Here is a 72,089-nt window from a genome sequence, read left to right on the forward strand (position 1 = left end):
GCAATCCCATTGCCGAAAATGGAGGGAAAAGAAAAAAAAAAAAGAGAATTACAGCAATGGGATTGCCGAAATAGGGGGAAAGAAAAAGAAAAAGAAAAAAAAAAAGTGGCCATGTAGTGCCGAAATAGGAAAAAAAAAAAGGAAAATTGGCAATGGGGTTGCCGAAATAGGGGGGAAAGTAAAAAAAAAAAAAAAAAAAAAAGGAAAATTGGCAATGGGGTTGCCGAAATAGGGGGGACAAAAAAAAAAAAAAGGGTGGCCATGTAGTGCCACATTTGTTTTTTTTCTTTCCCCCCTATTTCGGCAATCCCATTGCCACATTTCCTCTTTTTTTTTTTTTTTTTCTTTCCCCCCTATTTCGGCAACCCCATTGCCAATTTTCCTTTTTTTTTTTTTCCTATTTCGGCATGGCCACCTTTTTTTTCTTTCCCCCCCTATTTCGGCAACCCCATTGCCAATTTTCCTTTTTTTTCCTATTTCGGCACTACATGGCCACCTTTTTTTTTTTTCTCTTTTTCTTTTTCTTTCCCCCCTATTTCGGCAATCCCATTGCTGTAATTCTCTTCTTTTTTTTTTTTCCCCCTCCATTTTCGGCAATGGGATTGCCACAAACCTTTTTTATTTTTTCCTTTTGGCACTCACGCGCATGGGCACTCAGTGAAGCGGGCAGGGTTTGGGCAGAAGGAATTTCGGCAACACTGTTGCCGAAATTCTCAAAATTTCTCTCTCCTCAGTTTGGATTTTCTCTCTCATACTTTTCTTCGAATTTCGGCAACACTGTTGCCAAAATTCACTCTCTCTCTCCTCATTTTCCCAAATAACTTCGAACAGTGACTATAACCCCAAAAAACTTTATTTTTACCAATATTTACCCAAAAGACTCTGTTTTATTAAGTGAATAGATAAAATAAATTTTTATAGTGTCAAATAATTTAAAAAATACCTCCAAGTTATTCCAAAAGTGGAATGCAACGATTGGGTAGAGGAGAATTGCAGGCTTTTTGGGAATGTTGCAAAACTTGTCTTATAGCAATTAAGACAATCCGGTTGATTTGGCTCTATTTGGTTTGATTTCCAAATGGGAATTATGCCTCTTGACCTAGAGAAATGTGAGATATCACGAAACTAAGCAATAATAGAGATCCGATTGGCATTTTTTTTTTTTTTTTGGGGTGAAATGAGCAATAGTTATAAACATAGTTTGTTTAGCAAAGACAAGGGAGTTTTCTATGTATTTTTAGGTCATTGTATAGTGTGTGTTATTCATGGATTCTTGCGTTTTATAGGTTCCCTAAAAATATTTGCAAGATTTTCAAATAATTTGATAGGTGAGAAAAATACTTTTATGTAGTATGCACTCAATGAGATTCCCCATGTAACTTAGCTTGTGCATTGCGTATCTCTCATGGCCCCCATGGGTTTGCAAGCATTCTAAGTGAGCAAACAATTTAGACCCTTTTGGTTGATTTTAGTATAACTAATCAATTTCGCACATTTACAAATTGATTTCTAATAAATTATCCACAGCAAATAAGTTACCAACAATAATGAAAGTGCAGTAAATTATTAAATAACACAATTAACTAGTGACAAAGTGGAAATCTTGTGGACGCATTCAAATGAAAAACAACCATGAGGTTTACCCAAATCCCAAGAAAAAATTTACTATTTAGAATCAATGTCTGATACGATTTAAGTGTTTCATTTGGTTTAAGTGTAAACTTAACCATGTATATATAAGCTCTTGGGCACCATTCTTACTAACTGATTTTCAATGGTAAGTTCTACATATGGGTTTGTATCATTTGGTACAAGAGCCAGCTACCATGTCAAGTAATTGGACATAGCTCATTGAGTATGAAACCAAATGAGTTGCAACTCTGTGGTCGAATCTTAGAAGGGACGAGGATGACCTAGAGGCTAAATTAAATTGTCTCGCTAAGTCATTGAATAACTGATAGGTAAGTAAAGTCACACAAAAGGGGGGGGGGGGGGAAGAGAAAGGGCTACCATTGATTTAGTGTGGACAGTGAAAGCCATTATGAAAGTCAATTGCGGAGCTTTGTGGTATGTTTTGATCCTAATATCTTACAGGATATAAGTGCAAGCTTAACAATGTGTATATAAGCTTTTCAACTCTCTCCCCTTGCAAGCCATTATCAAGAGTAAGTTCTACCTATAGGTTTGTGTCAAAGTTTTATAATTGACACAAATCCCTAATTTCTACCTAGTAGCTACTTACAAATTTGACAACACAATATATTCCAAGTTCTTGAACTGTAATTTAAAAATGTAAGGAGTGTGTAGTGTTGTGTGTGTGGGGTGCTGATAGGGAGTGCGTGTGGTGCTAATGTGGCATGCGTGTGTTGCTGCATGGTGAGGTGCTACAGGGTGTGCGTGGGTTGCTGATGAGGGGTGTGTTTGCTGCTGATGGGGCATGCGTGCGTAGCTAATGACGTGTGCATGTACCAGTGCAGCTAGAGTGTATAATGTGTTTGTGCTATAGATAATGTTGTATTTGCTTAGCTGGCACTATATACTTGTATTTTAGTATAGATGTACACTTGTAATACTTGTATTGGTGAGATATCTACATCAACCTTATGTGGCAGTAGAGTTAGTTAATATAGTTAGTTAGTTAGGAGGTATTGGAGGGAATTGGCTAGCAAGGTGGTTACACAGCTGGCTTGGAGTTAGTTACTAGGGGGTATTAGACTAGGGAAATGTGTATGGTTTGGGCTGAACTTGATTGATGCTTTTTCAGAATTCCTTCCTCTATTCTCTCTATTTTCACTTTTCCCTGTTCTTGGAGGCTAGTTGTCCTCGAAATCAACTATCAATTCTTCCCTAATTCCTAGCATTTGGTATCAAAGCAAGGCTTTCCTTAGCCATGGCTAAGACACGTTCAACCACTGCTGCAACTCAGGAAGCTCTTGCTTCGCTTAGGACTGTGTCTAATCATCATGCTAAAGAAATTCAAGAAATGCGAACTATTCAAGAAGTGCATACATGTACTTTGAACAAGATGAATCAACAATTAGCAATCTTGGTGCAGAGGCTTAGTGGTTCAGATCAAGAGGGATTGCCTCAATCTCCAACAAATGGTGAATCAAGATATGCTAATTCTTCAACATTGCCTCTGTCTCGCCCTATGAGGTTGGAATTTCCAAAGTTCTCTAGTGAAGATCTTGCAAGTTGGGTTTACAAAGCAAACCAATATTTCAAGTATTACAATACCCCAGTTGCAGAGAAGTTGATGCTAGCCTTGTTTCATATGGAGGGTGAGGCTCTGATATGGTTCCAAGATAGTGAAGAAGTAGGACTTTTTGTTGATTGGGAATCAATGATTCAAGCCTTGCACGTTAGATTTGGTGCTACGGCTTTTGATGATCCTATGGAGACACTAATTAGGCTAAGGCAGACTGCTTTAGTGTCTTTGTATAAAGCCCAATTTGAGGTTTTGTCCAATAAGATTAAAGGGTTATCTGCTGCTCACAAGCTAAGTTGCTTCCTTAGTGGATTGAGGGATGAAATAAGGCTGCCAGTGAGGATGCTTAACCCCAGGTCATTGAATGAGGCTTTTGGTTTGGCAAAGATCCAAGAAAATATAATTGGAGTTGTAAAAAGAGTGCTAAGGTCCAAGTGGATCAAGGGAAGCCTTCCATTTTAGGTGCTTCTCCTAAAGCCACTCTTCTTTTGGAGTCTAAAGCTAGGCTGCCCATTAAAAGAATCTATCCTGCTCAAATGGAAGAAAGAAAAGAGAGAGGGCTACCAACAGGTCAATGTCGCTAGAGTGAGCCATCGTGGACGTTGGCTGCAGAGCGTGGTGGTATGTTAGGATCCTAGTGTCCCATATTGGTTAAGTGTAAACTTAACTATGTGTTTATAAGCTCATGGGCACCCTCTCCTTGCAAACTTAACTATGCGAATTTTCACATTAAACATTTAGGCCTAAAGGCTTCTTAGACTGTTCATGGGGCCTTATCTAAACAGCTGTACTAGTGAACAGCTCTTGTGCAAATGAAAGGCAGGAGTGTGGAATAAGCCTTCTTCAATATATCCATTCCTTCAAAAGTACTTTTGTATATACTACTCAAATGCCCAAATAGCGGCATCCATGTTTTTCCACAAAAAAGAAAGCAGGAGGGACCAGGGAGGCAGGACAAAGCAACCCAAAAAAAAAAAAAAAAACAACTATTATAAGCAAAAAAATGTAAGCAAAGCATAACCAGAAGGTAAGTATCAGGCTTCAGAAATTATTAATTCCTCCGCACACGTGACATGAAAGCATAACCATGCAGGTAAGTAATGGATAATTGTTTTTTTTAAAACGTTTATCTGCTTGTACAGCCCATCAGAGTCATAAAGAACTTCTTCCAAAGCAAGCAAAGGTGTTTAACACTGTAGAAATGCATTTATACTATTCCTTTCTTGATTAAATTCACCTTTTCTTTTTTCTATATAAATCTCTAAGCATTGGAAGTGAAGGAGAAACTATCAGTTTTTTGTTACTTATATTAAAAATCCATGGAGCCCTTTCAAAAGTTTGTCCCCATTATAACATTTTTTTTCATTGTAGCTCTTCTAGTAGGCTCTTAGCGACAACTAATTCAGTGTAGCTGGGGCAGGGACTAAACTATATATTCAGGTTTGCTTACTGATTTGGACTTGAAATTATCATCATCATTATTGTAAACTTTCTGTGAAATTTAGTGCTTGTTTTTTTAACACCATCTTTGTGTGTTCACATATTTGACATTATGTCTCTGGAAGCTTTATCATGTTTTAAACTATTAGCTTACATTCACATAGCCGTATAAATCTAGGAAGTAACAATTAAAAAGCACTTCAAAGACCAGTGGCCATTCAAATTTTGTTATCTGGAAAAAAAAAAAATTATACCCTTGCATTTTGTCTCAATTTGTGGCCTTGAAATAGACTAACTATAGGAAAGGATTGAAAAATCTGCAGCGCCTTGATGAAGGCTAAAGTTGGCCTTGCAATGAAATGTGTAACCCAAACTCATTAGCTGTTACATTAGAGCAAAGATTTAGTACTGATTCATGATTAGTATTTCTAGTTCCATATATATGCGAGTTACTCTAACAATCAACACTTCCAGTTTTTGAAACCATGGAAATTAGATTATAATTGAATCTTTGCATTTAGTTTCCTTTTGATAATGCGCTTTCAAATTACACATTTTTAAAGTACAGCTTCCTTAAAATTTATTTTTTTTGGGTACAACTCCAAACAATTTCATCCCCATTAAAGAGGGTGACGTGTCATAAAATTTTGAACTATAAAGAGTATTAACTTATTGATCAATTTAAGCACAGTTATGTAATTGATAAATTGTGATAAGTTAGTGCCTCATCAAACTTCCTGGGCCACACTTTTTTATATATACTAATTATATTATTTATGAATTTAATTCATTCAAAAAAGAAATCTGAGGATATATAATTTTTGAATTCCACTTTACTTAATACCTTATTTGATTTGGGAAATAGAAAAGTGAAAGGATAAAAAATATTGTATAAATTTATTATCATGCCCCTATTTTATAACTTTTTTTGTATAAAGGAAAAAAAAAAGTGTTGCTGAAATAAAATATATATACAAAATAAAATAATAAAAAAACAACCCAAACATTCAATAATGAAGGAGAAAAAAAAAGGAAGAAATAAAAAAAAAGAATAATGTTATTTTAGTTTAGGGGATGGGAGAAGGAGTAGATGGGTAAATTTCATCCAACCTCTTCTCCTCCCATTTTGCTGCAATTTGGAGAGGCGAAAAAGTGGTGGGCTTGGGTAGAAAACAATGGGACCCCATCATTTTCTCCCCCCAAATCACTCCAACCAAATACCTCTCCCACCCAACATCTCTCATATTTTTCTCTCCTTCGTTTTTCCATCCCCCAATTTTCACCCCAACCAAATGAACCCTAAATAGTATTGCATGTACGAACAAAAAATAATATTTAATTTATAGTTTTCACTAGATTGCCTATCATGCAAAAAGATACTCCACCTATTAAATGGTTTAAACCATGGTTTTAAAAAATTGGAATGATCAAAGAACTAAAAAATGAATCGATTTTCAATTTTTGCTGGTTTTTCTAGTTTTTATCGGACTAGTTTAGGATCTAGTTCCCGGTTGAATTGGCCGGTCTAGTCCAATTTTAAAATAGTGGTTTAAAAAATAACAATAATCTGGATCTTTTTCACATAAAAAATCTAGTCTTACATACAATCATATAACCTAAGTAATTTTTTTTTTTTTTGTTTAGTTTTATTTTAATCATTTATTTTTTTATTTCAATGATATTTTTGGAATTTTTTTTCTAATATTTACATAAAAAATTAATTAAAATAAGCATCACATAGTACTATTAATTACTTAGAAAATCACACCTAACTCTAGCCCTTGATATTGTCAACGAAACCTTGTTTAAAGGTTTTTATACACTAGTCGATAATTCGTACAATGCATAAAAAAGTTTAACATAATATTACTTTTTATCTTTATATAAACTTTCGTCCAATGTGAAACTTGATAATTAAGATAGATATTAATCAATAAGTCTAAAGGCACAATATTATTCACACAAATTTCACAATTATATAAGGTCTAAAGTTATTAATGGTAGGTAATAAAGCAGTATCAATGGTGGACCTATATAAAAATTAATAATATTCTTCAACTTAATCGTTGAGAAATTTGTTATGAAAACTATTGTGCTTATAGCATTACTTAGTTATTAATAGATATTAGACAATACTTATTATGATTGTTGAAAGCTCAAAAATGTGTGAAAAAACGAGCTGTTTAGACTCCCAAATTAAAACTTACGGCTCAGTTGATTTTACTCTAACTTAAGCTAAGTGCAGAATAGAGTAAATGCAAGCGAACAAAACAATAAACTACTCTAAGCCATATTCATCACAACACAGTAGTAAAATGAAAGCGAAAAGAGTAGGGAAAAATAATGCAAATACAAGATAACACTCCGATGTGTTATCGAAGAGGAAACCAAAAATATCGGCGAAAAACCTCTCCGCCGCCCTTCAAGCAGTAAATCGATCCACTAGAAAATAAATTGGAGTACATGAATAACAAAAGACCCTCCAAGCCTAGTCTACCCCATGTACTCGAGCCCTCCAAGTTCTTGCTACCAACTGACTTCGCCAAGCCTTGTCTTCTTTAGCTCTCCGGATCATGCAATTTAGCCTGATTGCATCCACCAAACAAGTGGCTTCTTCCAATACTTCCTAGTAGCACCAAAACCTCACTTTACACTCAGGATGGGTGTGGTAAGTGTTTGACCTATCAACCTCTCAATGATAAGGATTTGGATTTAGATTTGGATATGAATATGGAGAGGTAGGAGTTGAGGAAAACCATACAAGATTGTGTAGAAGATTGTGGGTATGACAATCTCTAACTCTCAAGGGTTTGTGGTTAGGGTTTTCTCTCTAAAAAGCACTCATTTCAGTATGTGGGTAATATAGGTATATATAGTGTGGGTAAAGACATGGTGTATCAAATATGACAAAATAGCAAAACAGAATGTTTCGTGGGTATCTCTCGGGAAGGCCTTACCCGCGAGACACTCGCGAAAACCAGCTGTCACCATCTATCATAACTCTTCGCATTCTAGTCATGTGCTAAGCACATGCTTCACTTCGCGGGAAGGCTTCTCACAAGCTACTCGCGAAAACTCCTTTGATCTTCAATTTTCCTTGAGTCTTCACACTCTCTCTCACACACAACCCTTACAAAGAAATCCCACCTAGGTTGTGTGTGAGATTTCTTATGTACTTTATGAACATCCGTGATAGTATAGTAAAATGTGACAAAATAAGAAATAATAAAAATGAACTAGTGTTCATAGGATGCCCATTGGTGATACACAATTATAAATAATAATTAAAAAAAAAAAAGCATTTTTGGATTCACATATATGCAAAAAGATACATAGCATTATTATCATTTGTGGGTTTTAATTATAACTCAATTGATAAAGTCTTTAATCGTCATGGAGTATATACCATATAGATTGAAATTATATCGCATTTATATATATTATCATTTCTATAAAAGTCACAAATATCATTAAATTATATTATAAATTTTACTTCATAACTCTTTGACCATCAAACTGGAATAAAGTTGTTCATAATATAAGTTTTAATCGTTTGTTCATAATGATGCCATGTATTAGGTGGAGGAGTATCCCCTTGTATTTCTAATATTCTTATGACCGATGTATTCATTGTTTTTGGATGGGGAAGTACTCATTCTTTAAGCATAGTCAATATATTACAAATTTTACCGCATAACTCTTATAAATGGACTTGTTAATTTTTAAACACAAGATATAAAAGTAATTGTTTAAAAAAAAACATAAAAGTAATCAAAATATTTATTATGTTGTTAATACAGTACCAATTACATTCACTTTTTAAGTTTTTTTTTTTTTTAAAGTGTACTAGATTTAGCATTTTCCTTCAAAATATTAAAAGAGCATGTCATCAACTCATTAATTAATAGTCTCCCTAAAAAAAAATTATTAGTTAGAGCACGTTTGGAATGTGTGTTTAAACAACAGTTTTCAATTTTTTTGAAAATATGTGTGGGTTAGAAAGTATATGAAAATATATGTAATGTTGTTTAAAAACTAAAAACATGTGTTTAAACTTATGTACCAAACGGACCCTTAATCTCCCGATCACACAATTTAGAATATATTTTGAGAAAGTGCTTCCTCTTTTTCTATCTGTGGGGCCAAAGTAGCTAGGTTATTTTTTGTTTTTTAAATTATCGTTGCCTTCCCTTATCTCTTTAGCAATGGATCGTAATGACAGAGATGGTCTTGGAAATAATTTTCTAAATTATTTCCCTCTTTTAGCTGGTCAAAAAGAAGTTTTGTAACTAATCATTTTATATATTTCATAGTCTAGCTAAGAGGATGATGGTGGCCAGTTCACAATGGAATAGCCTAAAAAAAATTAATAATAAACACTCACAATGGAATGATACGTTAACATTAATTGCAATTCTTTGATATAATCGGTTTATAAGCTGGGTCGATCGTATATAATGATAAAGCTATTACAAATTTTATTATATAATTCTTATAAATTGATGGATTATTAACTATAAAAAAGTAATTTAAGAATTTGTTTATATATAATTGAATTGACATCAATCGATCGCTTCTATTGTTACCTCTCAGTTTGAAAGTCTTCAATAATATAATTTGTAATAATTTTTACATTTCCTACGTACACTTATATAGGTTTTGTTTTAAAATTAAGAAGCACTTTGCCAAAAGTTTTAAGTGATTAAATTTTATTTATCTTCTTGCAGAGTTTCTACTATTTGTCAAAAGGAGAGATCATGACACTGGGCGAAGATGATCTTTTTAGCTGGTTGGACTTATGGGGTGACTGGAACATCGAAGCGCTAATACTAGTGAGCCTTGCCTTGCAAATCTTCCTCACTCTCTTCGGCAGCCGCAGAAAATACATTACTGGCTTTTGGATAAGATTTACACTATGGTCATCTTACTTGATGTCCAATATTATTGCAAAGGTTGTCATAGGCAAGCTCACTGGCTTAGATACTAAGTACCTTCCTCACCGTGAACTGAAAGGGTTATTGGCACCACTTCTCTTTGTACAAATTGGAAACCCAGATAGCATAACTGCTTACTCAATAGAAGATAATCGTTTGGGATTGAGGCAATTACTTAGCCTAGTCTTCCAAGTTGGTGTGGTAATTTGGATCCTTTTTCGCTACTGGAATAGTTCCTCTCACTTCTCATTTCTTTTCGTGCCAATGTTTGTGGCCGGTGTAGTTAAGTATGGAGAGGCAGTATGGGCTCTGAGGACAGCACTCACTGGTGAATCTGGCATAACCATTTCAGAAATTGATCAAGAAGAAAATGTTCCTGCTTTATTTCGACAATTACCAGAGAGCGTTCCTGGTGTGGAATTGATCTTAAAGGCATATTATCGGTTTAGCTGCTTGAAGCCTCATCTTGAGAATTGGCTCTACAAGCCCTTATATGAGTCTCTTCAATGGATGTCCATTGATGCATATTCAGCTGAGGATATCTTCAGAATTACAGATTCTGAACTTGGCTTCATGTATGATGTGCTCTATACGAAGGCGCCTATTATATACACATGGCAAGGCTGTATTCTTCGTATCATCAGTTTCCTAAGTTTAGTTTCAGCATTATGTGTATTTGCAATATTTTCTAACACAGCCTCAGATAAAATTTCACGTAAAGATCTTGTATTTACCTATCTGGTGCTGATTGGAGCAATTATACTAGAGCTTTATCAGATCATACTGCTACCTTTCACAGAGTGGGCAATTCTCAAAATGACGAGGTACCATAACATGCCTCTGGTGATGAAATGCTTGCGAGCTCTTGGCCCAAAGTCAAGTAAGTGGAAAAGATGGTCCAATTCGATGGGACAATTCAATCTGTTGAGCTTTTGCCTTCACGACAAGCAGTTGAAATATAGTAGGATCATCAAGTTTCGTGGCATCGACATGGAGCTCAGAAAGACCGGGAATAGGACACGCGTGGAAATCCCTAAAAAATTGAAAGAACTGATTGTGCATGAAATGAAAGAGGTGGACAGTGCAAGAAATTCGAAGCCTATCACACACAGAGGTCAATGGGCTCTTGAAAGGTATGGATGCCTCAACAATGAATTCAAATGGAGTGTCAAGAGAGATTTCGATAAGAGCATTATCATATGGCACATTGCAACAAGCATTTGCTATCATTTAGATGTTCAATTTGGCATTGCATACTCTCAAATTGAAATGGGTCAATTGTTGTCAAACTACATGATGTATGTTCTAGCAATGCGCCCTCATATGTTTTGCACCACCACAGCAAATATCATATTCCAACATACCTACACTAAACTCATGATACTTTTAAGAACTAGACCATCCTTAGTAAAAGATGAAGGAGAAGCTTGTAGGATTTTCAGGATGGAAGAACTTCCCAAAGAATCAGACTTGGATAAAAGAAAGGAAACCATGGTCACATCTGATTGGCATGTACTAAAAGATTCACAAAGACTCGCCTTGAGTTTGATGAGCAGGGAGAACAAATGGAACATCATTTGCAGCGTGTGGGTGGAGATGTTGTGCTATGCGGCAAGTAACTGTCCAGTGGATTACCATGCTGAACAACTAAGGCGAGGTGGAGGTCTGATAACTCATGTTTGGCTTCTCCTAGCTCACAAAACAGATAAGTTTTATACGAGTGATTAACTATTTGTTTGTTGTAATGGTATTTTAGCATTCTAATCTGGCACACACAAATTGAAACCTTTGACTCAATTGGCTCCAATAAAATCCTATCAAAAATAGGATAAGAATAGCTTTCTTTTGGGGCCATACCAAGCCAATTGGGGAAGGATTAATGCTGAGGATTTTGTTGGATTTGATTTCTGGTTTTATTTTTTAATTTAATGTATTTGATTAAATTATTTCTTTCCTTATTTGTTGTAACTCTAAAACCCCTTCTTAAAGGCTCTAGAAAATTATTGTGATATGTTTTTTTTTTTTTTTTGCATAGATTATTGTGATATGTTGAATTTGATGAATAATATTAAATTGAGACTTTTTCTCTTGCTTGATGAGTTAATGATTCCAAGCAATCTTTGGTTGTGAAACATGTTCAAAGAAGTTTTAAGTGGTGAAAGTGAAACTATATTTGTAAATTATGTTTACTGTATCCCATTTAAGTTGTGGTTGTCACACGTAAATGGGGAAAATAAAAAAAGCATGACAAATAAGCTCTTTATAATTTATTTATTTTTAGGAGGAAGCATTTAAACTTAGGGTGTTTTTTTTTTAAAGTATATCAAGAGATGCTAACTAATTAAACTATAAGCCTATAAGAGTCTTAGCTCTTTTCTAGATTATTGAGCCTCTCCTCAACTAATTAAGCTATCTCTTTTATTAATAGGTAGTGCAAGATTTCTAATAAGTTCTTATTTAAGGAACACATAAATTGGAAGAATTACTTTCAAATTCACTTGGGAAACCTTGTAATATTAACAGACAAATCTATAATGAACAGTGTATAGTCTCTTTTTAAAAAGGGAACCTAATAACTTCAATTGACAAAAGAAATATATATTACCATTAGAATGGCTTGAATTGTCAAATTTAGTGGCTTGACATTAAAAGGTTTGCATGCCCATGTCAGAAAGTTTGGATGATATTCAACCAAACACCATGTGTGAAGAAATACAACAAGCTTGCATTAAATGTTGTCTAGCATGAATGGTCAAAAAGGCAAGGAACAGCACCTGGCATGCACACCAAATTCATGCTTTCTGCTTGTAGCCGAAATGCAATAAATGTTGGCCATCTTCTTTTGGCATGATATCTTTCATGTGTTGAAACCATTAATGTTTCGACTAAATCTTTGGCTATAAATAGAGGTGGAGTAAGCGAGAGTTTCTACGAGAGATAAGAAGGTAGAGTGTTCTGTAACTTTTGTCTAAATACAGTAGGGTGTTTTTTATTTATTTGTGAGAGAATCAAGATGTATTTGGAATTTAGATTTGTGTGAGAGTATCTTCAAGCTATTATTGTAATCTCTAAAATTATAGTGAAACTTTATTTTATCGCCTCCCATGGACGTAGGTATATTATCAAATCACGTAAATTCCTTATGTTATATTTTCTTCTCTCTTTTTTAACCTTGTGTAAACAGATTATTTCACCAATTTTTCACAACAATTACAAATAGAGAGAGGAAGACTCTTCTCTTTCCATGGACCCTAGGCAATGGGATAAAAGAAATAGGAATCTTTCCCCCATGATTTTTTAGTTTTTACATCAATTAATGCGAATGCTCTTAAATAGACTATTTTTTATCTTAACAATTTTTATTGTTATCCCAAAGACTTTGGGAACGTGAGAAAGGGGAAAAAGAGAGTGAGGGGGGGGGGGGAGAGTGCACATTGGGTGAAGTAAAAATTTACTAAAATATTCATTTGCACATATAGCTATTGTAGCATAGTTACCGTAGCACAAATGTACTTTTACGTAATGATATTGATATATAGACTAAAGTGTTTGTATTTTGGAGTTGATTGGGCAAATTTGGGTCTTATGCTATTTTACAACAACTTATGCAAACATTCTAACTATGTTATGGACAACAAAATTAGCCTCCTTAGTTCTTATACTTGTAATTTATAAAATATTCTCAAAAAGGAATTCAAAATAAGTTTAGTTTAATAAAGGGGCTTTTATACTCTTACACGGGTTTTTTTTTTTACGTCCTGTTTCATGTGTTAAAATGTAAACATTTAAAAATGTAGACATTTCTACATCAAATGCAAATACTGACGTAAATTAATGTACGTAAACAAGTGTAAAAGGATTTTTTTTTTTTTTTTTCCTTAACAATATTTCTAATCACCCATTTGGAAGACAGATAGCATTAGGAGGATTCAGCCATTCACCACCAGTCAAATCCTCGTAAGCAAATTTGTAACTTCATTCATGGCATATTTATAATTTATGTCATGGGTCATGTTGGTGTCTTTGGAAAATGATTTATCTTCCGCAACCCAAAAGGCAGAAGACAAGTGTGAGGACAAAAGGTCCGGGGCATATTTTTGGGCCTTGGGCCTGATCCAAGGGTATTTACTAGTCTGAGGAGGGTTTAGTAATAATAATGATATCAAACTTAAAAGCCCACGAGCAAACTGTTGCGAGAGAGGCTGGTGGAAATAGTCCGAGGAGGGATGTCTCCTCGGCTAAGTGAAGTGAAGGTCATAGGGTACGGCATTGTGATGAAAAGGATATTCTAGAAGATCTTATGGATGAAGATATGTTTCACAAGGCTATAGAGAGGAAGAACGGATGGAAAATATCTTAAAGAAAACTGCTACTACCGCATTAAAGGCTCTGCACCTACCTCTCTAGCCGCATTAATGCGGAAGTGACATCTGAACAGTGGTGATCAACCTTACAGCTATTGTTTAAAGACTTCAGGAGGGCTGTTGATGGGACAAGTATCTAGATCGGTGATCTGATCCATGCGTGGAAGATGGAAAGAATGAGGATAGTATAAAAGGAAGAGAAAGGCATTCAGGGAGGGAGATCAAGGAACAAAGAGAGAAAATACTGTACACACCACCTTTTATAATTGTAATTTATCTTTGAAAGAGTGAAAGATAATACAAATCGTCATCGGCTTATGTTCGAGGAGAAATTATGTTACATAAACAGTTCATTGCATGTGATTTGGTAATCTAGCCCATTATTTTCGTTATCTAACATTCAAGAACCTAGATTTCAAGCCCACTCTCTACAAATTTCATTGTATTGGGCTTTTTGGGCTTGTCCCCTTCATACTGTTGGGTTCGGGTGCGAATTGTGACCTTACAACAAGGATTGGACATGTTGGTGCTTTGCGACCTAGCCTCAAATCGTGTCACAATGGTTGGTCTTACTCTTCCCAAGCTCAGTAAAATCAATAGACGACTCTAGAAATTTTGTTTAGGAGGTCATTAAGAAACTTAAAGTAAAAAAATTTTAATAAAAAGAGAACTTAAATATTGTGGGGACTAAGAGGACCTAAGCAAGTATTTGGGCCTCGGGCTTAGTTGATGGGCTCTAGTTTGTTTTAGGCTAAAAAGCCTCTCAGAACTGTAGCTCGGCCCACGAGGTGAGAGCCCGAGGATTCGTCCGAGGACGAATATCTCCTCAGACAGACCCACGATGACCCTGGGATTCGTCAAAAAGATCAAGGCAGGGTTGCGCAAAAACCGTTGGTTAAAAGGGGGACTTAAGCGCCCTCCAGACGCAACGGTGTGAGGAAAATATCTTTTGAAAAGGCTGTCACCTCCACATTAAAGACCCTACACCTACCTCCCTGGCCGCATTAATGGAGGAGTGACCCCTAAACAGTAGAATAAAAACTTTCCAACTATTATAAAAAGACGGGAAGAAGGTGGTAAGGAGAGGGGGGAGATTTGGAGGGAGAAAGTAGAGAAGAAACTAAGAACTGTAACTTTGGCATAAAAAGAGAAGTAATATACAAACTGTCCTCGGCTTACGTCCGAGGAGGTTCCCTTGTCATATTTGTTTATTATTTGCAAAGATTGTGGCATTCTAGCCTGTCTGTCAAGTTTCCAACACCCCTAAACTAGATTTCAAATCCATACTCTACAAATCTTATTGTTTAAGGCTCATTGGGCCTGAGCCCACGTCTATCTTTGGGTCCAGGTGCAACTGTGCGCTTACAAATATATCAAGTTATCGAAAAAAAAATGAAGTTTTATAATTTTCTTCTACAAGTTTTCAAATTTTGAATTGTTAAATGATAGTTCATTATGAGTACTTATTATCAATGTAGGTAACTATGACCATTTTATTTTGTTAAGTTTGTCTAAAATTTTTATTTTTATGCAGTTGTTATTATTTATTAATTTGTCATTGTTTTTATAAAAATATTTTAAACTAAATGAATAAACTTAACTCATTGGCTCTGTATTAATTATTGACGCACACAACCACACTCATTCATACATAAAATACTACAGTACATGTCTACTTAACCAATTAAATGCTTGAACAATCACTAACTTTACAATTTTTCTTCTTGAATTTTTCTGACTTTATAACAAAAAGTTTTTATAACATAATAACAATACACACATATGTAATAAACCCTCTTTATTTCCTAATTATTAAATTATATAAAGTTATATTATATTTATACTGTACACACAAATATCCACACACATCATTATTCACACAAATAATATTATAACAAAAAGTAATGCACACAATTAATATTAGACATACTCACACACATATAATATAAATTTATAATAAAGAGAGTGATACTTGCAGTTCACAAACACTTACTTATACTTTTAGAGTTGAAAATACTTGTAGTAAGGGTATATAAGATTTAAGTTAGGGTTTGCAAAAATATTTTTAAGAATAAATTAAAATATTAAACTAATAAAAAAATATTATAAATATATATACTTTTTTTTTTTGGAAGTCAGGGTTTCATTTGAACCCTGAACAAAGGGTAGAGTTGCCCCTGGATCAATGTCATATTCCCAATATTACAATTTTTGGTTTCTGATGTACCTGGAAGCCCAAACTCTCCTTGAAGATATTCAGCAAATGCCGAGGGAGTTAGTTGATTTTGTAGGCCAAAGAGGTGCTATAGTATGTGTGTCTTTTGCAAAAATTATTTTTGCCAACTTATTTTACTATTCAGCTTATTTTTGCTACTATTCATGAGTTCCACTATACTTTTTGATACTATTCATGAGTCCCATGATACTATTTCAACTAACTTTTACCTTTATCTAAAATACTTTTAGCAAAAAGTTTTCAATTTCAGCAAAATAAACAGATTCCAAACAGATCCTATATATTTTACTATTATACTAGAAGGGAAGGGCTTGTGTCCAGTGGAAGTTTCCACTAGACACGTCAGGATTTGGACACATGTTTGCAATCCAACGTGTCCAATGCAAACTTTCACTGGATACAAGCCGCACCCATACTAGAATACTGCACTAATTCTGAGCTCGTGTCTAATAATTCCCCCAGGCCTCCTACGTTTTACGGAGGACTTTTATTAAGCTCTAAATCAAAGAGAGATTGACAGTGATTTTAATAACGATAAAAGAAGAAGGCTCTAATTTCTTCAGTGAAATTAAACTTGCTTTATACCCCGTTTTTACAATTTTTTTAGTTTTTCCTGTGGATTGATAGATTACTGTGAGACGAAAAAAAAGTGCATGTACAGAACGTTAATACATGAGGTTTTCAACCAATTTTCCCCTCACTCTTGGACATATTATGGTTAGTTATCTAAACTGATTATAAGCTCATGTAAATTAACCTTGGATTATTCTATGGTTAGCACGCCTAAGGTTAATCTAGTGTTCTTTTAGTATATAAACCCTACATTTGATTTATTATAACACGAGTTTACTATTGTGGATATAAGCAATTAGGCTAAATCACATAAACATTCAAGTTTGCTTTCTCTATCATACTTCTACTCATCACTCAATCATTTAACAACTCTGACATGGTATGAGAGCTAACCTCGTACAACACGATGTGTGTGTTTTTAGCATAGGTGGCACAAACTAATTGTAGGCTCATATACTTGTAAAACAAGTAAATTTAATTTAGATTAGCCTATGGAATTAGCCTAGGGTTAGTCTGAATATTCCCTAGTATATATGTAAGTCTTACATTGAATTCATTGTAACACAAGAGCTTAATAGTAAATATGTACCCATCAACTTTTATGTTTGTTCTCTCTTTTATGCTTTCACTCATCACTCAATCATTCAACAACATTGATACTCAATCAATTCAAAATAAAAATTAATGGCTATGAAATTTAGTTAGAATATAACAATTTCTCAACAAAAATTCTTTCAGATCATTCACTCAAAGAATCATTTACATTTGATTATAAAATATTTACAGATCAGAAGAAGAAGATTAGAAATTTGGTCTAGCAATATTTATATGCATTGTCATCCATGTTAGATTCTTTTTTGAAGAAAACAAAACCTAGGTTAGATTCATTAAAAAGCTTTCAAACATTCAGTGAAAATATTAGTGTATTCCCTTATCTCATCTCCCTTTCCCTATATGTGTGTGTGTGTTTCTCAAATAAAAAAAGATACTCAGTGTTGTCGAGTCATTCCATATCAGTAAGGTGTGATATTGAGAAATAATTTTTTACTTGCTCCGTATCACTAACTGCCGTATGCAGTTTTGGTGTTGGCATGTGAGTGTATTCTCTTATCTCATCCATCTTCCCCTATATATGTGTGTGTGTGTTTCTCAAATAAAAAAATTAAAAAAAAAAAAAACTAATTAGAAAGCTAATTCGTATCACTTTTGCATGTATAGTAGTACAATTATATAAAACTACAAGTGGTTGGGAATATTAAAACCTTCCTCACTACTAGACACTCCTTCAAAACTTTATTCCCAAAATACTCAAAATTTATGTGTATCAAAAGAGAGTTACGCACAAGTAAGGCAGAAGAAAGCGAAAAGAAATATGAAAAAGTATGGCATCATAGATGGAAACATACTAAAACACTGTTACAAGGTAAGCATCCTAAACTCAATAGAAATGTGACCATATAACCAGATAAGTAAGGAATCATTAAGGATCATCTAGTTAATTAATAGGTACCTGCTTAGCTTAACAAAGAAAAAACAAACCCCATCTTCCAAACTAATCAAAAGTTCGTAGTTTCTATATCAAGCATTGGAGCTGAAGAAGAAACTTCTAAACAATCATCTTCCAGTCCCAGATTAAGCAAAGGTCCACCAAATTTTAACAGAAAACTCATGCACTAAAAGGAGTCCATTTGAAAGTTCTCATCAAATTTTTGTACCTCAATTCTTCCATTTCTGTTTTGAGTTGGTTGCAACAGTGTGACCACTTCTGCCTTGCGGGAATTAACTCGGCCGATAAGGTTTGTGCAGTACTTCTTTTTTTTTCTTCTTTTTTGATGAATTTGTGCAGATATAGTTTTAACTGTTCTTCTTTCTGTTACTATTGTTAGCATCATTTTTCACTTGAACAGATTTGTAGGCCTTGTTCATAGACCCAATTTAGTCCATCATTTACCATTTACGTGTATATTTATATTGCATGCGCATTTACCATTTACGTGTTGAAATTGCATGCGCATTTGACTCATGCTGACGGTGCCTTTTATTTTTCTAATTTTAAGATAGTCCACATTAATTAGGTGACTGTAGTTTTGTACAAAGAGAGTGAAACGCAAATATTTATCTGGAAGGACTAATTCTACGTATGAATTCAAATTTTATGTCTTACTTTTTTGTATTAATTCACTTGCTCAACCAATTATAACTTGATGTGTGTGTGATTTTTTAAAAAAAATTGGTTATTTTATCAAAAAAGTAAGTGGAATAGATTACAATTTGTGATTAGTGAAATATAGAGTGAAACATAATTTTTTTTAAAAAGAAAGTAAAACATAAAAAGTGAGACAAAAAATTTGTATTCTTCTACATATTTTCTGCCCCAATAACTTGAAAGTTGAAACTATCATTTTTTGAAGCTCTACATCACCAATGAATACAAAAGGTCTAAGAAAGAAAATTAAGTTGGAAGTTTACAATATAATTTAGTTAACTTTTGGGGATAGGGGTTATAATTTTTGTAGTTTTTCACTCTTGCACCGAACCTTTTTTTTTTTTGAGAAACACTCTTGCACGAATGAATGTAGATGATTGTAGCCACCTGTAATCAATAAAACCTTTTGTAACATATACATGGTTATATATTTATGCGTAAGAAGGTAGCCACGAAGGAATGAAAGACTTACCCGTCCCCTTCTTCTTGTTATCTGCTCTCATTCTGATTGTGTGCTTGTTTTTGTGAACTTTTAAGTAATATAATAAAAGAAAAAAGAAATTTTATAGTTATTTTATATATATATAACAACTCTAAAGCAAACTTATTTTGAATAAATTCAATAATCAAATCAATTCAAAAATTTTAATTTTTGATGCTAAGTTCTTTTTTGCTGGGAAGATGAAAAACAAAGGATAATTTTAGAAATCTGTATTTAAGTTTAACATAATTCATGCATGCCATAATTGATACGTTAATATATACTGCTAGACTCAACTCAAAACACTTGGTGAAATAGTGTCTCCCTACATTCAAGTGGAGGATAAAATATACTTGTATTATCATGCTCTTATTATTAAAAGTAGAAGAATAAAAAAGTGGGGATAGTTTTTTACTTTTCTTCTCATTACCATATTCTCTCATGTTTTTTCCTCAATTTGGAAAGGAAAGAAAAAATGATAGACCCAAGTAAAAAAAGCCCCATATTTCCCCTTTTCTTTTCTATGCCTTTGTACTCCAACCAAACAATGAAAAATAACATTTTCTTTTCCCATTTCTTTCGCCCATTTTCTATCATCTTTCTCTTAAATTCCAGTCCATTGGCTAGGCAACAAGACATGTATAGCCTACAGTTTTAAAACAATGACAAGGTTTTTCAATTCCTTTTTCATTTTTGGTTTAGAAATGGAAGTTAAAGTGATAATAATAAGAAAACTTTGCTAATTTTTCAGCTACCACAAAAGGAGAAATCATGCACCTAGATTTGATTCCAGGAAAATTGAAGGTCCTTTGGGATGCATGGGGTATTGATACCCTAGTTGTGGTGAGCATAGCTTTGCAAGTCATTCTCACTCTCCTTGGTAGCCGCAGAAGATACATCCCAGGACTTAAGATAAGATTCACAATTTGGCTTGCCTACTTGCTGTCAGGTTCAGTTGCAAAGGTTATTATAGGTAAGCTCACCACAATAGAAATCAGTGACACTAAGAAACACAATGTCACCTTGGAACTTGAGGCATTGCTCGCACCCATGCTCTTGGTTCAAATTGGGAATCCGGATACCATTACTGCCTATTCAATAGAAGATAATAAACTTGGATTGAGGCAGTCACTTAACTTACTCTTCCAAGTGGGTGTTGTAGTTTATATCCTTGTTAGGTGTTGGACTTGTTCTTTGCTCTCCATCCTATATTTGCCAACGTTTTTGGCCGGAGTAATCAAGTATGGAGAGTTAGCATGGGCTCTTAAGTCAGCATTGAGGAATTATGGTTTAACCATTGAAGAAATAAACCATGAAGAAAATGTTCCTAACTTATTCCGAAGGCTCCCTAGGGACATTCCTGGTCTAGAATTAATCTTAAAGGCTTATTACCGCTTTAATTGCTTGAAGCCTCACCTTGAGAACTGGCTTTATAAGCCCTTATATGAATCTCTTCCATGGATGTCCATTGATGCATATTCAGCTGAGGATGTCTTCAGAATCACAGATTCTGAACTTGGCTTCATGTACGATGTGCTCTATACAAAGGCACCTGTAACATATACGTGGGCAGGTTATATTCTCCGTATCATCAGTTTTTTCAGTTTAGCATCAACTTTCTGTGCATTCATAATCATGTTCAAGACTGCCATTTTACATCATATGAATGCTGGCTTTACCTTCCTGGTGCTAATTGCAGCTATCATTCTAGAGTTTTATCAAATCTTACTACTACCCTTTTCAGATTGGGCAATAATTGAAATGACTAAGAACCATGATATGCCAATTATGATGCCATTCTTGCGATTTCTAGTCCCAAGAGCAAATAAGTGGAAAAGATGGTCTAATTTATTGGGGCAATTCAATTTGTTAGACTTCTGCTTTCATGATAAGCCACTGAAGTTTAATAGAATTCTCAAGTTTCGAGGCTTTGATATGGAGTACAAAAAGAGCAAGAGTAGGACGCGTGTGGAGTTGGCAAAAGGATTGAAAGAACTTATGGTGCAAGAGATGAAAGAGGTGGATGCAATGAGAGATTTAAAGCCCATCACCCAAAGAGGTCAATGGGCACTTGAAAGGTATGGATGCCTCAATCATGAATTCAAATGGAGTGTTAAGAGAGATTTCGATAAGAGCATTAGCGTATGGCACATTGCAACGGACATTTGCTACCATTCAGATGTTCAGAATGCCATTGCAAACTCTCAAATTGAAATGGTTAAATTGCTGTCAAACTATATGATGTATCTTCTTGCCATGCGTCCTCACATGTTATGCACTACCACATCAGATATAATATTCCAACATACCTACACTACACTCATGACATTTTTAAGAACAAGACCATCAATAACAAGAGATGAAGGTGAAGCTTGTAGGATTTTGAGGACAGAAGATCTTCCCAAGGAGTTAGACTTTGATAGAAATAAGGAAACTATGGTGACATCTAACTGGCATGTCTTAAATGATGCACAGAGACTTGCTAGGAGTTTGATGAGCAGGGAGAACAGATGGCACATCATTAGCAGCGTGTGGGTGGAGATGTTGTGCTATGCAGCAAGTAATTGCCCAATGGATTTCCATGCTGAACAGCTAAGGCGAGGTGGGGGATTGATCACTCATGTTTGGCTTCTCCTAGCCCACAAGACAGACAAGTTTTATACCAGTGACTAATGCATTTTTTTTTTTCAATGTATTTGTTTGTTATATATGTTCTGAGGTATTTTAGCTGTAATATCTTGTTAATGTAATTCAATTATTATGTGAAAAGTTTGACGGGATATATATCATCTCCAACAAATCTTGCTCTCATGTTAGGATGAAACTAGCTTCCTTCAAATGTGGGTTAGAGATACATATATGTTAATTATGATGGTAATACTACGTCCTTGTATTATTTAAAATTTTCATTGGATTCTATCCTTTACCGTTTGGTTGGCAACTGGTAAGACATTCCAATTCTTAACACTGACTATATAATTATATATGAGCAAAACTTAAGTATTGTGAGGGCGTTTGGATCCCACGTCTGCGTCCCACGTCCGCGTTTTGCTTCCTTTTTTTTTTTTTTTTTTTTAAACCCAGCCGCAAGATTTGACGAACAGTGCACAAATGCACTGTTCATGGGTCCCACAAATTTCACTTTTCAGCAACTTTTTCATTAAAAATGGGTCCCACAGTACTATTCACACATTTAAAAATTATTTTGCTACAGTGTTTTCAGTTTTCAGTTTCAGCAAAATAAGTTATATCCAAACGGACTCTGTATTTAAGTGTTATTCTTTAAGTTCTTCCTCTTAAGATTTAGTCAAATTGTTAAATTTAGCTAAAATGTACTTCTATTTATAAGAAAAAAGCTACATGGTTAAATTTTGTCCTCGCATATGTATTGTTAAATTGTGGCTATTTAGAAATAAGACATTAAATTTTGATAATATTAAACAAGGGTAAAAAAAACATATTTTGACCCCTATGTGTTCAAAAAGCTCTAATACATTTGAAAATTAGGATTTAGATGTCCAACAACTTAAGCAACAGATTAATTGTTCAAGTTATGATTTTATCCAAACAAATAGCTCAAGCAAGTATTTCAACCACTGGAGCAATTGGTCAAGTTACAATTCAGTCCAAACAAATTAAATACTTCAAATAAGTAATTGATCAAAGTTACAATCTAGTGCTTCAACCACAGTTTCCAATCACCTAATCTAAAAGCAATAAAATTAAATCAATGAACAACATACAAATTTGTTAACAAAATGAAAAACTAATAAAGAACATCTTCAAAGGAAAAAAAAAACACTTTGAAAAATCCATCCCCGTCGAAATTTATAAAAGAAAAGTTATAATAACCTACTTACAAAGCTCTTGCCGTTGGACTCTCTATGTAAAGGCAGTGTTATGGTTTATTCAATCCTCCTTTCATTGGCTACAATTACTTCTAAGGATCTTGGGTTTCCAATTTCCATTAGTTGATTGTATTTTAATATGCATTAAACTTTCATTTGATTCAATCTCTGGTTCAAGAAACCAGCATACCTTTATTCTTTTTTGCCAAATGCACGCCTTCATTCTTTCGAGCCAAGACTAATTAAATAGGTTTAAGCATGCCATGCAAGTTGCTACTTGCTACTTTGGGCAAAAGTAAAGTCCGACCAACCCAAAAATAATCACTTGCATGTGACACGTCACCTTAACTATCTTTTTCTCTTTTGAATGGTTTCTTTTATTTTATTTTGATTTTGAAATATTAAATCTGGAAACAAATTGTTTTATTTCTTTTTTTAATAATTGTTGTATTAATTAATTGCTTTGTTTGGTCCATAATAATAATGGTATCAATGTATGATATCACAAACTGAAATTAGTTTAGGTGTGTAACGCACTCTCACTAGAACCGTCATGATACTAAGTTTATTGCACACTAATTACAATCAACTATCTTAGTAGCTGTGTAAAATCTTATGAAATTTATTGTGTCTCCAGGTTTATATTGTTAATGCATTTCGTTTCAAATATTAAAAAAAAAAAAAGTTAATGCATTTAATGTACCCAAAAATTCCACACAATATTTATTTTTGGGTACATTAAATGGAAAAAAATAAATATATAAATAAAAGACAAGAAAGCAGGGTTTTTCATTTTCATGTGGGCTAAACTAAAAAGCTGTTGTAGATCTCTTGCATGGTAGATTCACAAAGGACTTCTAAGAAGGAAGCCAAGCTTAAGGCCCTTAAAAAGTATTACGAGAGCGGGGCACAAGGAATAGGGAATAAAGCAAAGGGTCCAATACTATGTATGATACCATAGATACAAGCATCCCAAAGCACTATTACAAGGTAAGAATAATTGGTTCCCCAAACTCCATTTTAAAAGTGAATAAGTAACCATATAAATAAAGGACATTAATACTTAATAGAGATCACTTTGTTAATGAGCATCCCTCATAGCCTATCAAAGATAAGAAAATCATCCTCCAACTCAAGCAAAACTTTGTAGAAAAGAAGAAAACAATCTCCTCCCCTTTTGGTTCTTTCATTCACATTTTCTATTAGCACTACTGGGGGTGAAGGAGACACTTCCTTCACACCAATCCTCATTGGCTATCGATCAAAAACCTCTCTTTTTTTTCCCATTTCTTTTTTCTGATTGCTGTATACTTCACTATTACGTTCTATCTTGCTGGAGTTAGGAACTCGATCAGTTGCTCAGGTATGTCATACATGCAATACTTTAACTTCTTTTTCAGGTTTGTCTTTAAAAAAAAAATCAATATTTAAATCAATAGGAGAGAAAAGATTTGAACCCTAGTTCTCCTTATAAAGAAAAGTAGAAACCACAAGCCCAGAGTTACAAAAGACTTTTAACATCTCTATGACTAAATATACTTGTAGGAAGTGTTGTTTATAGCTTATATGTTATATTTTTTACCTTTTACATGTTCAAATGTAACTCAATAGTATATGATACGACTTATCAACAACACTCAACCTCTGTCATGTATTCCATACATTACATAATATAATGGATTTTACATAACATATTGGATTTCTTATTAATAGAATACGGATTTAATAGATGTGCAAGTTCTATTACCTTATGATTTATTTATTCATTTATTTTTTCAATTTAAATTGTTGATCGGAAGGTTGTCTCAAGTTATATACTTGAAAGCTAATTAAAGTGCAGTTGGATGTGCCTTGTTAATTACTTATTTTCTAAAAGTGTGATAGATAAGATTGGGTTAAAATTAAAAGGAAAAAAAATTGGAATGGAACCTGTAAATTAACTCAAAAACCCAAAAAAGTAGTTTTTTTTTTTTTTTTACTAATAGCAAACTTAAGCACTTAATACACATACATTTGCCAATAGTTTTTTCTTTTAACTTATTTGCTTATGTCCAATTTTTAAAATTTTTTTAATGTATAATTATACTTTCATCAATTTTCAGTAAATAAGAAAATAAGTTTTTAACAAAAAAAATTGCATCCACAAATTTTTTGTATATAAAATATTGAGGATTGGGATTGTAATAAATTTTGTATCACCTATCACATCTTCTATATGCATATTAATTTCGTATCCTTTATCTTATGCATGCATGCATGCATGTTCGTAAATTGATATCTACCTACCTCAATATAGCAAGGTAGGCATGCATGAACGTAGAATTGCTTCAGATGCCTTTGTAGAAAAAAAAAAGAGAGAGAGAGAGAGAGAGAGAGTAATTCTTAGAGAGAGAGAGAGTGATTCTTAGATGTGCATGAATGTTTGCATAAGCTGTACATAATCATATACGGAATATAAAACGTCCTTCAACTTATGATGCGTCTATGTGTATTATTTAAACAAATCATATAGTTTTTTAAATAAGCCATGTAACGAAAAGTATATATAGATAGTCTTATCAATAGAAGTAAATTGTATAAATTTCTCTAAATCACAGTTGGGAGACAAACTTTTTTGAATCTACTGAGATTTCAGATTCACTCATCTAACAAGAGGGATATCAATTACAAATCTGATTTGAGAACCATTTTGTTCTTCCTTTTCAGCCTAAGCTAGCTACCATGTGAACTATATACTTTTGCATTATATTCCTCATGCTACTTGTTTTCGATTTCTAGGTTCTTTTTGAGCTGTTCTGTTTTGGTGTTTAGACTTTGGAGTTTGGACTACTCGTTTTGTTGGTTTTTTTGAAGCTTCCCATTTCATTTTAAACAGTGACTATTGTCATTGGGCTAAACGAATCACTTTGCCTTTTCATATTGGTAAGGTTTCGAAAAAGAATTGCATGTGTGGAATCATCGGACCTAGAGATGTCTGTCTCTGGCCATACATTCCTTTCCTTCTGTTTTTGACCAAATCTTTATTGCCAGCTCTTTTCGTATCCTAGAAACTTGTTTTTCCGTCCATTCAATTCGATTAAGATCTGGATTGATTAAAATAATCGTTACTCCTAAACCATTTTATATTTTGTGTTTAGATGAAATCTCCTATAAATAATTATTATTTTTAAGATAAAAAGGACATAAGTAAAAGCATGAATTCTATGAATATCTTGGAGTTGAACCGAATTCAAAGTGTGTTATATATTTTATAAGGAACAAAGTTTCTCTCCAAACTAGTTTGGAGAGAAACTTTTCAAATTTATCATATATCTTTTTTTTAGGTGTGAATTTTGAAAATCTAACCGTTGAATTTTATGTTCTTTATATTCTTAACATGTATATCAAATTTCGTTCAAATCGGATTTTATTTACTATTTGATCAATGAACTTATTTTTTATACACAATTTTAGATTACAAAAATTTGAAATTTTAACATTTGTTTGATAACATAGCAATTGATTTTTTATTTTCTTGAAATTTTGCAAGCATGAATAATATAATAAGAACATGCAATCCAACGGTTAGATTTTCAAATTTCACACTCAATATAAAAATATTTGATAAGTTTAAAGGGTTTCTCTCCAAACTAATTTGGAGAGAAACTTTTTCCTTTTATAAGTACTTAGGAATCATATTTGGTCTAAGCTAATTAATACCGATTTTCACCCTGCATTACCCCATCCAGGTAAATACTGTATATGACTGTTCCACATTGAAATTGATGGATTTACCAAAGTCATGTACCATAGGGTTAAGTTTATTGCTCAACATAGAGGATTATATACATTTGTAGAACACTAATAATTGTTGCACACGCTGAGTTACACATTGTTGTATACACACTAGCTGAATCGTGTTTTGACTTGTGAAATGGTGAAATTGTATTTTGAAAATGAAAGGATGAACTTCTAATTAACATGGTCTGAAAATATGTTTATGTTGCAGCTGCATTCTAAACTTTGGCAAAAGGAGAAATGTTGATCTTAGACTTGCTTCCAGGAGAATTGGAGGAACTATGGAATGTGTGGGGTATGATTACGCTAGCCTTAGTGAGCTTTACTTTGCAAATTGTGCTCACTCTCTTTGGCAGCCGCAGAAGGTACATCCCTGGAATCCGAGTAAGATTTACAGTTTGGTTTGCCTACTTGTTGTCTGGTTCTGTAGTGAAAATTATTATGGGTAAGCTCACTACAATTGAAGTCAAAGACACTGAGAAACAAAATATCACTATAGAACTAATGGCACTGTTGGCACCATTGCTCTTAGTCCAAATTGGAAACCCGGATACTATTACTGCCTACTCTATTGAAGATAATAGATTGGGGTTAAGGCAGTTACTTAGCCTCCTTTTCCAAGTGGGTATTGTAGTTTATATCCTCATTAGGTGCTGGACTAATTCTCCACTCTCATTTCTATACCTGCCAACGTTTTTGGCTGGAATAATCAAGTATGGAGAGTCAGTTTGGGCTCTCAAGTCAGCACTATGGAACTCTGGTCTAACCACGGCTGATCTTGCCCAAGAAGAGAATGCTCTTTCTTTATTCAAAAAGCTATCTGAGGACATTCCCGGTCTAGAATTGATCTTAAAGGCCTATTACCGGTTTAATTGCTTGAAGCCTCACCTTGAGAACTGGCTTTACCAGCCATTTTATGAATCTCTTTCATGGATGTCCATAGATGCATATTCAGCTGAGGATGTCTTCCGAATCACTGATTCTGAACTTGGCTTCATGTATGACGCGCTCTATACAAAGGCTCCTATTATATATACTTGGATAGGTTGCATTCTCCGTATCTTAAGTTTATTTAGTTTAGCTTTCACATTATTTGGATTCACAATCTTATTCAGAGAGGGCTTCATAAGTCATACAGATGCCGGGTTTACCTATTCAATGCTAATTGGAGCCATCATTTTAGAGGTTTATCAGATCATACTATTGCCTTTCTCAGATTGGGCGATAATTGAAATGATTAAGCACTATGACACGCCATTTGTGATGCCTTGCTTGCGAGTTCTAGCTCCACAGTCATACAAGTGGAAAAGATGGTCTAATTCACTTGCACAATTCAATTTTGTAGACTTCTGCCTCCGTGATGAGCAATTCAAGTTTGGTGGAATCCTCAAGTTTCATGGAATGGACATGAAGATTAGAAAGAGCAATACTAAAACTCGAGTGGACTTCCCCAAAGAATTGAAAGAACTGATGGTCCAAGAGATGAAAGAGATTGATATAGAGAGAGGGTTAAAGCCCATCACTCAAAGAGGTCAATGGGCACTTCAAAGGTATGGATGCCTCAATCATGATTTCAAATGGAGTATCAAGAGAGATTTCGACAAGAGCATTACCATTTGGCACATTGCAACAGATATCTGCTATCGCTCAGATAATGCTCAATATGATACTACAAACACCCAAATTGAAATGTGCAGATTGCTGTCTAACTACATGATGTATCTTCTGGCAATACGCCCTCACATGTTATGCAGCACCACTGCAAAAATCATCTTCGAACATACTTCCACCAAACTCTCGACATTTTTAAGAGTAAGGCCATCAACAATAAAAGATGAATATGAAGCCTGCAGGATTTTGAGGACAGAAGAACTTCACAAGGAGTCAGAAGCCAATAGAAAGAACGAAACTATGGTCACGTCAAAATGGCACGTTCTAAAGGATGCACAAAGATTAGCTACGAATTTGTTGGACAGGGAGAACAGATGGCTGATCATAAGTAGTGTGTGGATGGAGATGTTGTGTTATGCAGCGAGTAATTGCCCTGTTGATCACCATTCAGAACAACTTAGGCGAGGTGGGGGATTGATCACCCATGTCTGGCTTCTCTTAGCCCACAAGACAGATAAATTCAGTACAAGTGACTGATATATACCTTTCAATTCAGAGTATCAAAAAATTATTCCTTTCAATTAAAATTCAAGTTCTGTCAAGAGATATTTCTACAATAAATGCCTATCACTTGTTGGATTCTATAAGAGGTTTCCTTTGATGGTGGTGTTGGCTAGAGTCGTGTAATTTATGGATGGTAATACACTGTTTTTATTTTAAGTGATTCTCCTAGATTTTTTTTTTTTTTTTTTTTTTTTGAGGAGTCTTGAAACAAAGGCTTACGAATAACATTGATGAATTCATTGCCAACAAAATTTACTACAATGGCATTGAGTTATAAGGATTAATTGATGTTTTTTCTTTCGTACAGACTACAGACATCTTTAGGAAACCATCAAAATGCCTAGCACACTTCTACTTTCATTCTGAACTATTTGTTGGAAGTTTTCCATAAGATCCGTATATATTTATAATAATAAAAAAAATTAAAATTAATAAATTATATTGATCCTAGTGAAGCTAAGTAGTGGATTATTTGTCACTTATTCCCAAATTAACACCATCACAATAATAATTTCCACAATCCAACGCGATATATATATATATATATATATATATATATATATATATATATATATATATATATATATATATATATATAGATTTTGGTGAAAGTGGAAAACTTTTGAAGAATTCTTCACAAGAAAATTGTCTTTGAGGGTATCTAACCTTACAAGAAAATTTTCTACTATAGAAGATATAGTTGTTACAAATTTGTTTATACTTATATAAACCTTTGTAGACTAGACGCAAATTGTAACAGTAACCCCAGCACACCACTCATTTGTGTTAGGTCCATAAACGTAGGTTGGAGAATTGTAACAAAAAGTTTGCATGTGCTTGAGAGTCTATTTGAAGTCCAAGGCTTAAGCCCAACCAGCTCAAAGCAAAAGGAAGTCATTGGAATCTAGACACTTAGGGCCCGTATGGTAAGGCCATTTGAAGACTCATTTTTGTGACTTAAATGCTAAAAACCTGGAGGCCCACTTTGGAATGAGTTGTTTGGTATGGGAACTCTTACCAGGATACTTAGATTGCAATACTCAATATAGGTAGCTTAAAACATGTATTTAGAGAACCCATAAGTAAGTATATACAACACTTAAGTTATCGTTCTAAATAGCATAATTGTAAATATTGTGAAAATCATGAGACCCACACATAGGTAATGTTTGGATAAGGCTGAACGTGTCCACGTTTTGTTAAAATGCGTTTCAGCCTTTTTTTTTTTTTCCTGGACAGCACCTCTTGCACTATTCATTGTCCATGAATAGTGCAAGAGGCTTATGAACAGTGCATTCGCTGGCGTTTTACACCTTTCTGTTTTTTTTTTTTTAGCAGTGATTTTTTACTTTTCCGCACACCAATAGGTCCCGTGCACTGTTCACGGGACCCACAAACTTCACTTTTCAGCAATTTTTTCATTAAAAATTAGTCTCATGGTACTATTCACACATTTAAAAATTATTTTTTTACAATTTTTTCAGTTTTCAGTTGTATCCAAACGAATCCATAGTCAATTGATTTGACAAAACACAACTGTTTTTTTTTTTCTCTTTCTAGTTCACGCATTAGACAAGATTTCTTTATTAAATGCTCATTTCATATCCATACCAAATCAACATCTCACCGCTTTCTCTCAAATCCACTCTTGACTCTTCTTTCTCTCAAATCACCATTAATCTTTCAAATCTTCCTCTCAGCTTCCAACTACTACTCAATAGTCCTCATAATATCCCATCTAACTCTCCCAATCTTCTAAATCATGGTAACAATTATGTCACACCACGCCAATAAATGGATCATGACAGATTGTATCTGCAGACATCCAAAAGTTTATGATGTATTCACAACTGTCCGATTGTTCATGATAAAATATTTGTGATCAAATTAATCTCCATTTGATGATGTGGACGATCAGCAAATGAAATCAAACCACGTGGCAACGTCAAGTGAAGAAAGCCATATGGCAATGTTAGGAAAAAAGATCTATATGGAAAGTTCATATTAAATGAAATACTAAATTAAATTCATAATTAATTCTTAATAAATGCTGACAGAAAATTTCAAATTAAATATTATTAAATTGCCTATAAATAGGGGCTTCTCTAATGAGAAAAAAGAGGAGAAACTTAGAGAGAAAAACCTTATTGACATTCTGCCAAAATTGAGTCATCTCTAAGTCCAAAAGAGCACCCTTGCTCCCTCAAAAATCAAGCTCATTCCTACATTTTCAAATCAAAGTAGGGATTTTACTTCAATTTAAATCGAGATCAAGCCAATGGCCCTCGCATCAAATCAAGTACGTTCAACTACTCATTCAACTTGGAGGCATTAAGGCACAATTCAAGATCAAGCTTCACAGCCCCTTCAGAATGTAAAGTTTCTTGGAGATCAAATCAGAGGATTTTATTGTATTCTTTCATTTGTAAAGAGTCACACAAAGGATTGTACTCACACACATACAAATCAATACAAATTGATTATTTGATACTCTATTTCGTGACCATGTGATTTATCTTTTATGAAAATTGTATGTACAGTATCCCAAGTTAAATTATAGTTGATCATCTATAGGAATGATTCTATATATTTGGTATTCAAGAGGGACTTTTCTCTCTCTTCAATAAAATAAATTATTTTATACTATTCATGTCCGTGCATTACACGCTTTTTCTATATAAAAGATACTCATACCAAACACTCAATTTTGTGTTTTTAATTTTAAAAGAATATTACAAAAATATGTTACCAAACACATTTTTTTGCATTATGAGTACTCAAAATCCTCTTACCAAATGGGCCCTTAGGCCTAATCAGTGACAGAACTCTTCAAGGGCAATGGGGGGCCATGCCCCCCCCCCCCCCCTTTCCCCTCTCAACCTTTGAAAAAATCTATATTAGTATGTATATTAATGAAATTTATATACTTGGCTCCCCTTTCCCAAAAAATTTAAAGAAAAAACTTTGGGCAAATCATAAATCCAGTATAAGCAAAAATAATAACAATAACAAATCAATTACAAATCCTAGCAAAAAAAAAATCACAAAAATCTAATAACATTTACCCAATTTTTCCTTCTCACTTGAGAACTCTATGCCCCACTCAAATGACTCTACTCTCGTAGCTATAGAGACAACTCCTATGTCACATATTGATCGCTCCATCCACACATTAGTTTAATCTTGAAAATATTAAGACGTGTCAATTGACTTACAAAACTCTTAATTATAAAATCCTATTATTGATTTTAAAAAAATACAAATACAAATAATAATTAATAAATTAATGCTAATAATGCAACGTTGTCAACCTCTAGTAATGATATTTGAATTTTTAAAAATTTTTGAACAAAAAACTTCAGCCCCCCTAAGTTTAAATTCTGGTTCCGCCTCTGGGCCAATAAGCTATCCAAACTCTAAAATTTGTAGCTCTACGCCTAGGGGCTTTGTGACCAAATTCTTTTTTCACCGTCAATCAAAGAAGATCTGAAGAACTAGTGATCAAGTTGAAGCTCCTGCATAGATGTGCTGCTATTCAAATCTTCAATAGGGTTCTTGAAGTCATAAATGGGTTGTTCGTGTCAATAGAGTCTACGTAGAATAATCCAACGAGGTTGGAGCTATAATTAGTCACATTAATAAGTATCTATTGGAGGTAGCTTTAGACTTATAAAGTTAATTTTACTATACAAATTAACTTCAATTCTACCAATGGATTTGTTTCCATAAGAGTTAGGCCGTAAACCCAAAGTGTTTTTCTAATTAGAGTTTTCACTTTATAACTGTATTAATGGTATTTTTATTTTACTTTCTGCACTTGTCTATTTAGCAATATTTGTAGACGACTAAATTTCTTAGTTCGAAATAAATCAAACAAGTAAAATAGTTTCACAAATACGAATTTGTATTGATAAATGTGTGGTACAATTCTCTGTAATTACAAAAGAGTGATCCTCTTATTCGATCTCCTTGAAAGATTTATTGATTGGAATTGTGGTAATGTGATTTTGATTTGAACATAAGATATTCTTCAATTTGGTTGAGGAATGGATCGAAGATCTTTGAAACGGAATTACAATGAATCTCTGGCTATGAGCTTGTTAGAAATTCTTTGTTCTTCATGTTCTTCGTGTGTTCTTCGTGTTTGAAGGTTTGTGGTGGAAGTTCTTCGGTGCTTTAGAGGCTTAATTCCGTAGAGCTTCGTTGATTTATGGTTTGTTGAGGTTTCTGGAGGCTTTTGAGCTTGATTCCAGTGAACTTTGAGATCTGGACGAGTAGTTTGGATGATTTTGCTTTGAATGTTGTCTGTATTCGAGATTGAAGTTCTTGAAATTCTTGAAGGCTTTGGAGTTTGATTCCGGCAGAGCTTCTGAATTTCTGAACTTAAGATATCTTCTTCCTTTTTTCTCTGTCTGTCCTTCTAAATGTCTTAGGAAGGCTTCTATTTATAGGAGTTTAGGGGTGGGTGAGTGATACGTGGCGGAGTCTGATTGGTGACACTTGTCACAGCCTGATTGGTCCGCTTATGTCATCGCTTACACGTGCTGGATTGCTTATGTCATCGCTTACACGTGCAGGGCTGCTTGTGCCATCGCTTACGCATGCTGATGCAGTTTCATGCCATTATTTCAATGACACTTGGCAAATTTCTATTGGAATCTGAATAGTGATGGCAAAACCTAGCAGCAGTACGTGGCGCCTTGTAATTGGTTGTATTTTGTGGACTTGGTAGTATGATGTGTCAGCTTGTGATAGGTCAGAAATTTTCCCTCTCTACAAATGCCCCCTCGAGGCTCATTCATGCACACAGTTTTGGAGTGTGGTGAATGAATGAGTCTTGAAAGAAAATGGGTCTTTTTTTTTCTTTTTTACTTGACTCTTCTAGTGAAATAGTTGAAGGTGGTGGAGCTTTTAACAGGATGAAGTAATTGCAGAAGAGTAGACCCACCCATATGAAAGGTTTTGATGAGACCGAGAAGGGGTCTGCCAGTATTTGAATATGCTCGTGTGACCGAGCTTTCTGAGCAAATGTTAAGTCAAAGTAATTTCAGAAGAGTATTTTGGATCGGTGGCGATCACAGGGTGTTGAAGATGGAGGAGAGGTGAGGATGTTGGCTGGGTACAGCATGCAGAGCTCTAGAGCTAGCCTCTTATTTTTAAGGACTTCTGGTGAAGTTATATCTGAAGGGTATACTTCGGGTCACAGAGAGAACATGTGAGAGTGTGGTTGAATGCGAATCTGTTATTGCATCACTCAGGTTAAGTTGAGGTAATTTCAGAAGAGTATTTTGGGTTTGTTAATGTTGATGGTGAAGAAGATAGAAATGAAAATGAAGTGAATGAGTGAAACATATGACACCATGGTACTGACCCTGCATGTTGGGGACTCTCTGGCATAGATGTCTCTGGTAAGTACATCTTCAGATGTGGGACTGGCTGCATGCTGAATGAAGTCTGACGGCAAGTCATTGAATGTGCTTGTGTGACTGGACCATACTAACGGACATTAAGTTGAAGTAATTTCAGAAGTATATTTTCTGAAATTCTTCAAGCTGATCTTAAGTTGGAGTAATTCCAGAAAGTGTGTTTTGTGGTACCAGCAATGATGACCTTTGGACCCCATGATGGCGGAAACATGGGATGAGGCTTTGGTGACCCTTCACCGACACCAAAGGCTAATTTCTGATGAGCTGGTACCTTGGAGGTCATCACAAGTGTTGGATGGGAAACAATTTGTAGGATACCCCAACACGTTTTACAACCTTCAACTAATGCCACTTGTTGGAAAAGCACAAAAGATGAAAGATAGAGCTAACTTGTGATCCTGGTTTTAGAAACCAACCAGGTTGCTGTTTGTTCCGAATTGCTACTTCTAATGGGAGACCAAGCAGTTGGAGAGAGACTACGGAAGCCCTGATCTTAGGAATGGGTGTCTCTGCTGGACTTGGATTTTCTGGTCAACCAAACCCAAGAAAGCATGGAACAACGATGCAGACCGTGTTATGAGTAACTTTATGGACAAATGAGGTCGTTAAGTAGGGAAACAAAATTTGTTTGAATCCTAAAACAGCGATAATGTTGTGAGAAGGGTTTTTACTAAACCATGAGAGGGTTGATTTCAAGCTGATTATGAAGCGATTTTGGTTGCTAGGTGTTGAGAATGATGAGGCCACAGTGAGAAATGGCCGTGAGAAGGAGGATTTGAAAATTTGAAAGAAGCAAATCTTCATTTCATGATGTGTTTTTTTTTTTTTTCTTGATGGATTTAGCGGATCCGGCCCTTCTATTTATAGTGAAGAGATGAAGAATGGTAGCTGGGTGGTTTAAGAATGGCGGATGAGACTTTTTGGTGAGAACGGTGGATGGGAACGGTAGGCGCCGAATGGGAATGTTAAGTTGGAGACTGGTAGGCACCGACGGAAATAATTGGCTGAAGTAGTGACCCAATGTAATTTCAATTTTGAGACATACTTGTGAGAGTTCGTCTGTTTTTGAAAGGGGAGCCTTGATCAAGTCTGGAGGATAATTTTGAGGGAATCCAGACCAAATGGATGGATCTCAAATTATGATCTTGAGAGCTTAAATTTTGGACACCGCTAGTACTTTGGAGAAGCGGGTGTAGTTTTTAAGTCCAAAACAAATACCTGGATTTCAAAAATCAAAACCTTTGCGAAAACCTGATAGGACAAGTTTTGCTTGAATATCTTGATCTTCGGTCAAAGTTTACACCAAAGCCAATAGTTGTAGACTCACACTATTTGAGCAATTTTAGATTCTCAAATGAATAAATAGACCCCAAAATTGAAAAGTACGCGAAAAATTGAGCAAGACAGGTCAATCTTAAAAATTTTGACTTTTGGTCAAAATTTGTGCAAAAGTCAATTTTTTTAGAAATTGGACTGTTGTGCAATTTTCGAGCCTCGGTTGAAGAAACAGACCCCAAAATTGGAAAGTACGCGAAAAATTGAGTGGGACAGGTCCGTTTTGAAAATTTTGACTTTTTGGTCAAAGTCCAAGTTAAATACTTAATTTGCCAAAGTTTTTTTTTTTTTTTTTTTCTCAGGCGGTCCGGATCCGGGTCGGGTTTCTGGGTTGAACCGAGTCGAAGCGGGTCGAACCGGGCTGACGAGGATGACGTCATCAACCTGGGGCGCGAGTGATACATGGCGCGTGTGACGCGTGCCAGCGCATGTGGGGAGTTGATCCGGCGCGTGTAGACGAAGTCCGGCGCGTGTAGACAAAGTCCGGCGCGTGTAGGCGCGTGGAAGATGATGGCGGCGCGTGGGAGCACGTGTCACTTCGTCGGAGCTTCTGGCGGCGCGTGGAGGCGCGTGGCTCATCGGTCGAGCTTGAAATTTCTACATTTTGTAGTTATAAGGCCGTAGAAGACCCCTATATGGTCGGTTTTGTGAAATTGTGCACAGATTTGCACAGTTTTGATGGACTAAACCGATGGTCAACGCGAGCTTGTGGCGGCGTGTGGTGGCGCGTGGCTCATCGTTTGGACCTAAAAATTTCAGGTTTTGTAGATTGAAGGCCGATAGCTCTAATGGTGGTATCAGTTTTGTAAAATTGTTCTCAGATTTGCGCAGATTTGAATGAGAAACTCGCGGGTAGCTGAAAATTCTTGGCCGTGTGTGGCGGCGCGTGGCCGGGTATCTGGGCCTGAAATTTTCAGGTTTGGTGGATCGAAGGCTGTAGAAGATTCCTGTGAGGTCGGTTTTGTGAAATAATGTCTGGATTTTCACAAATTCGGATGAGAAAGTCGTGGGTCTTTGTTGGACTTATGGCCTTTTGGTCTAATTTTGTGGTGGCCGCCCTGGCAGGATGTAAAAATTCAGACTTGCATGTGACTTGCCATGAATTCAGACTTGCATTATCTTCTGTCTCTATGGCTGAAGATGCTCTTTCATTTCAAAATTCAGCGCATACTTCTCTGATTTTAAGTGCATTTGAGTTTGCAAAATCTGACTTTGAGTTCCAATTGTTTTCACATCTCTGAAATGTGAATGTAAAATTTTTTATTGGTCAGTTGGGTTTGCTGGCTTTCTTCATTTTTTTTTTGTCTGCTAGTTTAGCAGAAATTCTCTATATAAGATGTGAGGTTGGCTTCGTTCATTTGGCCATTCTTAGCCTTCAGTCTTCTTCTCCAGCTTTTAAGATTTTTTTTTTCTTTTTTTCTTTTGTCCTTTGTTTAGACATGTAATGAGATTTTCTTCTGACATTTTTTTTTTCATTGTTGCTTGTTTTTGTTTTGCAGCTCAGTTTCCTTGATCTTTGGGTTTTGACATCAAACTTCACGCTGACGTTCTCATAGAAGTGTTTGCCTTCATTTGGTCAAAATTTGTATTTCATTGATAGCAACATTGCAAGAACGTATGCCTTCATGTTGCTACATTTTTCTTGCATCAACAATCTTTTAGTGATATTTGTCTTTGCAACGACGTTTCTATGAGGATATTCAGCTAGGCAACGATGCTATCACCAGTACTCGTCTTTGAAGTCATACTAGCTCCGGTGTTAGTAATTAAGCTATACCAACACTTGTATTTGCAACACAGCTATATCAAGAATCTTTGCAACGTAGCTACATCAAGAGTCTTTACCATGAAGCCGTGCTAGCATTTGTCCTTGTACTGAAGCCATATCAACACTTGCTTTTACAATGAAGCTGCATCCATATTTTTCTTTGCATCGAAATCGTGTCACCACTATCTTTGTCATGAAGCGGTGCCAACACTTGCATTTTCTGTGAAGCATCACCATTAATTTGTCTACTGAAGCAATATTTGTACTTGCATCTTCTATGAAGTCGCAGCACCATTTGCCTTTGTAACGAAGATGCACTAGCACTCTTCTTTTGCCATAAAGTTGCCTTGACACTTTATTTGCATTGAAGCCATGCCGATATTTATCTTTGCCATGAAGCCACAACAACACTTCCTTTGTACTGAAGCTGTGCCGACATCCATCTTTGCCATGAAGCAATGTCAACACTTCATTTGCATCGAAGCCGTGCCGATATTTATCGTTGACATGAAGCTACTTCAACAGTTCATCTGCACCGAAGCCATACCGACATTTATCTTTACCATGAAGCAACGTCAACACTTCCTTTGCATCAAAGCCGTGCCAACATTCATCTTTGCCATTAAGCTACGTCAACATTTCATTTGCATCGAAGCTGGGCCAACAGTTCATCTATATTGAAGTCGTGCCGACATCCATCTTTGTCATGCAGTCGTGTCAACACTCCATTTGCACAGAAGCCATGCCAGCATTCATCTTCGCCATGAAGCTACGTCAACATTTCATTTGCACAAAAGCCATGCCAACATTCATCTTTGCCATGAAGCTACGTCAACACTTCATTTGCATCGAAGCTATGCCAATATTTATCTTTGCCATGAAACTACGTCAACACTTCATTTGCACAGAAGCCATGCCAACATTCATCTTTGCCATGAAGCTACGTCAACACTTCATTTGCATCGAAGCTACACTAATATTGGCTTTTGTAATGAAGCTTGAAGTTTCAAGAAGCTCCCATCAAGACTTTGAGGATGCAAAGAGATGCCAATAAAACCTTGAAGATGTGAGAAGAATGCCGCCATGATTTTGACATTGCACGAACATGCCCTTAGAGGAGAGATGATGCAACATCAACTTCAGATGTTGGAGTAAGGTGATGTTGTCCAGATTTTAGAGACATGATGTGAAACAACACCACTCAGAAGGGAGATGACGTGGTTCAAATTTCAGAGTTGTGAAGTGGCACAACCTAGAAGAGAGACAATATAGCCTAGACTTGAAAGGTACAAAAAAGATGCCCCCAGGAGATAAGTGTTGCAAAGTATATTTCAGAGACGTGGGAATATGTCCACCAAAGATGAACAATGCCATGCAGACTCCATTCCTTGCAACAGAGGTTGAAGATTTTATTTTACTCCACAACCGAGAATCAACTTATCATTATTTCAAGGAAAGCTAAGTAACATCAATTCTTTGCAGCTATCACTTTCTATCACAATGATCTTCGAACATCATATAGTGAGCAATTGATTGATCTTAAGCGACGCCTTGCCAATCAAAGGGTTCTTGAAAGCATGTTGACGACCTTTGGACAAACTCTTCAAGCTAGACTGGCAGTCCTTCTTCTTTTTATGTGACTGAACTTAGTGAAAAGTACTAAGCTGCCTACGTACCCCGGAGAGGGATCAAGTCATTACGTAGTTCAACCAAAATTTTTTTTTTGATGATTTTTTTTATTCATGGTTTTGATGATCTTTTTTTTTTTTTTTTTTGGTTTTGGCGATTTTTTTTTTGTTTTTCTTTTGTTTTGTTTTATTTTTTTTTTTTGCTTTTATTTTTTTGTTTTTCTTTTTACAAAAAGGGAGGGCTCACGTGTGTAATCCTCGCCCTACACCCCACGGCGTTTCATGGGTACCAATTGCGCAATAGTGGGTATCACCACTAATCGAACCCGAGACCTTGGCCTCAAGGGCGACATGGGCATCCAACCACTACGCCACACTCACAAATGGTGACATAGAGTGGGATTAATTTATTCTTATTTGTGCACTTTCAAAGGTAATGGGAAAACATCATGTACCTTTGCAGTGCTGCAGTGGGTAGTTTAAGCTCTTACCGAGGAGCAATTCTCGATTTTCAAGCATAGAAGCGTTTGAGGAACTTCCCATTGATGGGGCCGATCCTTACACTCTCATTGTCAATCAATTTGTAAGCCTTATTGGTGTTTGCCCCCTGCCAGAGAGTTGGAAGTACATCACAAGCAATGGTCACATGGTTTGACCCGACAACTTCGTCAAGGTCTAGATTAATCTTGTTTTCTTTGGCAAGCTTCATGATTTGTTCTTTGAAGACGAAGCATTTTTGAATTGGGTGGCCAATGATGCGATGATATTTGCAGTAGTTAGGGTCATCAACTTTCCCTATGTCTTCTGGTCGCTTGCATTCTGGCAATTCAACCAGCTGTAATTGCAATAGTTGTTCTAAGATGTTTGGCACATCTTCATCGGGGAACGGATATGATTTTTGCTCACGTTCCTTAAAGGTCAAACGACGCACTTCGTTCTTTTGCCATCCTTCAAATTGTTTTTCATTTGTCTTTGCTCCTCTCCTTGGAATTTTAACTATGGTAGTGTTAACAGTTATTGGGTCTTTGAGATTGCCTTTTGCATTCTTGTCATTCATCTTTACTTCCGATCTGCTTTCCTAAGGTATGGGAGGTTTTGTATTTTCATGGCAAGAGATACTCAATTCCATGTCGTGCGCACGAGTTGCCAATTCTTCGAATGTTCGGGGTTTTATCCCTTGCAGGATGTACAGAAGTCCCCAGTGCATGCCTTGGATGCACATTTCTACAACAGATATTTCAGAAAGTCTATCCTTACAGTCTAGACTCAAAGAACGCCATCGATTGATATAGTCAACAACGGGCTCGTCTTTCCACTGCTTAGTATTGGTAAGCTCCATCATGCTTACCGTACGACGTGTGCTATAGAACCGGTTGAGGAACTCCCTTTCAAGTTGTTCCCAACTATCGATTGACTCGGGTTCTGAGTCTGTATACCAATCAAAGGCATTCCCTTTTAGTGAACGAACGAACTGCTTTACAAAGAGGTCTCCTTGAGTCCCTGCGTTCTCGCAAGTTTCTACAAAGTGAGCAACGTGTTGCTTAGGGTTTCCCTTTCCATCAAATTGCAAGAACTTAGGGGTTGATACCCATTTGGCATTCTCATATTGTCAATGCGTTTCGTATAGGGTTTTGAATAAATGAGAGAATTTGTAGAAGAACCTCCATATTGTGTTCGTATGGTATTCGTTATCATGTCCTGCAGTTGTTGGACAGATATTGAGGCCATTGAGGTGGATTGTTCTTGTCGGGGAGTGTTTTCAATTTCTCTCCCTTCGTCATCCTTTGCAGATGTGATTTTATGACCATGGCTTGATTCATCAAGATCTTGTACTTCGAGTTTGTTCATTAAAGTTGCAATTTGGAGGTCCTTATCTTCAAGTGCTTTTATGAGAAGGACGACCCTTTGTTCCATTTCAGCCATCTTTTCTTCCATGGTAGAGGTGTTAGTCATCATGACTGACACAGCTTCCACAGATGATGGAGAAGGAAGTGAATTGAAGTGAGCATGTGAAATCTCATCTTTTGGGTTCCCTTTGATGAGAGAGAAATCGTGCGACCAACTTCTTGTGAAGGAAGAAGGGGATTTGCCCCCATACTTGTGGTGTTCCAAGGTGGAGTTGTCCTTGTTGATGACCTTGTTTCTTTTAAGAGGGTCTAAGGAGATGATTGTCTGGACCTTGGCTTCCTTGGTTGATTGAGATTGAAGTTGATTGTGAGCTTTAGGTTGGCTACAATTGAATGCTCCAATGCAACTGTTGGTGGTAGCCGTACCAAGTTTAATTGAAGTAGCTATTGTTGAAGCTTGAATGTTCTTGCTAGAGGCCATTGAAGTTGGTAGCAAGATGATGAAGATTTTTTTTTCTTTGAAGGAGAATGAGATGAGAGGCAGAGAGGTCCCACTAGGCGTGCCAGAATTTGTAGACGACTAAATTTCTTAGTTCGAAATAAATCAAACAAGTAAAATAGTTTCACAAATACGAATTTGTATTGATAAATGTGTGGTACAATTCTCTGTAATTACAAAAGAGTGATCCTCTGATTCGATCTCCTTGAAAGATTTATTGATTGGAATTGTGGTAATGTGATTTTGATTTGAACATAAGATATTCTTCAATTTGGTTGAGAAATGGATCGAAGATCTTTGAAACAGAATTACAATGAATCTCTGGCTATGAGCTTGTTAGAAATTCTTTGTTCTTCGTGTTCTTCGTGTGTTCTTCATGTTCTTCGTGTTCTTCGTGTGTTCTTCGTGTTTGAAGGTTTGTGGTGGAAGTTCTTCGGTGCTTTAGAGGCTTAATTCCATAGAGCTTCGTTGATTTATGATTTGTTGAGGTTTCTGGAGGCTTTTGAGCTTGGATCCAGTGAACTTTGAGATCTGGACGAGTAGTTTGGATGATTTTGCTTCGAATGTTGTCTGTATTCGAGATTGAAGTTCTTGAAATTCTTGAAGGCTTTGGAGTTTGATTCCGGCAGAGCTTCTGGATTTCTGAACTCAAGATATCTTCTTCCTTTTTTCTCTGTCCGTCCTTCTAAATGTCTTAGGAAGGCTTCTATTTATAGGAGTTTAGGGGTGGGTGAGCGACACGTGGCGGAGTCTGATTGGTGACACTTGTCACAGCCTGATTGGTCCGCTTATGTCATCGCTTACACGTGCTGGATTGCTTGTGTCATCGCTTACACGTGCAGGGCTGCTTGTGCCATCGCTTACGCATGCTGATGCAGTTTCATGCCATTATTTCAATGACACTTGGCAAATTTCTATTGGAATCTGAATAGTGATGGCAAAACCTAGCAGCAGTACGTGGCGCCTTGTAATTGGTTGTATTTTGTGGACTTGGTAGTATGATGTGTCAGCTTGTGATAGGTCGGAAATTTTCCCTCTCTACAATATTGGTAACATGGATTGAAGAAACTCCATCTTTTATTGACTCTCTAGCGTTTAAGGATGCTTTTTTTTTATCCTCTTATTAAATAAAATTGCCGTATTTCTCATCTAAAAAAAAAATGTCGATATCACAATTAATTAATTACTTGAATTGGCTTAAATTTGCTATACTGTTTGCAATCAGGGTCTAAATTCCATGAATACATCTATGGCGAGATTTTCATTAAAAATATTGAATACGTGTCTGGACATCTTTTCAAACACCTAATGTACACAAGCATACAACTGGGAAAGCCAAAGTGAACAAACAAGACATGAATGACATAGATACAAATGCATAGCCTTATATAATCTCAACCAAATTTGTGGGAAAATGTAAAGAATGTGAAGGGAAATTCATTAATATATATATATATATATATATATATATATATATATATATATATTGCATCAGAAAAATTGGCATTACTCACCTTAGAGCATCAGCATTCATTTTTCTCAATTCTATCATATTTTACCATCTAAAAAGCTATTTTATTATTTATATCATACCATTTTTCAACATACCCAACATCCAAACTTTTATTCTCCTATTCTACTCTTTAAAATAATATTTCTACCCAATAAATTAATATATCCCATTCTCTCCCATCTCTCTCTTGTCTCTAATTTTTAACTCTCTTCCTCTGTCTCTCTTCCACTGAAACCACCATCACCACCACCTCCACCTCCTCCACCTGCTTCACTGCCCACCACCCACCACCGCCAAAACAAAACCCACAAATGACCAACAAAAACCCAGCAAAATCTCCACGCCCATGATCCCACGATCAACAAAAACGCCGATCTCCATGACCAACAAAAACCCAGCAAAAACACCGATCTCCACATCCCACGATCTCTATACCCAACGCCGATCTCCACATCCCACGCCCAATGCCGATCACCACACCCAACGTCGATCACCACACCACACCACACCAAACCCACTTCCACTGTCGACCCAATTGCCACAACAACTCCACCAATCTCCAAAGAAATCTAGGAAATCGTGGCCCACCTAGCGAAAAAACCTAGCCACCACCACGCAAAACCACCACAGCATCGGCTAGCAACCACTACCCAATCACAGTACCACCACCATGCCACCACCATTCCAACCACCAAAACCCACGCCGACAACCACCAAGAGAAACCCACGCCAATCCGAACCCATGCAACCCATGGCAAACCCAAACAAAACCCACGGCAAACCCACAACCCAACACCGATCTCCACACTACACCTAAACACTGATCTCTGCACCAAACCCCAAACTCCAATCTCCACGCCACCACACTGATCTACAACGAGAGAGAGAGAAGAAAAATAATGAGTGGGTGGTGGCTTGCCATGGCTGGTGACAGTGGGTCAAGCCATAGTGTGGTGGCTATGGGGTTGAGTAGAAAAGAGGAGAGTAGAATGAGAGAGAGAAGGAAGATAGAGAAAAGAAAAGAAATAATGAGGGAGAGAAGAGAGAGACAATTAAAAACTAATTTTAGAAATACAATTGAGCTATGTAGCTCAATTGTAATTTTTTTTTTATAATTCTGATGGTTTACAAGTTTTAATGCGGGGTGTTTTTGGCTCTAAATTGAAAAAGAGCCTTACATTTGGCATATCCCACTTTCGGTGCTGATGCTCTTAGAGGATGTAAATAAAAGAAAAGCAAAATTCACCTGTTGTGATTGATTCATAATCAAATGGTGGTTGATTGGTTGCAAAAAATTTAAAAAAAAAAAAGAAAAAAAAAAGAGAGAAGATTTTTTTAGTATTAAAATCCCAACATACAAGAAGAGTGCAGGAGTTGGGAATTGGGAATTGGGACCCATCAACAAGACCCCTCTCTGGAATTATTCATCACCCACCAACCCAACCCTACCCAGCCCATCTGACCTGCCAGGGGGCAATCTCGTAAATAAAACCAACACACTAAAAAAAAAACCTTTATTACCGCAATTTTCACTTTCCCCTCCTCTCTGCAACTACAAGATTTTCACTTTTCCCGCCCAAACTCCTCGCACTCTCTCTCTCTTTCTCTCACTATACATAGTGAGAGAGAGAGAGAGAGAGAGAGAGCAATAATGTTCTCTTGAGTCTTCACAAAAATGCCAGACCTCGGAAACCTCTCCCTCTCGTCTTCTCTCGCTCTGACTAACCTCAAGCTAGTTCCTGACTCAGATCCAGACCCACCCAAAACCCTAGACCAAGAAGCCCGCCATTGGGACCAAAGGTTGCGATTCCCGATTCTTCACAAAGGGGAGGTCAGCGATGTCAATGCTAATGCTAATGCTAATGGAAATGGAATTAGGGTTTTGAAGCGGGGCCGGGGCTCGTTGTACCGGCCTAAGAAGGCCTCCAATGGGAAGAGCTTGGAGGACCATGTGAAAGCTTGGGCTCTGAGTAAGATGGAGTTAGGGGTTCCCGAATCGCATTGCTCGCTTCCTTTCCTCGTCGGAGCTCCCAAAATGGTACCTACATTTTTACTCACTTTTGAGAATTGAAAAAAAAATTGATCTTTTTTTTTTTTGGTACAGTAATTTGGGAATTGTTTTTAGAATAATTTGTATTTGGTTTAAAGCATTTTTATGAAATGGGATGTGCATAAATTTCTTAGCGTATTAAGGGAACCGGTTCTTTCAAATGCAGTGAAGAAGAAGCAATTTTATTGAAATGAATGTTAGCTCGTAAGACTGTTTTAGAGGCAATTCTCGTTCTTCAGGATCGGGAGCTTATCTGCTTGAAGCTTTAAATATTGCCTCTTCAAGTATGGAACTATAAAGCAACATTTAACTAATTCATTAATTACGAGTTACAACAAGTTTACTAGTATCAAACTTTGTCCCCACTTTGTTGAGTGATGATTCATACTTTAGGTTTCTTCTAATGTGAGGAGCATGAAGAACAACTTTCGAAGAAAGATATTTGCCAGAAGTTAATTTCAATAGTATTTTTCGCTTTCCTGCAAGTAGTGTAGTATGAGCGTCTTCTAGATTGGCGCTTGGTCCGTCTATGACTTCCTTATAATTGAAAAATAGATTTTTTGCTATAACAAATATGTCTGGTGGCTATAACAAATACTTCAGAGGCAACTACAGCTATCACCTCAGACTCTGTTAGATTAGCTTGAGACTTGAGTGATTAAATTTGAAGCTTGTCCAATCTTTCCACCAGTTTTCAAGCGTAGGTGGAGCTGATTTTTTTTATATTTGTATTAAATTTGAAACATTTTCAACATAATGAACTTGTTTGAAAGGCGTATTTTCCTATTTTTTGTTCATGGACTTGTTAATGATTTTCGGTGAGAATTGTGACTCCAAAATGATGCTTCGTAATGCATTCTTGTCATTTGATACTTACCCATTTTGTTCCTCTCCTGTTGGCATCCATTTCAGATTGAATGTCTTGTTTGTCATAATTATATCTACCCTGAGGAGGGGGTGTTATGCTCTGTTCGTGGTTGTCAAAGACTCTACCACATACAATGTGCAAAGGAAAAGCTTCAGGTCTCAAATCTGAAAAAGTTCAAGTGCCCACAACATGTAAGGTCTCATCAAACCCAATAGTAGTTTCTTTTTTCTTGATTCTTGGATGTATAAATCACTGCACTGTGTTAATTCGCTTCAATGTAACAATAATAGAGACACACACACACACACACAAAATGTCATAATTTATGCTTGTATACAGCAAACAAGCTGGCTATTAATTTGTACTTTGAAGCTGCCCTGCGTATTTTTGTGCTTTATTGATTTTGATATGCCTTCAGTAGTTGGTCCACTTATTATTGAAATTCTGTCTAGGTTGTCAATACACACTTAATAGCTGGTTTTTTAAAAAATGTGTATCACATCAAATTCTTACTATATTGAATTGGAAAGGCATACCAAGACTTCTTTTGGTTCTTACTATTCCTTAAATTTTGTTAATTTGATTAAATGTAACAAGGTTGCATGCACACTTTATCTTATATTATGCCTCTACATTATAAAAAATCTTGCTTTTATTCTATACATTGAAGGTGCTTTGTGTATTTTTGTGCTTTATAGATTTAATACAACCCTTCTTATATTTGCACTACTTATTATTGAATTTTATATAGGCTATTGAAATGTGGGTCCCTTGGTTCTTTTTTTGCTGTTGTAAGAAAATCTTTGTTTAATGTTTCTTTAAATTGACACTTTTTTTGCCCCTGTTGATTGATATATGTTAATTATTTTTTTTTTGTCAGAATAATGAATATCTAGATATTCTTATTCATTATTATACTTCTACTTGTAAAGGTGCTAATGTATTTTGCATCTTTCGATGAGCAGGCCTGCTTCATTTGCAAACAGAAGTTACATTGGCGGTGTGTGCGGTGTCCAATAGCATCGCATGATAAGTGTGCACCATGGCCAGACCAAGTAAGGCATCTTGAAAACCAACCAGGGAAAGCTGTTTGCTGGAGGCATCCTAGTGATTGGCGACTAGATAGGAAGGTCAAATTTTCCTTTCCTTTGTCAATTTGGTTTCATTACTATTATTGCCTTTTTGAAATGTCTATTATAAGGGTATTGTTGTTGCCTATTTAGTATTATTGATAAATGCTATTCTGGGTCCCCTCATCTTCATAACTTTTTCAGCAATATTTCTAGTTATATCAATGCAATCCACATGAGGACCATTCTTTTATTTTTATTATTTTTATTCCTTTTGTATTGACTCATTGTACCATGATTATGTCTTGATTAACAAAAATTCATTAGTCAATTTTTATTAGTATTACATGTCTAGTTTTGAGTTTGTATAATTCATGTGAGGAAGCAACATTAGACAAGAAATTATTTTTAAATGTTCTCTTGTGAAGGCCTTTTTGTGTGTTGTGTGGGCATGTGTTGAGTCCATGTTTGGTGTTTAATAGGTAGATCTTAACTATATAACGATTGCGAGAAACAGTAATTGTAACTTGATGTGGCTAGTGCTTTTCTTGAGCTGTGAGAAATGGTATCTCAGGACCTTGATAAGGACATTAGGGATATAGGTGGAAGATATTTTGATACCCAAATTGGATATGAGTGTGAGTTGCGTGGGCATGTGTCAATTCCCACATTGAGCGTGTACTAGGTTAATCTGGGTTATATAAGCAATTATGAGGAAATCTAATTGTAACTTGACTAGTCCTTTTGGGATATGGAGCAGACGTGGATAGCGTTTCCATCAGGTCACAACACACATGATTGCCAATCTTGTCATGTATGCATGAACAAAAACACGCCGAAGCTTGTTGTCTTTGCTAATGGATCAATGGGCGTTAAATTTGTTATCTTGTGCTCTATTGGCCTTTACTTTCACTAAGGGTTCCCGTTCACCAATCTTTAAATTGCATCATACCAATCTGCTTGTAGCACCCACCAACAATTTGAGGGGGGAATGATAAAGAGTCAAATATTAACCATGATTCATGACCATGATTGATGCCTTCTATGTAATGGAGAAGATCATATCTTAATTATGATTCTTACCCATGATTGATGTGTTCAACTTGCATATTATTGTCAATGAATGTAAATCCACACTTCCTATTATTAAAAAAAGAAAAGAAAAAAAGAATGTAAATCCACACCCTATATACAATTGTAAAGTTAAAGCCTAACGGCTCAATCTAATATAAATATAACATTACAGCCCTAACAAGGAAACTCTTCCCAAATTACATTTACTAATTGCTCATGAATCAACACATACATCTTAAGTTCTATTTTTGGTGGGGTTATTTAAATCCCAATTGGACTACAAATCAGAGTTAGCCCTTGTAGCACCCACCAACAGTTTGTGGGGGAATTGTAAAGAGTCAAATCTCATTTGCAACGCTGTATTCTAGAATAATGGAATAAAAAATAAGCTGCCAAAGGGAGTTTAGGAACATTGGGGTCAATAAAAAGAAATTTCTGGGGGAGTTGAAGAGGTTGGATGTGAAGGAGGGGGTACATGGGCTCACTGAGGAGAAATGCTGATGGAATGAAGTGCTTTGGTAGTTACAAACTTGTACATTTATGAGAACCCTTTGAATCCCACTCATAGGTTTCTAGAGGTTGCAGCTTTTCCAATATTCTCCGTGGCATGACACCCTGACTTTATGACCATCTATTGATTATGAGGAAGAATTCTAGTGTATATGACCCCACTGGTAGGTTTTTGAAGGTTGTTGTCCCATCCCTGATATTTTCCATCTTGTGACAATATTGTTTTGTAAGCATGTGGTTGGCATCAGTAAGTTCTATATGTTTTTAGGAAAATATAAAGTGATGAAGTAAAATCTAGAAAATATCTTTTATGAGGAACATTCTAGTGTGTCATTTGTAGTTGTTTTGTTAAAATCCATATAAACATTTTGGCGAGAAAAATTGTTGAAAGTAAGGCATTTTGTGTTACCTCTTCAAGTTTTTGGTTAGTTTGTTGCATTACTAGAATCTCAGTTCAATGTGTGTGTGTGTGTGTGTATCTTAGATACCTTTTACCTCATTGTTCAATGGTCTTTCACATACTGTACCCATTTTTCTGTGCCTGTATAGTGCTTGTATTTTTGTTGCTTTCAACCTCTAGTTAAGCACTTAGAGTGCTGAACTGTGATCTATGAACTTCTCAATACGTTGTCTTGTCATTTCTCTTTAAACCTATTTAACTAGGTAACTGATACATTAAGTCGCTGTTCTTGTGGGGCTCTTTGATTTACCATCTAGAGTGCTTTAAATACTTTTGTGGCTTATCAAAGAGAAAAAGATGCTTTTGGGGTTGAGTTATACAGATTGGATTTAATTCAACTATCTCTCTGTATTTTAAATTTTCATTGAAGTTTTATTTCTTCATTCAAATTTTTCATTGATTAGGCTGGCTGACAAGACTGATATATTTGTTGAATGAGCAGCATGCAGCTCGGACAAGTGACATAAAGGTAAAATTCATGAGGAATCTGTTAATATTATTGTTTGAACTTATAAAATGTAATCAAATGTTTCATGAATGCCCTGAAATTAAGTACCCATGTCAGACATGACAATTCTTGGTTAGGGGTATGGACATGGGATATGCTGGGCCTGCCTGCTGTCACATGGTGACGTTATAGATGTGCCAAAGAAACGAAGAGAATAACATTCAGGATCCTATGAATCTAGAAGATTTTTTTCCCAATATGTTGCAAGGATGAATATTTTATAATAAGAATAATTTTGTTGCATGCAACTTTGTTTGCATGAATAATTTATTCTGTTGTGACAGGTAGAATGGAAAAAATTGAATCTTTTGGTACTGATTTGTCTCCTTGTGGTTAGAAATTGAAAGTGGAGGCACTCAATATCAGATGCAAGTTAACGCCCAACACAATCACCCCATGTATATGTAATTTTGTGAAATGCTTTAGGAAATTTGCATATTTTCATTTAATATTTTCCTACCTTCAAAGTCTAAACCTAGAAATTACTATGCTTTGTCTGTGAGTTCAGTAGAGGAGTTATGTACTTGTACTTTGGGTGTTAGTGTTTGTTGTTTATGGTTTACCTTGTCAGGATGGCCTTTAGTCTAGGCCCTTACCAAATCAAAGAATGAACAAAATGGAAGTAGAGGGAACATAAATCTTAATCTGACTTATTGAATCAGCAAATTTTTTCGACTTATACCTGTAACTTTTAGAGAAGCAAAGAAAGTCCTAAATGTTCCATTGCATATAAAGCTATAGATCTTATATTTGTTAGTCATCATCATATACCAGTGTCTAATTCTCTTTCTCCCCAAAAAGATAACGAAACTCTTCAAATTTCAGGAAGTTTTTGGTCGCTTGCCTCTGCCTTATATGGATGAGGAGTTCAATGTTGACTCAATATGGAAAGACATGGAAAATAAAGTGGAGCCACCTCCCTATATGCACATCAGGCGCAGTATCCTATTCTGTTATGTTCTATATTGGATTAGTTATACTTTCTCTGCACTATCATTTTATCAATCATTTAAGCAGATCATTGCATATTTGTTAAAAAATTTATTGAGCAACTTCTTGGTGAAACAGTGAATGTTGCTTCAATTTGGCAGGTTTTTTTTTGTTCCCTTATTCTAGAATTCAGTGTTTATAACTACTATGGCACTGGCCTCAACTGAAAAATAGATATCTACCTAGTTAAGAAGAAGCGTGATGATGCTGATGATGATATTGGATGCACAAATTGCAGTTCTATGTGCTCTGAGGATTGTGTCTGCAGGTCATTTTCGTTTCCCCTTTTCTTGGGAGGGTGCGTCCTGCCTGCTTCCCCCCCCCATCCCTTCTTTTCTCTATTAAAGTGGGGTAGAGAGATATTATCGATGGGCATCTACTAGAGTATAGGGGTTTGATTCTCTTATTTATGGAATTGATTGGACATAAGGTTGGGATAAACAGAGAAATCATTTCCTCAGTTTGATAATTTTCTCTATGAAATGGAATTGGTCAGTTTTTTGTAAATAAACCACACAATTTTTCCTGCACAAATTGCCAAGAGCCATGTAGCTCAGGTGGTTGACACCTCCTAGTGTTTCTAAAGGAGACATCTAGGGTTCAACTTCCCCCTCTCCCAATTATCGAATTAAAAAAAAAAAAAAATTCCATGCACAGCAGTGGCATTACTTTCTCTCCTATCTCCTTCAATTAAATTCTTTATTAACTACATTGCTATTCATTTGAGTAGCAATGTTATAGATACTCTAGCTGCTTCAGCATTTTGTTTGTATTGCTTAATAGGGTTCAATGCATAAGCTGCTCTAAGGCATGTCGCTGCTCAGAAAATTGCACAAACCGGCCATTTCGCAATGAGAAAAAGATCAACATTGTCAAGGTGAAAATTTTGAATTCAGGAGTGCATGAAGTTTTTTTTTTACCTCAAACTTGTATTGTTCTAGGAGGCCTTGGCTGCATGCTGTGGCGTTGGCAGTGTGCCTCTTGCCCATGGGGGGCTGCCTTGGCCTTGGCAGCATGCCCATGGGGGCTGCCTTGGCCTTGGCTGCGTGCCCATGGGGGCTGCCCTGGCCCTGGCTGCGTGCCCATGGGGGCTGACTTGGCCTTGACAATGCAATTATTTAGGCTTTTTTTTTAAAAAATTATTTGATTTCTCTGTTGATGTAGTTCTTGGTTTCTTAATAACCATTTAATGATTATCTTCCTCTCAGACAACACTCTGTGGTTGGGGAGTAGAGGCAGCGGAAAAAATTAATAAAGGCAATTTTATTATCGAGTACATTGGAGAAGGTAGTATTGTCACAAGCCTGCAATTTTTTTTAAAATTGTTTTTTCACCTTTTGTTCTGTTGCTTTGGCTTTAGTTTCATGAATAAGAATCTCACATTTCAAGCATTGCCTCTGTTACTCATGCCTTGTGATGCCAATCTTCTTTTTTATTTCACTTTTCTTGGGTGTATATATGATTAATCAGGTCACTATATCCTGCCTATTTGCCTGGAAAGTTTGTCACTTTTTAATCATAATTAGGTAGGAGGATTTGGAAGTTTATTCAAATTGTGTGTATGTGTTAAAACATGAGCCTTCAAAGCAACCTCTTGTTGCTGCAGCTGTGTGCTCATATAAATCATAATTGCTTTTCTTCTATAGGAGATTTTCATTTGGCTTTTCTTGGGGTTGCTAGTGAAAATGACAAAATACTTTTCTTTGTAAAATAAAGACTGGTGTCATTCTTGTGAAATTAAACATATTTTTCAAGCTTATTGTACTGGTTAAGTTGTTGAATTTCTGTTTCAGTCATTGATGATGCTCAGTGTGAGAAAAGACTTTGGGACATGAAATACAGAGGTGCACATAATTTTTACATGTGTGAAATTCGAAAAGACTTCACAATTGATGCAACTTTCAAGGGGAATGCTTCTCGCTTTCTAAACCATAGTTGTGATCCCAACTGTGTTCTGGAAAAGTGGTTAGTATGATTAGTTTAGTGACTGTTATGTCCTTTCTGGTTTCTTATTGATATTTTCCCTTCCAGGCAAGTCGAGGGGGAAGTACGCGTTGGTGTTTTTGCTGCTCGGTCAATCAAGATTGGAGAGCCGTTAACGTATGATTACAGGTATATCTGGTTGTACCTTGTACTTATGCTTTACTTTGTCTATATAAACCCATTTTTTATGTTGCTGGTCCTTTATTAGTAGTTTAACAAAATAAACAATCAAAACCAGTCATACATATGGATGAAGATACAAAGTATTTGATATGTGCTTATATTTCGATTACTGTGTTTTCAACTTAATCCTAACCTGAACTTTTTTGTGTTAGGTTTTTTGAAATATTCGACTGTATTTCAAATTTATCAGGGGACCCTGTCAAATTTCATCAAGGCTTGCCTGAGTTTTATTAATTCAAATCAACATAACTATATTGTGGTCACTTTTGCTCCTTGATATTTCTTTCTTCTTTTTGTGTGTTTGGGGTTTGGAAGTAGGAGGGGTGGGGTGATGGAACTTGTTTAGATGAGTCATAGTGCATCATATTTAATCTGCTGAGCATTTACAATTACACCATAGAGGCTCCCATGTTCAAATCTGCATAACCATTTGTAGTGGTCATGCATTCCATGTCTTCTGATAATGGCACTAGATTTCTGTGCTTCATCAAATTATACAAATGATGATGTACATTATACAAACTATGAACAAAAACTAAATCAGTAAATACAGAAATGTGGATGTGATGTGGTGGAAGTTTGCAGCACCTAATAAGAGGTTCTGTGGACTTTTACGTGTTAGACTGTCAATTTGTATCATTATTTAAACCATTTGTGTCAGGGTTTTCAGTGGCCTAGATGAAGAGATATCAGATTTCATTTAGACAATTTTAGTTGGAATAGGCTCTTTTTTTTTTATCTTTTCTTTTTTGCTAACATGAGTGTCTAGATCTCTTCGAGAACCTAACTATTTTGCCTGGTGTGTGTAGTCCCTTCATTCCACAAACACTAAGTAATTATAGGAAAGTATTCCTCAGAGATGGTCCCAAGATGTTGGTTAGGAGTTTGAAACCCATGACCTCATAGATCTCATAAAATCTTGGGAACCACTAGTTGGGATAGTGGTTACGCTTTTGGTATGTGATTAGAGGTGGAAATTGGGAGGTGAGTGACCGTACATTCACAAAACCATGACATCTATGTGAGCGTGGCAGTACCCCTATCAATCCATTCTTGCACATTCTCTAGCCTGGCTCTATTATTACTCCAAGTAAATAATATCCTCTGAAACCCAAATGGACTAGTTGGCACTGTTATAGGATCTCTCTGAACTCCATCATCCTCCCAATTTTTCTATCAATAAATCCCCTCTTCCTTTGTTCAGTAATTTTATTAAAATCACTTGTGCACAACCAAGGCTTCTAGTCAATTCTGCTCAGGTACTTAAGGAGGGTTTCATGATTCTTTCTGGCGAGAGCTATCTGGGTATCCATAGAAACCCGACCTCCAGCACTTGTTGGGGCCACCAACTATGTGAGCATCAATATATTGGCATAGGCTTTGGACTATCTTTTATGTAGGGCTCTCTTAAGTTCTCCTTGTGGCTGTTGCATGAGGCAGATGATGGTGCTGTCTTGACCTTTGAAGTTGATGTTGTAAATATTCAACTATTTCTCCTTGGAATAACATGATATAATGATGCATTTGTGTGTTTGCAAATTAGCAAAATACTTTTTGCTTTTTTCTTTGTCTTAGCTTTATTTCAAATAATGTAACTTTTAGCTTTTATCTTATTTTTACTCTAAAGGTCTATTTGAGATCCGCTTATTTTGCTGAAAGTACTGTAGATAAAGATAAAAGTTAGTTGAAATAGTACAGTAAAATCTATGAATAGTAGCAAAAATAAGCTGATTAGTAAAATAAGTTGGCAAAAATAAGTGTTGCCAAACGCACAATAAAAAAAAACCTAACTTTTAGTTTTTTGACTCACATTATGCAAATAAGCTACCAAAAATAAGGCAATTTCCAAACAGACACATAATTTTTTCTTCATGTCTTCCAATCACCATTATTGGTTTCTGAACATCTAGCTGACATCAAATTTGCTTTTTCCATACCAAACCAATGCTGTTGGCTGACTCTTCTCATTGTCCATAAGGTTGTTTGTATGCTTTCTTAGCGGTGATTATTTGTTTATAAATGTATTCAGCATGGTGTCTATCAAACCTACTTATATCTCCTTGTCTTATTGTTCCAATATGTGTTTAATTCTGTCATGTCCTCAACAAAAGTCCACCTATTTGTCTTTTACACAATGAATTTAAAAGCATTGCTTTATGATCTCTCTGGTTTTGCCATTGCTGCCTTTCTCTCCAGAATCAGTGCCACTTTATTTGTAGACTAATTGTAATGACGTTTTGCATGTGAACAATCTCTAAATTCTTAAAAGGGGTGATTGATTATTAAGAAATTGGGTTCATTTTCGTGACTGGCTCCATTAACTAATTATTGGCGTGAAATTTGCTTGTGAACAATCTCCTATTTTGTTTTCTGAGGTTTCTATCTAAGATATAAGAATATTATCTATAGAAAAATGAGAGAACCCCTCCAGGCATCCCATAGCTGGTGGTTCTAATTAGTACACCTTGACTGAGAATTATATAAAGCAACAGGTCCTTGCTTTACTGATTTTTATGGCTACTACAAGTTTTTATCATATAATTTGTTAAGAGTCAGGACCTGTGAGTTGCAAAAGAGTGAGAAGTTATTTGGTTTTTGGCATTGTAGATTTGTGCAATTTGGGCCTGAGGTGAAGTGCCACTGTGGAGCTCCAAGTTGCCAAGGCTATCTTGGGACCAAAAGAAAGATTGGTAAAGTGGATATTTGCTGGGGAACAAAACGGAAGAGAACATCAACTTCTTGCTTAACTATCATAGCAGTATGATTTGTATTGACAAATGTTATAGGTGGGATAGTCTTGTCATATATCACTTCCCATAAAATGTGGTCAAATAAAAAAACTAAAGAAAAAGAAAAGGAAAAAGAAGGGAAGTAGAAAGTACAGTCTCTTGTCATTGTTTTTACCCATTCAAGCTATTACATCCTCTCCGGATTTTTTTTTTTTTTAACATCTAATTCCCCTATTCCCAGAAATTTTCTTCTGTAGACTTGTAAGTGTAACATTGTGAGTTAGTCAGGTAAAAAAAATCTGAAAGAATATCAGATTGGTTGGAATTATAGTTTTGGTAAATATGTGGCACTGAAACTTGTGTTCACAGCATCCTTTTCATGACTAATTGATTCCATTGTCTTGGGTTTTTTGTACCTGACATTATTATCATAAGAAATATTCTCAAATTCCCGAATAGTGTGCTGTTGGGTTTTTCCCTTTTGGGTGTGAAACACAAAGTGCTGTGCTGGTTTTAAGGAATGAATTTCCTTATAGCATAGCAGATGCTTGTTCATGTTCCTAGTGCCTTGTCCATCTTCACTTGACCAAAGGCGACCTATATATGTTCATTGAGGGTTTATTTGTTTTTATTTTTTCAATCAATTATCCAAGTCCGATTCTTACTAGTCATAGGAAGGATTATTTTTATTCTTTTCACATGCATTCTACCTTTTCCTCTCCAATTTCAGTTATACGTCCGCTTATATGCGGATTTCTAATTTTTTATATGATCCATGAATGATATAAAATGGCATTTCTATTTGGGGAGCTTGTTTGGATTAAGCTAAGATGTGAAAAGAAACGGATTGTTAAACATGGTATAGTTATATAATTGAAATATTGAGAAATATGAGATGCTCGGGTTAGTCTATTGTGCAAGAGTATATTTTTTTTAATTAAGACTAAAAATCATTGTAAATAATTAAAATAAATAATGCAATATCTTTTGAATAAAATTTGGCTACAAATTTAGTTATAACTAACATTAAGGAGTAATTTATGTTCTTGCTATGTACAATACACTATACTTGTTACTCTAACCTGGCCCGTTTAATAAACGGGTATTTTTTTTCACTCAAACTTGACTCGTTGGGCCCTGTGGGTCCTTGCCCAAAATCACAAACCCAAAAATCAGTACAAACCCAGAATTACAAATCACAGAATATACATGTAATTTTCTTGCCATTCAAACGGATGCCAAGATCTAACAAACCAATTTGTACAGAAAATCCAACAAATCCCAAAAATAAAATTAGCAAATTTGAAAATTCTAGCAACAAAAGACCAAGAAAACCCAACAAATTTGGTTCCAAAAAAAAAACCCCAAACCCAAATTTTGCTCACAAAAACATGAAAAGAAAAAAAATCCCAAACCACACCGATTGTGGATCCGTAACGGGTGAGGGGTGGTTCACGGTGGATCTATAACGGGTGAGGTGCTTGATCGTTTGATTGTGGTCGGTGACAGACCTTAGACTGGTCGGCAAAGAATGATTAAGAGTGAGTGAGAGCTTGGACCGGCGTTGAGAGCTTGGGTAGTTGGGCAGCAGTGAGATTGAGAGTGAGTGAGAGTGGGAGAGGAGAGTTTGGTGTGTGAAAATTGAGTCTGAGATGGGAATGAGAGGCGGCTGTGAGTGTGAGTGAGGTATGAGCTAAATTTTAGGGTTTTATAACTATAAATATATATATATGGGGTATATTAGTAATTTATGATATAACCAAGTTAGGTCTAAGTTCGGGTTCGAGCCGGGTTTTTAAAAAACCCGGACCTGTTTCGAGTTTTTTTAAAACCCAAACTCAACCATATTCTTTATCGGGCCGGGTAAAACTCAACCCATTAGGGTTGGGCCGGGTACCTGCGGGTCGGGCTGAAATTGTCATCTCTATGAGCATTACAATAACACATCTTCCTATTATTGGTTGTAACCTAAGACTTTAACAAAGTTTGTAATTTTGTTCATATATATTTTAAACTTGGTTTTATTCAAAAAAAATTTGTAATAGAATTTTAATCATAATTTTTTTTTGAGAAGAAAATCATAATATTTTATACTTATTAGACTTTTTAATTAATTTGCTAAGTGATTAAGGAGAAGGAGAGGAGTGATACTGAAGATTTGCCTAGAGTATAATTATCTTAATCATTTTAATGTATTTAAAGTGAGATACAAGTGAGATACGTAGGAAAAGTATGTCGTAAAGCATGTAAGGTTTGGCTTTTATATGTCACGCCTTAAATGTTGAATCCATATAAGAATATGGAACATAAGATCAAATTATCCATCCTCTCTCTCTCTCTCTCAAAACAAACATAATTACAAGGAAAAAAATAAAGATTCTAATACAAAGGCAGATTACAAACTTTACTCCAAAGTTATAATAGCTTTTATTATATCATTTTTTCAAAATAGAAGAATCTCAAAATCATTATTAATAAATAAATAAATAAAAAGATAGATTCTCCACTTCATGATTAGTTGCACATGCTATTCCTAAAGGATGTCTAATCAATGAATAACTTAATACATAATGTCAATAGGAAGGAGATACAAATTGGCACTGACAATAAGATGAGTAACAAAGTTAATTGTGAGAAATTAAATTACAATTATTTGAATTCAAATATGCAAACAATAACCCTATTCTTCATCACTATATACATCATTTGATCATAACTATCATGGTTATCTACTTTAATAAAGCACTTGAGAATTTTATAAAATATTGTGTTTAAAATTTCCATGACTAGAAATATTGACCATTAATAAAAGTTTTCAATTATTAATATTTTTCACTTTGTTATGAATATTTTATGAGAAGTTCTCTATACTTCATAACTCGTGATCAATGTTTTCACTTTGTTAGCTAGTTTAAGCAATGAAATATAGGGTTGTTGAAGTATAGTCTGGGTTAATTATGGTAGCTTTCTTGTCTTTGCTAGACACTGCATTGGGATTTGCTCTAATACCAAAATTGATGTAGGACAATGAACTCTCAATAAGATTTAGTTTCTAAAGTTAGATTTATTAGAAGACAATGAATTGGATAAAGCAAAAAGAGGAGTTTAATCTATATTTTACTTGCCGGTCTGAGGTTTTAAATAAAACTTTTTTTTATGTGCTTGTTGAGGCGTGTTAGAAACCTAAATTATAGATCTAGATTTAACAAACTAAATTTTACATACAACTACAGTGACTTGTGTGGGTCAGTGGAGGAGAAGGACGTGAGTTTAGAGAGAGAGAGAATAATAGAAGAAGACGACGGAAGGTTGGAGAGAGAATTAATGTTTTCTTCTTCTTTTTTAACTAGAGAATTAATGAATTTTAATGCATTAGATTACTTATTTTTAGAAGTTGATGACATGACAGCTTATGCGTTATAAACCATTAAATCTTATTAAAATCAATAGTTAGAAAAATGTATAATTGGTATAACTTGAACATTTCTCATAAAATCAACCCATGTTATTAAAAAACAAAGTATGAAAAGAAACTAAAATGCCTCTACGGCTTAATTTCCCTCTTCCTCCTCATACGTGGAAATGATACTAATGACCATAGGAACAAGGTCTCCTCAACAACATTTGAAACCTCATGCAACACTGCAACCACATTTTCAAACTCCTCTTCAAATTCTTTAGATTCCTCCCCTTCTTGTTCAAGTACACTTACCTAATAGTTAAAATATGCAAATTTTGAGTAATTATTATTTTTTATTATATGTTACGAATATTTTATTAGACATTCTCTATACTTCATCACTTGTGATCAATGTTTTTACTATGTTGACTAGTTTGAGCGATGAAATATAGGGTTATTGGAGTATAGTCCAAGTTAATTATGGTGACTTTCTTGTTGGAGACTGGATTGAGATTGAGAGTCATATAAAAATATTATGTTTAAATTTTTTATGACTAGATTATTATGATATTGATTATTGATAATTTTTTTCAATTTACTACATAAAAATTTTAGTCATTAAAATAATTTAGGTAAAATTTGAACTTACAAACATTATACAATTACACTTATCTAATAGACAAAATATACAAATTTTGAATTATTATAATTTCTTATTATATGTTAGAATTATTTTAATAGAAGTTATGAGGTTAAATTTGAAAACAATCCTAGACTTTAAGGCCAAAAGTGTACTCTAGCCTTTACTTAATCATTATAATAGATTTATCATGATGTAAGCTTTAGTAAAAAATTAAAAACCAACACATGCATAGCATAGCAAAATTATTAATGGCATAGCAATTTATTTTGTTGTTCTTTGTATAATTTCAATAGTTGATGCAAAATCTGAGGTTAAACCAAATCATTAGGATCTTGGTTAAAAGGTAAGTTTATATCATTGTCTAATACATTTTCAGGTATCCAGATTATGTAATAATTATGAATGGATAATAATAATAATAATAATAATCTATATATGTATATAAAATCAAAACCTCTGAAACTCTCACAATTTTCTACGTCAGCACAATATTTAAAAGAAATTATCATTTTATTTAAATAAAATTATTATTTTTAGTTCAAACTTAAACAAGAGTGAAACTCTATTTATTTAATAAGTCCAACTTAAACTTAAACTCAAACTCATCATTATCATTTTTTAAAATAAAATTATTTTTGTTTAATCAAAACTTAATAAGGAGTGAAACTCTATCTCTCTAACATGTCCAACTTAAACTCAAAGTCCAACGATGATATAAAAACAAAAATTATGATAAAACTCAAAAAAAAAAAAAAAAGACTCACGTTGATAATCGTGGGTTTGGTTTTTGAGTTAAAATTTCTACTAATTATTTTTTTATATTGTACATGGCAGATAAAGATGCAACCTATGTCTTCCAGCTTAGGGAATGATAAATTTTTATTTGGTATGTTATATATATATTTGTTGAATTTGGTTTGGTTTTGAAGTAGAATTTGAGGATTCTATAAATTTTGAAGTTTTAAGTCTTAAGGTTTTTGGTATTTGCGTTTTAGTAGGTTGATCTTAATTCTTCACCTTAAATGCTTTTTATTTAGGTTCATGTGTTTTTTTGTTTTCTTATTAAAAGCTATATTTTGGTTGATTAATTATTTGTTTGGGTTAATTTCAATTATTTTTTTTTTAGAATGTCAATTTACTCATTGTTAGAATTTTTTTTTAGTTAATAATTTTTCCATGCATTGCATGGGTTAGCGAATAGTAATAATAATAATAATAGAATGGAATTAGTAAGCCTATTGTCCACATGCATGGCTGCTTTGAATGGTATCTATTTAGTAGCGTGCAGTATGTGATTCGAACATAACATGTGACGCAAGAAAACATGTACACTCAATTTGACAAATCTCCTGGATAAAGTTATGAGAATTATTCTTTGGTGGCCTTGCTTAATTGGATCCCTATCCTCCCACTAAAACAATTTCATTTCTAAAAGAATAGCACAGATAGGATCTGTAAAAGGTAAACTAACCACTCTATTGTAATGCTACACTTTCCAGATTCCAAGGTTCCTCGGTTATGTTCGTTTCTATATATATCTCGAAGAAGAATTGGATACTAATATTCCGGCTGCTATATGTATTAAAAGCCTTTCGTTAATGTACAACTAAACTTATCCCTAATTTTAGTGGAACAGACTTTTAAGTTAAGAAGCCTACTATATGTGTCGGAAAGGTTATGTTCCAATCAGATGAATCCGTTTCTTTTGATTCAGAATTTTTAGATTAAAAAAAATATATATAGATTTAAACGAGTATGAACTGTTAAGTTAGATTAAATATTTTAAATAATATAATATTCTCTCTACTCTGTTACACCTAAAAATAAAGTATAATCTATATGAGTTAGAGTTAGCATAATCACCTCTACATTATACCCCTAAAAGAATTAGTCACAATTAAAACTTCTTATAATCGTGAATATATAAGCTCAAATTGACTTAATACATATTTGATGTAAGATACATGTAAAAATATGTATAATATTTTTGAAGTTCAAATTTACACAACCTAAATATAATCTATAATCTCCCGTACTTAAATCCACAACGCTCCCATTAAGGTTCAAGTTGAACTTTAGTGCCCCAAGTCAAGCAAAATATTATTAGGTTAACTTTAATACTATTATACCTCAAAATGACTTGTCGTAATAATTATAACTCCAAGTGCTTATGTTGCCCAAATTGAAACACATGCTTGCAGACACGTTTATCCTTGAGAGGCTTTTTTTTTCTTTTTTGTTGCAGAGGTTATAATGCAGTTAGGTTAAGAGCCAACAACCATAGGGGCCGTAAACACGATGAGAGGGACAAGGGTGTCGATTTCATTATTATTGTAGAGTCCTGTCAATATTTCACCTAACTAATTAGTTCATTGGTTTAGATGCAAAACCTTTGGTACCTTCTTCCTGCCTATTGAGATGTGAACATCATCAGAAACTAAAACATTACAGCACTGGATGAAGATCCTTTTACACCTCGACCCAAACCTGGTTTTAGTGAAATTGACACAACATTAATTGCACCTCCAAATGAGGTTAGATGAATTTTCTTTAATTCACTATGTAACAATTTATTAAACTATTTATGTGTATTATCATGATTTATTAAATAATTTAAACAAGTTACCATGTCATGAATTGGAGGAGCTTCTGTCCATGTACCTTAATCTACGTTAGCATTTGCATTAACACGTGCAAAAAATTTTGTCTGTTTAATTAGTATAATAACTTATTTTTTCCATTTTATCTAGCCATGTTTTAAAACATACACGTTAAATTATCTATACAGATACTTTATTTAATTATAAAAAAAAATCAATTTTTTTTAATTATTCCTCTCTTTTCACATGTAACAAATTATCATCCATTTTTTCTTTCATGTTTGAAAGCATAAAGAAATAATAAAAAGTTATTTTACATAAGTTACAGGGACTTGTAAGACGTGGACGTATTTTGGGCCTTATTTAATTTTTACATATCTGATTTGATGTGAATGCTTTTTGGACCTAGGTAACAAAAGTATTAAAAAGTAAAAACAATCCACAAAGCTTTGTGATACAGAAATTCACTTTATCTCAGCTGCAAAATTAGTTTCCCAAATGGATATTATTCAAGAACTGTAAGTCACAGAAATAACTCCCACATTTACTTGAATCTTTGTTGTCACTAATGCATTACAGTTCATTAATTTTCTTAATGAAAGGATCTTACACAGTATAAGACCTGCTCATGCTAATCATGTTGGGCTAGTCTAAGAAAGAAAACAGCACAATTTTTTTTTTTCTTGGAAAAAAAAGAAAAGAAAAAAAGAAAGAGGATTCCAGGGTCAGTAAGAAATTAAGCAAGCGACGTGAGTCTCATCCCTTAAGAAAGTTCCTGCATATCCTTTCCCAGCACATCCTATCCGGTTCAGCTGTCTGCATTCCCAACCTTACTTCGTCCGCAAAACCTTTCTGTAATTATTCAAATTCATATATTTAAAAACAAGCTAAATATATATATTATATAACCAAAATAGAGACTATGAATCAATGGACAAAGTGATTGTGTGTTTAAAATTTTTTAAAAAAAAATAACTACCTCCATAGCATCCATACTGAGAAGGCGATCAACGAGATTAAGAAGAATGTCACTGGTGTACTCGGGATGGCCTTGAATGCCAAAAATATGGTCTCCAATGGCGAACATCTCCACACCTGTTTTGTCTGAGAATCCAATCACTTCAGCACCCAGAGGGACCTCAAAAACCTCATCTTGATGACACTCAATAATGGAAAGGGATGTTGGGATTTCACCCAAGTCATCAAAGAAGTAATATGGGGCCAAGTCTTTCACTATACTCACCTTCCTTAGCCCCACATCCCACCCTGTATAGGCTTTACCAACCTTTCCACCCAATGCTCTACATAATACCTGTTTCATAAAGATTGATTATTAACAATATTATATTTGCATGATAAATATTGTATTTGAATCAACAGTAAGTGTAGGCCCCAAACTTAATAAAAAATGGATGCGACATTCAGCAATTTCTATGGACATGCACTGCATGCATATCCTGCATGACATTTATTTGACTTTTTGTTTTATATATATGTTATTAATTGGATAGTGGGGAGAGTTGAGAGCTAAAAAAGATATGAATATAAACGTTTTATTGAAGATATTAAGAATGTTAATGGAACCACAAAACTCTTAATAAATTTATGTGACTTCTATTCAAAGAAAAAAAAAATGCAGTGATGCTAACTAGAATCGGTTCACAAAGTTAATTAATTACCTGGTGACCGAAGCAAATACCAAGGACTTTTTTCTCCATGGCATCCAAAGTTTGCAAGAGCAAGCAGAGCTTAAGAATCCAAATATCATTGCCATAAGCATCACTAGGACTGCCACTAAGTACAAAACCATCATAGTTTTGGAGCTCATTCACGTCAGGGAACTCATCGTCAATAACCCTGAACAAGTCCCAGCTCTCTCCTTCTTCGCCAAAAGCTGCAAGGTACACATTGAAGTACCCACCATATACTTTCTTGGCATAGTCAGAATCCTTTGTTGCTAGAAGAACAGCATATCTTTTTCCTCCTTCAATCTTCATCTTCTATAGCTAGAGAACAAAAATAAATTGAATAAAATCTTGAAATTGAAGTGGCTACAAAATATAGTGATATGTGTATAAAAAAGGGAAAGAATTTGAAAGGAAAATTAGGATTTGGATAGTGGGTGTTTGTAGAGGCAATGACCCCTTTTATAGAATCTCAGTAATGCAGGAACCCTTTTGTGTAAGCGATAGAGATAGGTGACCAAGCAAAAAAAAAAAAAAAATAGAGTCAGATGAAATTTAATTTGCATGTGATGGAAATTTGGGTGTATAAAAAATGATATGCCACTGTAAAAAAAGTTGGGACCTTTGTGGCTTGTGCAAATCAAAAGTGAGAACGTGTACCCATTTGACTTTAACAGAATTTTGTATAGGAGACACGATTTTGCTAGATTTCCTTTTGTTTTTTTCTTTTTCCTGGCTACAGTTTAGGTTCCATTGGTTCTTCTTAGAGAATCACTTGATGTGGGATTCAATAGAATCAATACTAACAAGGAAAAAAATAATTAACTTTTTACCTTCTCTATTATCAAATAAATAAAATTTACTTTTTTTATTCAACGGCTGAGATCTCAACCATCTTAGTCTATATACCAAGATGGCATTACATCGCATGCAATATTCTAGATATTCAATGGCGGCTCTAGGATTTCTTTTCAGGGTCATCAAAAAACTTAAATTTAACAAACTTTAATTATAAAAAAAGATCTTGAATATATCGAGTTATCAACAAAAAAAATCACACGAATATATGATATTTTACTATTTCCTTCTACAAATTTTCATATTTTGACATTATTATGAGTTTTCATTATCTATTATCAATGGGTAGGTGTAACCATTTTATTTTGTAAAGTTTGTATAACATTTTGTATTTTTATGCAATTTTCTTTATCAATTTTTCATTATTTTTATAAAAATATTTTAAACTAAATGATAAAACTCAACATTCAGTGTATTAATTATTGACCCGAAGAGTCACTTCCATCTATACATATATAAATAATACACTATGTGTCTACTTAACCAATTAAATGTTTGAAGAGTCACTGACTTTACTATTTTTTTTAATCACTAAATTTATAACAAAATGTTATTATAACATGATATCAATAACAAACCCTCTATATTTCCTATTATTAAATTATAAAAAGTTATAGTATATTTATATTATACACGCACACATTCACACAAATAATAGTATAACAAAAATAAATAAATAAATAACGCACACACTTAGTATAAACACATATTTACACAAATAATAAATAGATTTATAATAAAAATAGATACACTTACAACTCACAAACACTTACTATTTATTTTTAAAGTCGGAGATACCAATAGTTAGATAGAGAAAAGAGGTTCATGAGAGAGGGATCCATGATTTATGTTATTGATTGGTTTGGGATGGTCTAATTTGTGTTGTGTAGTTTTGGGCTGAACTGATCTATGTTAGAGTGTGTAAGATTTGAGTCAGGGTGTGCAAAAACATTTTTAAAGGCAAATTAAACTAGTAAAATAATATTTTATACATATCCATATTTTTTAATATCAAGTCAAGGGGTTCATTGAACCCCTTGAAGCCTTAGTAACACCGCCCCAATAGGTATTATACAAGATTTTGGTCTATATATCAAGATCTAGTATTACTATTTTTGCGTGTGTTTTAATAAGTGTTACTGTTTACTAAAAAAAAAAATCATCTCATAAGTTTTATAATAAAAAAAATAAAGATATTACCGAATTTATTGCAAAATATTTTCAAATTGATGTAATAATGAATATGATTGATAGATTTCGATAATATAATAAATTTGTGGGTTCTAATTAGCTCAACTGATAAAATCTCTTATGGTTGTATAATAGATCTGAGGTTCAATCTCCACCTACACCAAAAAAACTGATTGGTATCTTAGTCTGGTGATAAAAAGCTATCATCAAGTACAAATGCCATAAGTTGAAACTCTCACTCTCTCTCCAAAAAAAAAATCAATCTATTTTTGTGGCCCTAATATTTTTGGTTCCTAAAAACAGACTTTCCTTTTCGTCCTTCTTCCATTACTTATTATTTACATCTACAGTAATATGAGAAGTAAGAAGGCATTAAGCTTATTAAGTTGTCCAATTCAAAAGAAAAAAAAAACCTTTTTAAGTTTTTGATTTTTATTGCACTTAACAATGTTTGTTTTAATAACTAAAATTAATTTAACACTTTTTTTTTATAATTTGATAATTGGAGAGGGGGGATTTAAACCGTGGACGTCCCTCATGAAAACACAAATGTCATTTGAGCTATTAGGCTATCAGCAATAACACTAATACATCTACTCAAAAGAGCTACTTCCTCTTTAAAATTGTTGGACCTATTTAAAAAATTCTACTTCTTCTATATAAAAAAGAAATCCAATTTTATTAAAGAAATATCATTTAATATGTATTACATAAAAAGATACAAGTTTTCAAAATTATCCTATTTATTTTAAACTTTAGTGAAAGATCAGTATTTATTTTTTAAATAATGTGAAGAGTATAGTAGGAAATTAATTTATTGACTTTTCAATGAAAACTTTAGTTTGAGACATCCCAAAATGGAATAGATAACTAACAATTTGGCACAAATGAAATATTTAATATAAGGTTCTTCAAGCACCTATTGTGATGTTTGGACACTGAGTCTCGATCCCTCAAAACCCATCAACGTCCCCAACCCCCTTCACCTATTTAATTACTAAGCAAAAAGAAAGAAAGAAGAAGACATATTTGATACCTTATGAACATTTTCTTTATCACAGTATAAACGACGACATTACCACAACACATGAAAATTGTTGCTACTATATATTGCCACTACCACAACTATCATCACCACATTGTCCCTCTAATTACAAATTACATATTATGAAGAGGCCATCAAAACTATCCTTTACCACTATAATTATTTGAATCACTACAAACGTTCACATTCACATACAGTTTAAGGAAAACGTTTTATTTTTTGGAGATTGGTTGTATTTTTGAAAATATATGGAAAATATTTTCTAACATATATTTTGTTTCTGAAAACAAATAATAATAGTACTAAATCACAAGCAAATTAGAGGGCCGGGTTAGCATACTCATCAAATAAAATAAAGCAAACAAAAAAAAGAGTAGAAAAGGCTTGAAATCAAATCGACGTAGAGGCATTGACAAAGACATTTTTTTGGGGGGAGCTAAATATATCATGTAGAACAATTTAAAAAGAAAAAAGAAAAAAGAGAGGCATAGCATATCGGCAACCTAAAAGCAACAGAGAGGTGGTTGGGTTGTGGGTTGTGTTGCGACTTGCAACGGTGACTTTGGCGTGCCGGGGGCGGGGAGAGCAAAGATGTGAGGGGTGTCGATATGAGGTTTTCCCGGGGGCAGGGGGGGGGGGGGGTTGTTTGTTGGGAAAAAGTGTTTTATGCTAAAATAAATCTGGAGCACTTGGGTCAAATCTGAAATTTTGGTTTACACAAAACAAACGGGTCTTATATAATAAGTTTTATATATATATATATATTTATCAGAATTCAACTACTAAAATTATCAAATAACACAATAACATAGAAACAGTTAATTTTTAGTTACAAAATTTCTGAATTTATAATATCATCACTAATAATTCAGCTCTTAATTCTCTGATAACAAATTTTAAAATTTATTGAACAGCATTAAGTTGTTAAATTCATAGCGGTCATGAAGTCAAATACCAATTTTCTTTTACTTCAAGTAGAACACAGAAAATGCAAACACATCTATATGTATGAACGCATATATTCGTCAAAAATAAAACAAGCTAGCTGTTAGCCTGTTACCAAACAAGAAATTCTTACCCATGAAGTTCCGGAATTAGAATAAAGAATGGAATTTTTGTCACTGCAATGTAGGAAGAAGATACACATTTTTACTTGGTCATGCTCATGTACTTCTCACACTTCACACCATCAAAATGGCCATGTAAAAAATCATGATATATATATATATGGCCGTTTAGGTTATATATTAAAGGTTTGTAAGAAACGGAAAGTTTATTATAAGAATTAAAGCAAATATTGAACAGTGAACGGTAAATCTAGATAAGAGAGAGAACGTTAATTACAGGGAATCTTTAAGAGTCATTTGAACAAAGACGATAATAGGGAAAGGTGCATGCATGGGAGCTTAAACCAAAATTATTCGTAAAATATTCTCAGTCTTGTATACAATTGTAGACTGAAAAAAATATTAAAAAATTCAAATAATGTCTCATTGTAACAATGAACAGTCATTGAAACATAACCTTTTCAAAAGTCCAAGGGGTAATTCAATTTTGATTTTACCAATGGAATTGAAATCCGAGTAAGTAACAGAGTTAGGCAATGACCCATTGACCCTTGACACACCTCCATGTCAAAAAGACTAGCATCTGCATTTCTAGTTTCTTCATTTGAGAAAAGGAAATCATAAAGTACTTATATGTGAGAATTGACATTTGGGTATTTTTTATTTAGAAAATTTTAACATATAATGTCCACTCATTCTGATGATTTTTATTTATCATTAGACCAAAATACTAGTTAATACTAATTGAGCTAATTAGAATCTACCCTAATCACTTGGTTGTCAAATCTTTTTTTTTTATACTATTTTCTATTTTTTATACTTATAAAATAGCATTTAAAGTAGACTCTGCTTATATTTTTTAGATGATAAAGTGAACTTTCCTATTCCCCTACTATTTAACAACTTGCAAGAGTGCATCTCTAGCTCTTTTTTTCTTTTCTTTTCCCGCATGAATCTGTACCTCCTTTGTCACAATCTAAGCCAATTCTTTCACAATGCGAATTAAGGCATTATTTCTAGTTAGTACAAAATCGTTTCTTTTCCCCCTATACCCTAAATTTGCTCATATTGGACAAAACGACTTTTTGTTTTTATGGATTTCTCGGTTTATAATTTTATGACCAATAAAATGAAAAACAAATTGCAGTAGCAACTAGGAGGTGATCTTTTTCACGTGGGAATTTCGGGTTTCAACAAAATAAAACGTGGAGAACAACCTAGCGAACACGCTGAAGTTAACGCTCTTATTATAAAGACAAAATAGTAAGTAATAATATTATAATATTTTGTGACGGCAGTACGTAGCTGGCTGTGAACTTTAAAGTTTTAAACGCGACCGCGTCGTATTCTCTTTACACGCTGCGGGGTCCACCAAGCAACCACGGTGAATTATGTTCGGGCGGTAATGAACTGCCCTCCAACTCCAAATTAACCACTCAAATACCCTTAGCCGAAATTACTTTTATGCCATCCTTATCCATAGCCATGGTGGATAGAATATTTCGTTCATAATAATAATAAAATAATATTTCACGTTTTAAATTGGTGAGATTGTTGCTGGTACTTGGAAATTTTCAGTGTCAAAATATATATCAAATTGGGTTGTTTCAAAAGAATTTTGTTAGGATTCTAAATGAAACTTTTTTCATTGAGCGAAATATAATTGTTTAAAATTGGCAAATTATATTTTCGTCGAAATTTTGCTACACACTCACTTAAGTGAAATTATCGCAAATAAAATGCTAGGCAACTTAACTTAATGATTATATATATATATATAAAAGAAACCCTTATTTCACAAATCGAGGGAAGGGAGGTTACGTACTGACCTATGATATCAATATTACTCTAAGAGCAAATACTCTTGGCTCTTGAACCTAAACAAATCTAAATTCATCTTCTTAGCATATACTTCTCTTGTGACATATTTTTAGAGTTTCTCTCTAAGTGTTTCTATCCAAACTCTTGATTCCTTGAAATAATAGAGTTCTATTCTAGTTAGTTCCCAGTTGCTACGAATTTTTGAGGAGTTCCATGGAATGCTAGAGGTTTTAGTTCATACAAGTGAAGTTCGCCTATGCAAAAAATCACCATAGAAGGATTCTAAGGGTTTTGGGACTATTGTGGTAGGAAGATAAATGAGGGAGTTACGAGGATTAATAGAGTGTATGATTGCAAAGGTTTTGTGAATATACACTATAGACTATTGTAATTGTTCTTTATAGTGGATTTTCTAAAAATATTGGATTTTTTGAGGTTTTTCCATTGAAGAGGCTCTTTATTAATTAGTTTTCCATTTCGTTATCAAATCTTTGTATGGCATTTTCTCTAGTTTATTATTATTTCTTTAGATTTGGTTTGATCTTCGTGATTAATATATCTATTATTCTGTAACAAAAAAAAAAATATCTATTATTCTTCACCGTAAAGGTTAACTAAGGTTAGTGGGTGATTCTATTGATTAGTAGTGTTGTAATACTGTTTTTGATAAGTTAGGTTCTATCATCTTATGCTTTAAATTTTATTCTATTCTAGTCCTATTATAATTTTATATTGTAAATGGAATTTCTTTCATTTGTAAATATTTATAGCTATAAGTTATAACTACAAAATATGATTTTCTTCAATTGAATAATATATTTCTTAAAAATACAAGAGTACTTGAAATAATTGAATCTGAAAAACGGTGTCTTGAGAAATTTGTTATTAGCGCTAAGCAAAATATAACATATAAAAAAGGGAGGTGAAATTTTGATGATTTAGATTCATGTTCAAAATTACAAATTTTAAAAGACACAAATGGAGAAAAATACTTCAATTGACAAACTAATGGAGACATCTAGGTTTGAATCGTATATATTAATGCAATGGAATGAAAATCACAACTTACAAGTATTTTTTTATTATAAAAAAACTCAATGAAAACCTGGAAAAGAAATTAGGGATTTGGAGGGTAACATCTCATAAAATGAGTGTGCAAATGAAATTAGGGGCTATGTGTAGTACTTTTTTGATAATAAACAGAGACATAATTTAAATCTTAAAAAGAGAGAGAGAGAGAGAGAGAGAGAGAAGTAAATTTAAGTCAAAACAGAGGATACTATCGTACTCTTATATTTGTAATTAAAAATAAATAAAAATCAACACTACACTGATTACATGTTGGTGTACATCCAATCAAAGTTTTTAATTAAACCTGTTTCACGTGAATTGCATTGTCCAGCATTTCTCTTTCGATCATCATCAAAAAGCTTATAATAATGGTCACCTAAGGATTCATGCGTAATAAACATCCGTTTGACATTTTCCTATCTTTTTTGCTTCTTAAGTAATACACAATAATTTGCACCAAAAATAAAATACACAATAATTTATATAAACGGGATAATACGACCAATAAAAAAGCTATTTGAAAAAGATTTGATTTTGACAATAAATATAAAAAATTTCATTTGCACTTTTATTCGTCTTTGTTTGTTTGTTATTTTATTTTATAGCAAAATCTTAAAAGACCCTTGTGATTTTGGTCAATTTAAAAAAATACTCCATGTATTCTTTATTTATTGTTTTTGACTTATGAGGTTTAACAAAAGTAAAATTGATCTTTGTTTTGGAGAAGATCATCTTTACACAGCATGTGTTTGTGAAATATTGATGTTGCTACCAATAGGGTTTTCATGAAGTAGATGAGTGTCATAGTTGTAGTCAAATAAAAGTTAAATTATTGACGTATATTGAGTGAGTTTAGTTAAGATTAATCTATGTGTACAAGAAATATGGAAGTGTAAACAACTGAATCTGTTGATAACGAACCTTCACTTAATCACTTGTTGAACTTGTGTGATATTTGATACTGTGATTAATTTGTAAATTTTGGAAAAGTCTGTAATGCAAGAAATGTCGTCATGTTAAGACAA

The 72,089-nt window shown here is 34.4% G+C and overlaps 5 protein-coding genes across 5 annotated transcripts; 4 read left to right on the forward strand and 1 right to left on the reverse strand.

Moving 5' to 3' along the window:
• The first annotated feature begins 4,511 nt into the window (after positions 1–4,511).
• LOC142622282 (uncharacterized) lies at positions 4,512–11,591 on the forward strand. The gene is made up of 2 exons (XM_075795727.1): positions 4,512–4,648; positions 9,376–11,591. Exon 2 carries the CDS (start codon positions 9,406–9,408, stop codon positions 11,308–11,310), a length of 1,905 nt encoding a protein of 634 aa, XP_075651842.1. The 5' UTR covers positions 4,512–4,648; positions 9,376–9,405; the 3' UTR covers positions 11,311–11,591.
• An 8,622-nt stretch (positions 11,592–20,213) lies between these two features.
• LOC142635614 (uncharacterized) lies at positions 20,214–22,115 on the forward strand. Its single transcript, XM_075809751.1, has one exon. The coding sequence runs from the start codon at positions 20,214–20,216 to the stop codon at positions 22,113–22,115; it is 1,902 nt and encodes a 633-aa protein (XP_075665866.1).
• Positions 22,116–27,307: 5,192 nt separating this feature from the next.
• On the forward strand, positions 27,308–29,215 carry LOC142635621 (uncharacterized). Its single transcript, XM_075809757.1, has one exon. The coding sequence runs from the start codon at positions 27,308–27,310 to the stop codon at positions 29,213–29,215; it is 1,908 nt and encodes a 635-aa protein (XP_075665872.1).
• A 15,591-nt stretch (positions 29,216–44,806) lies between these two features.
• Positions 44,807–56,135, forward strand: LOC142622648 (histone-lysine N-methyltransferase ASHR3). Its single transcript, XM_075796167.1, has 11 exons — positions 44,807–45,296; positions 46,221–46,367; positions 47,142–47,306; positions 49,733–49,759; positions 50,624–50,738; positions 50,963–51,056; positions 51,572–51,665; positions 51,997–52,075; positions 52,582–52,753; positions 52,820–52,900; positions 55,562–56,135. The coding sequence occupies exons 1-11, from the start codon at positions 44,934–44,936 to the stop codon at positions 55,716–55,718; spliced, it is 1,494 nt and encodes a 497-aa protein (XP_075652282.1). The 5' UTR covers positions 44,807–44,933; the 3' UTR covers positions 55,719–56,135.
• Positions 56,136–62,821: 6,686 nt separating this feature from the next.
• LOC142621749 (gamma-glutamyl peptidase 3-like) lies at positions 62,822–64,446 on the reverse strand. The gene is made up of 3 exons (XM_075795103.1): positions 64,006–64,446; positions 63,306–63,638; positions 62,822–63,178 (listed from the first exon to the last, which is right to left on the reverse strand). Exons 1-3 carry the CDS (start codon positions 64,321–64,323, stop codon positions 63,083–63,085), a joined length of 747 nt encoding a protein of 248 aa, XP_075651218.1. The 5' UTR covers positions 64,324–64,446; the 3' UTR covers positions 62,822–63,082.
• Between the last annotated feature and the right edge of the window lie 7,643 nt (positions 64,447–72,089).

The sequence above is a fragment of the Castanea sativa genome, chromosome 1 (assembly GCF_040712315.1).
Source record: "Castanea sativa cultivar Marrone di Chiusa Pesio chromosome 1, ASM4071231v1".
NCBI classification, from domain to species: Eukaryota; Viridiplantae; Streptophyta; class Magnoliopsida; order Fagales; family Fagaceae; genus Castanea; species Castanea sativa.

What these genes read in the sequence shown, in the direction of transcription:
- LOC142622282 (XM_075795727.1), top strand. Translation starts at nt 9,406, where the DNA reads ATGACACTGGGCGAAGATGATCTTTTTAGCTGGTTGGACTTATGGGGT.
- LOC142635614 (XM_075809751.1), top strand. Translation starts at nt 20,214, where the DNA reads ATGCACCTAGATTTGATTCCAGGAAAATTGAAGGTCCTTTGGGATGCA.
- LOC142635621 (XM_075809757.1), top strand. Translation starts at nt 27,308, where the DNA reads ATGTTGATCTTAGACTTGCTTCCAGGAGAATTGGAGGAACTATGGAAT.
- LOC142622648 (XM_075796167.1), top strand. Translation starts at nt 44,934, where the DNA reads ATGCCAGACCTCGGAAACCTCTCCCTCTCGTCTTCTCTCGCTCTGACT. An exon ending in ATTGGCGACTAGATAGGAAG is followed by an intron (nt 47,307 to 49,732) that starts GTCAAATTTTCC and finishes TTGAATGAGCAG; the next exon opens with CATGCAGCTCGGACAAGTGA. An exon ending in TCTGAGGATTGTGTCTGCAG is followed by an intron (nt 51,057 to 51,571) that starts GTCATTTTCGTT and finishes ATTGCTTAATAG; the next exon opens with GGTTCAATGCATAAGCTGCT.
- LOC142621749 (XM_075795103.1), bottom strand. Translation starts at nt 64,323, where the DNA reads ATGAAGATTGAAGGAGGAAAAAGATATGCTGTTCTTCTAGCAACAAAG. An exon ending in GTATTTGCTTCGGTCACCAG is followed by an intron (nt 63,639 to 64,005) that starts GTAATTAATTAA and finishes TTTATGAAACAG; the next exon opens with GTATTATGTAGAGCATTGGG. An exon ending in TCAGTATGGATGCTATGGAG is followed by an intron (nt 63,179 to 63,305) that starts GTAGTTATTTTT and finishes GAATAATTACAG; the next exon opens with AAAGGTTTTGCGGACGAAGT.